Genomic DNA, 72,089 nt, shown 5'->3' with positions numbered 1-72,089 from the left:
TCCCCCATCACTCTCCAGGAGGCCGAGTGGAAACATTCCCCAGAGCCTCCTCTCGCTGCAAAGCCATGGGTAGGAGGCTCTTAAAAAGCAAATATTCAGCTTCATAAACATGTCATAAATTCATAACCAGTTCTCCACATTCTTTGTGTTTTTATGTGATGCATCTAATATCTTTCTACTCTTGACTTTGAACTCATATTTTTGGGTCCAGGTTACTAAGAAGTGGCTGTTCACAGGAGATTTTACTACTGTATATTACTTCTGTGTGGATGGGGCAGTTGCTTCTTTTTTATTTATCTCCAAGAAAAATATATTCCCTGTGGCACTTAGACAAAACATGGTATCAGACATATTTTTCTTTTTCTGAAGAAGCTGCTTCAACTTCTGGAAAGATAGCGTCGAACCTGGATCTCCCAGAGGCTGCTTGCTTTCATGGTTTCAGGGTGGGGGCCATTGTGTGGGAACCTACGTCTATTTCCTTCCCTCAGAATGAATGTGCTCAAGACAAGTGCCATCTGACGCCCAGCAGGCTCCTTGCAGATTCTATCCATAAATATGCATAAACCACAAAACAGGAGGGGAGCCAACTCTTGATTAACCAGTATTCAACCAACCAGAACTCTCAGTTAACCAAAACTCTGTACTTGACTTCAAAGGAAAGGCCTAAGAACGCAGAGGAAAGAAGCTAATACTGGAGCGTTAGCTTTAGAAACAAAGCTCTTCCAACATACAGATGGACAGTAGGCACATGAAAAGATGCTCAACATCACTAATTATTAGAGAAATGCAAATCAAAACTGCAATGAGGTACCACCTCCCACTGGTCAGAATGGCCATCATCAAAAAGTCTACAAATAACAAATGCTGGAGAGGATGTGGAGAAAAGGGAACCCTCCTACACTGTTGGGAATGTAAGTTGGTACAGCCACTATGGAGAACAGTGTGGAGGTTCCCCAGAAAACTAAAAATAGAGCTACCATATGATCCAGCAATCCCACTCCTGGGAATATACCCAGACAAAACTATAATTCAAAAAGATACATGCACCCCTGTGTTCACAGCACCACTGTTCACAATAGCCAAAACATGGAAGCAACCTAAATGTCCATCGACAGATAAACAGATAAAGAAGATGTGGTACATATATACAATGGAATATTACTCCGCCATAAAAAAGAATGAAATAATGCCATTTGCAGCAACGTGGATGCAACTAGAGATTATCATACTAAGTGAAGTAAGTCAGAAAGAGAAAGACAAATACCACTTGGTATCACTTATATGTGGAATCTAGAATATGGCATAAATGAACCTATCTACAAAAGAGAAACAGACTCATAGACATAGAGAACAGACTTGTGGTTGCCACGGGGGAGAGGGGGAGAGGGATAGAGTGGGAGGTTGGGGCTGGTAGATGCAAACTATTACATATATACACTACCAAACGTAGGGTGGATAGCTAGTGGGAAGCAGCCGCATAGCACAGGGAGATCAGCTAGGTGGTTTGTGACCACCTAGAGGGGTGGGATAGGGAGGGTGGGAGGGAGGGAGACGCAAGAGGGAAGAGATATGGGAACATATGTATATGTATAACTGATTCACTTTGTTGTAAAGCAGAAACTAACACACCGTTGTAAAGCAATTATACTCCAATAAAGATGTTAAAAATAAAAATCAAAAATAAAATGGATAAACAACAGAGCACAGAGAACTATACTTAATATCCCGTGATAAACCATAATGGAAAAGAATATTTTTAAAATGTTAAAAAAAAAAAAAGAAACAAATCCTTTCCAGTAGCTGTTTTTATTATAGCCAATACTTACCAGGAGCTCACGGAGTGCCAGACACTAGGCTAAGTAGTGCACATGCATTATCTAATTCAGTCCTCACAACAACCCTTGAAGGAAGTACTCTTATTGTCCCCATTTTACAGATCAGAAAACTGAGGCTCAGAGTGGTTAAATAACTTGCCCAGTCACACAAGACTGCCCTTAAACCCAGGATTCTGACTCTAGAATCCACAATCTTAACTGTTCTAGGAAATCAGTAAATTCAGTTCCAATGTCTACACCTCCTACAGACACATCTAAAACTAACAAGAGTCTATTTACCCCCTTTTTTTACAATCAAGGAAATGGATGCCCCAAAAGAGGAAGGGGTCAGCCTGTGGGCACCCAGCCAGCAACTGACAGAGCCAGGATTTGAAACAAGTTCAGCCCTTAGGACAGTACCCCTGTTCAGCCCTTAGGACAGTACCCAGAGGCTGCATGTTTAGAAAGATGGCACAGCCAAGTTCCCCAATTTCCACAACAGCCCTCTCTACTGCTCCTGGGGCTCATTAATATAGGACAATGAGACCTTAGTTTTTCGATAGATTTCGAACAAGAATTTGGAAGGGAGTAAATCAGCCACTTAATTAACTTTTTAATTTATCAGTCAAGTAGCAGGAGCTAATTGAAGTTTCCTTTGGGTATTAGGTTCAAAAAGCCAACAAAATAGCCAGGATTCACTGAGCGCACACAATGTGCAAACTCTACCCTGAGTAATGTACATGTTTTAACTTAGTTAATCCTCACACAAGCTGATGACTTGGGACTGATGTTATTCCATTGCACAGGTGATGAGACTGAGGCACAGAGAGATTAAGCACTTGCTCAGGGCCTGCTAAATTTATGTACTATTTGTACAAAACTGCTTCCACATATATTTTCTTATTTGATGTCATAGCAAACTTGTGATTCACAAACGAATATTTTATTTATTTTTATTTATTTATTTATTTTGGCCGCACTGCGTGGTTTGTGGGATCTTAGTTCCCCATCCAGGGATCAAACCTGGGCCCCCTGCAGTGGAAGCGCAGAGTCCTAACCACGGGACCGCCAGGGAATTCCCGAATATTTTCTTATTTTTATCACCTCCATTTTAGAGGAGGAGGACCAGAGTTTGCACTAGCCCTGTCACTTTTGAGCTATGTAAGCTTGAGCAAGCACTTTACCTCTTCAAGCCCTAACTTCTGTAAAATGGTCAGGGTGAACCGGACGCACTCTAAGATCCATCCCCACCTCCTCCAAGCTGGAATACCCAAGATAATGAAGAGAGATGGCCTTGTTCTCTGGAATGTCCTTCCCCTATGTCTGGCAAACCTGAGGTCTCTTGGCTTAAATACAGGTATGTGGGCACCACCATAGTTGTTGTGAGTAACTATGCGACTTAACTATCCACGTGCCCAAGGGCAGAGGAGAGGGGTTGCATTTTTACACTGATCTAATCAAAGCCTGCTTCATTCAGGATGTGCAACAATTCTGATTCCATGAGCACCCATTGGATGGTCTGGGGCCGGCTTCCCTTGAGGTGATGTTGAGGAAATGACACGGGGAGTTCACTCATGAAAAGTCCTGGGGCATCACCCAAGGAAAGAGCCACATGGGAGATGGACACGGCCATCAGGCCGCGCATCTCATGGTCTAAAGCATCAGGGAAACTCCCCGATTACATATGCATGGCAAGATCGGAGGCTGAAGCCCCAGTGTTTTTCTGGGTATTTTTGTATTGTTTTTTTCTTTTCTTAAGGCACTCAATTCTGTTAACATTTAAAAGGGCACTGTGTTCTGGCAGGATTTGCTTTTAAAATAAAAGGTAGGGGATAGATAAGAAATTAATAGGCCTCTTGAGTACATGATGACCTGTCATAGCTTTGACACCTGACATTTGGAGAGTGGGGAGTAGATGAAAAATAACACAGTAAAGCTTTCACTGACTCAAAAGGTTCAGAGAACTGGGCATTTTGTCAGAAGCTGTTGGACAACTACAATGTATTCAATTTGGAGAGACCTAGCTTGCCACCTATTATTAGAGCAAAAAAAAAAAATTTCTACCCAACACTAAATCTTCCTGTTCTAGAGAATTCCCCACTGAGAGTTCTGGGGTAAGGCAGAGCCCATCTCCACTACAGAAGTCTAAAAGATATTCACTTTCCCAGCTTCCCTTGCAGCTAAGTCACAGCCAATCAGCTGGGCCCATGAGCTTTCAATCAGAAACTGGTGATGCAAAGAAGTAGGGCCAATGGAAAAGCATTCTGGTGAGGCCAGCAGCAAAGCAGCAACCTCTGATATCCAGGAACAGTGGTGGTGACCTCGGTACACTGGTAATGTCCCCTGCTCAGGGCAGATGTCAGCAGTAGCAGTATCCTTACTAGGCTGCTTCCCAGGCATGATTTTGGCCTTAGTCCTTGCTGCCATATTGCCTCCCTTGTTCCAGCTCATTTTCTAAGCCTGGGTCTTCCAGGTGATTCTGTGAGCTCCCCAATAGCCTTCCAACAAACTATTTTTCCTCTTCAATCAGCCAGAGTTGGTTTCTGTTGTTTATAACTAGGAACTCTGATGGAGGTACTAGTTATGTGACTTGGGCAAGTTACTTAATCTCCCAGACCCTCAGCTTTCCTATCTGTAAAATGGGGTTCATACTCATGTCTTTCATTTATTCACTCAGGAAATATGTAATTATTGAACACCTGCTAGGTGCTAGGCACTGTCTAGCTCTCCTACACTCATACATTTATAGTCTGACGGGAAAGACAGACAATAACAAATTTTCACGGAAGTAATTTATTACAGTTGTGTAAGGTTTTTGGAAAAATTCATAGCAGCATAATTTATAATGGCCCAAAACAAGCCAAATGTCTATCAACCGATGAATGGAAAAACAAAATGTGGTATATCCATGCAATGGAATATTATTCACCCATAAAATAAATGAAATACTGATATACACTACAACCCAGATAAACCTTGAAAACATTATGCTAAATGAAAGAAGGCAAGCACAAAAGGCTACATATTGTATAATTCCATTTACATGAAATGTCCAGAAAAGGCAAATCCACAGAGACAGAAAGTAGATTGCTGGTCTCCTGGGGCTGGGGGCCATGGAGGATTGAGAGTGTGAAAGGTGAGAGTTTTCATTTGGGGCGATGAAAATGTTCTGGAATTATACAGTATATATTGACGATGGTTGCACAAACCTGTGACTATACTAAGAACCATGGAATTGTATACTTTAAAAGGGTGAATTTTACAGTGTGTAAATTATACCTCTAAAGAGGGCTCTCACCCTTATTCCATTCCTCATCACTGCCTTCCCTTTGTGCCCTATCCTCTTTCTCTCCAAATGCAGATCGTTTTTCTCAGCGCTGCTGAGAAAGATAGCCTCTGGTATCCCTAGATGCATAGGCTTCTGGCTTAGCAGCCCCATCAGAAACAAAGATCCTCCCTCTCTCCAGGTCTCTTGAAATCAATTCCAGAGAAGACCCTGATTGGCCCCACTTAGGTCACATGCCCATTTATAGGCTAATCACTGTGGGGAAGGGGGGCAGGGTAAGACTATGATTGGCTCAGCTTAACTACCTGGCAACCCCTGTTGGGAAGGAGGTGGGCTCTGTGATGATCAGCCCCACCAGAACCACAGTATAAAGGGGGAAATTTTCAGGGACTTCCCTGGTGCTCCAGTGGTTAAGACTCCATGCTCCCAATGCAGGGGAGCCCGGGTTCGATCCCTGGTCAGGGGACTGGATCCCGCATGCCGCAACTAAGACCCGGTGCAGCCAAATAAACGGTTTTTTAAAAATTAAAAAAATAAAGGGGGAAATTTTCCCCCAAAGGAAAGGAGGGGCTGTGACCAAAAGAGGTGGGGATGGGACGGTATGCTTGACAACCAATATCTATCCTGCTTCACCATGATCACTACAGAAACCAAGTCTGTTCTGGGGGTGCCAGAAAAACTTCCCTAAGCGCAGTTAAGACCTAGAGAATAAGTAGAAACTAGTGAAATAAAACCTGTACCTGAGAAAGAATGTTACAGGTGGAGGTAACAACTCACAAGAGAAGATAATATAGTTGACCCTTGAGCAACACAGGTTTGAACCGGGTGGGTAGAACTGCAGGTAGGAAGGCCAACTATAAGCTATACTAAGATTTTCCACTGCGCAAAGTGCCAGCGTCCCAACCCCCTTGTCGTTCAAGGGTCAACTGCATATGTTAAAATACATCAACTCTAAACCACTAAGTAATTATCACTCTAGGACCCAGGAATCCTGACTCCCAGACTAGGTTCCTTGCTGCTTTGGAGAGCTGTGACTTAGAACACACCCTGCCTCAGGTGGCCTGTGGAAAGCTCCACCTGAGATCCGTCACTGCTGGCGAGTAACATACGTGATTCTAGAAGACTCTCTGTTTAGTGTCATAAGCGAAATAAACACCATTTCATGCCTAGTGTTCCATCCTTCTTCCCACATAAAGGCTGCAAGCAGATATTTTCATAATCCTCACTTCCATCTATGTAAGACTGTGCCAACAACAGTCGATAATGTCAGCTCAAGCGTATTGCTTGCATCTTGGAACTCTGCACAGCGGGGTTTGGATTTTTTCTTTAACGTTAAAAAGCGGGGGCATTGCAAAGCTGGACTGATACGGTGCATAGACTGTACGAAGCTGGAAGAGAATGTAAAAGTCATCCACCCGCCCATCTTAAAGATGGGAAAAATCAAGGCGTACTGGGAGATTTTAGTGACTTGGTCAAAGCCACACAGGTGCGCCTGTCCCCTAAGCTGTCCATTTCTGGCTCAGTCAGGACCCAGTTGGTTGTAAAGGGCAGAGCCAGTGAAAAGTCCACAGGCAGGGCTGCATCTGGGGGATCGGATGATGTCATCACGACACACTCCCACTCTCTACTTGAGGTAGAGACTGTCCTGATCTGCCCAGGACTGAGGGGCTTCCCAGGATGCAGGACTTTATGTTTCAAAATCAGGTCAGTCTGGGATGAGTTGGTCACTCTAGTCTATCTCTTCAGCTGTGCTGTCCTCTCCATCTTCTCTCACAGAGGCCAGAGGGCTGCAGGGCTATGTCCCACCCTCTCAGGAACTCCTGCAGGAAAGGGCTATCTGAGTATCACCAGCAGGAGTCCTGCAATCCGCTCTGATTGGCCAGATGTGGGTCACGTGTATTGAATGCCTCACCATATCCAAGAGGTCAGGCTTATGCTCAGCTTCTCCTAGACCTTGTAGGGAAATGACTATGCAAGACCACAGACTGGTCACCATTTCGTTGCTGTAATTTGATGCCCATGTGCGATGCCTGGAACTGCATAACAAAATATATGTATATAAGTACATAAAAGATGATTGATACATAGATGACAAACATATAAACAACTGTATAACAAGATGGTGCTGGTGACCCTGTTAGAAATTGTTCCCAGGACCTAGATTTCAGATCCAGATGACATACCCTGACAAAGGCACTTTTTGCAATCATATGAAATGATGCTACAGGAGTTTCAACCGGACCTACCCTGCCTGGACAGGCAGAAGCCCATCACCACAAAACCAAATGTATCTCCTAGGAGGAAATGGGGTGACCTAAAGAAGCAGTCCTCCCTTGGGACTTCCCTGGTGGCACAGTGGTTAAGCAGCCGCCTGCCAAAGCAGGGAACACGGGTTCGATCCCTGGTCCAGGAAGATCCCACGTGCTGTGGAGCACCTAAGCCTATGCGCCACGACTACTGAGCCTGCGCTTAGAGCCCTTGAGCCACAACTACTGAGCCCACGCACCGCAACTACTGAAGCCCGCGTGCCTATAGAGCCCGTGCTTCACAACAAGAGAAGGCACCGCAATGAGAAGCCCGCGCACCGCAACGAAGAGTAGCCCCCGCTCGCAACTAGAGAAAGCCCGCGTGCAGCAACAAAGACCCAACGCAGCCAAAAGATAAATTAAAAAAAAAAAAAACTTTATAAAAAGAAGCAGTCCTCCCAGTGCATCCTCCAGCCTGAAACTTCCTGGTCCACTTTGCTGAGATTGTACCCTTTGTGCTTGTCACAGGAAACTGTGCTATCTGTAAGATTCCGGGTTGGTTTCATCAAGCCCCCAACCCTGTCCTGTGGAGAAATGCTTCACCTGGGCCACGTGCCCACACTGTCACCTGTAGGTGAGGCAGCCCCATACAACACAGGTGAGTTAAGGATCAAGGACGGCGTGCTGTTGCCCAAAGAAGGAGGGCGATGGATTTAAGAGTCCCAAAACAACACACGTCCACCCCATCATCTCGTGCTGTTTAATTCTGCTGACTTTTCATATCACGGTAGTCCCCTCTTATCCGCGCTTTTACTTTCTTCAGTTTCAGTGACCCGAGGGCAACCTCCATCCGAAAATATTAAATGGAAAATTCCAGAAATAAGCAAGTAATAAGGTTTAAATCGCACATTCTGAGCAGTGTGATGAAATCTTGCATCATCCTGCTCCATGCTGCCTGGGATGTGAATCACCCCTTTGTCCAGCGCATCCCATCCCTTAGTTACCGAGTAGCCGTCAGGGTTATCATCAGATCAACTGTCACGGTATCACAGTGCTTGTGTTCAGCTGACCCTTAGTGTACTTAATAATGGCCCCACACCCTGGCACACTGCTGATGGGGTGCACATTGATTAAGCCTCTCTGGATAACACCTGGACATCCCTGTCAAATTTCAAATTCCTATACCCTTTGACTTGGGAATTATCCTCCCAGGAATTTATCCAACAAATATTTTGGTACGTGGGGAAAGGATGTATATTCAGCTTAATGACCGTGGCATGGTCAGAGAGGATTGGAAACCAGCTGTTAATGAGGGGGTCGGTGAAATACACTGTCGTGTGTCCGCAATGGAATAAGACTTGCTCAAGGCATAAGGCAGCTCTGTGTTTACTGATGTGTATCTCTAATATACATCGGTAAGTGCAGAAAAGCAAGGTGAAGAATGGCCCATATAATTATTTTGTATTATTCCTGGCATGGCTGCATGTAAATCAAACACTTGTAGATCAAATGGATTTAAATATGGTAGAAACTCTTTTTCAAGAAACAATACCACACATCCTTTGAGAAAATGAAGACTGCTTCAATAAAATGAATAAAATGAAAATGTTATGCTTCAGTAAAATGAAATCAGCTCCCAATTTGTATCACAGGGACCCAGCAGGTTACAAAACTCTGCTCAAATGGTTTAATTTAAGAGGTTTTAATGAAGGGATCAGTTACGGAGGTGTGGATAGAGTTAAGGGAGCCTTCAAGAGATGACGGCAGCAGGAAGCTGTTGCTGCCTCTGGGTCTTCAAGGGCAAGGGGAGAAAAGCAATTCTGCAGAACCCAATGAGAACTGAAATCAGGGCGGAGGAGCTGCCTGGCAGGAATCAAAGTCACGGAAGGGTCAAGCTGATGGTGCTGAAGCAAAGAGGGAGTGAGGAAGAAATACTCTGACTTCTCTCCTCCCACCCTCTAATTTTTTTGCCCGTAACTTCCATTGACCAAACCAAAATGGAAACCAGAGGGCAAGGGAGCCCAGGTAAGGTGATCTGTAGGGCTCAGCCCTAGGTCTAGAGAAGGACAGCACATGGACTGAGGGAGGGGAGGCAAGGGGAGGGATGCTGCGAGCCCCCTGCATGATCCACGCTGTTGCATCCACTCAGCATCCATCTTGCCCCTCGCTCGGATGAAGAGACTCTCATCCCCAGCATTACTGAGACACCAAATTCCATAAACTGCCCTGTCGTGGAAAGGAGATGTCAATTGAGTCACACTGTCACTTGGAACCTAAATTGTAACACACCCTTCACGTGAGGTAGCAGAAAGGCAAGCAGAAAAAGGAAACTGTAATTGATTAGATAAGACATGTATAGCAACTACCATCCACACCTTTCGCTCCCCTGCTGATCAAGGGACTGAAAATCAACAATCAAACCTCCTCCTTCCAGCACCCAATTCACCTTCTCCCGACGCTCAGCACTGCAGATGACTAGAGTTTTATCTACTCGATAGGATGAGTCAACCTTTTATTTCCATAGGATTAGAGCCCTTAGTGACTCAGTATTCACTGGGTTGTCATGGTTTTCCACTAACCATTATTACTGCATGTGAGAGTGCTAAGAAGTGACCCAGTGAGTCTTCTGGGCTCTGGATATGGTTTTTTTTTTTTTTTTGCCTTTGTTGGGTAGTAGTAACCTAATTTTCCTTGATAATAAGGATCAGTGCCCCCAGTCAACACAGTAAGCTTCCATCTGCTTGTCGGTCCAGTGGCATGGGGAGCCTCAAATGGCCAGGGACACTTTCAGCTTCAGCTCTAATAGAACTATGCCTGTGATCCCTGGTGGAAACCAGGACCTCCAAACTCACCAACCAGGGATTTCGGGGATGGGAGGCCAAAACACTCTAAGTGGGTTGTTAGGTGTAACAGTCTAAAAATGAGACGGGGTTACTCCCACCTCCCCCTTGGTTCCACGGCCTTGTATTTTGGATATGGGGGAAACACTGTATTTACTGTGTTTCACAGGACAGAAGCCCCAAACTTTAAGGACGTTATTTCCCAGTGGTCTTTAGGTCATTCTACAGTTCTGTTAAGCTTCTGAGTGGTGGGTCACATAGTAGTATCAGCTAATTTCGTCAGCAAGAGGCCAGTGCTGTACTTCCTCTGCCGTAAAGTGAGTTCCTTGGTTATTTAGAGGTGAGATGGTGTAGGGACACCAGGCAACTGAGGTCCCTTCCGAGTCCACATGGCAGCTGTGTTAAAAACCAGTCAGCTATGTCTCTGGTCCCGATTCTCCTTTACATGGAAGAAGAACTCTCTTCCTAAGGTCTAGCAGCCTACTCTCTGTTTTACAGGAAACCAGCAGCCTCCCTGCTGGTTTCCTGTAAACTTCAGGAGGCGGAATGGTGTCACAGGAAGGCACATGAGTTTTAGAGTCAAAAGTCCCAGATTCAAATTCCAGCTCTGCCCCATATGAGCTGTGAGATTCTAACTATGCAGTTTCCTTGTGAATAAAATAGGGATGTTATACCTACCTTGCAGGTTTGGGGGTGAATTAAATAAACTAATGTAGATAAAAAGTCAGGCACACAATACACATTCAATAAACATTCCTCCCTCCCTCCTGTCTTCAAACTAAATTCCACATCTGAAGCATCCATTTTAGAAACTGTTTATAACAAAACATGTACCTTAGGGAAATTTATAAAACAGTACCAGTTGAATTTTCTCTGCCTCAGCCTTGCTGCCCTGATGATGAGCACGGCATAGATTTAGAACAAAAATCTACAGCTCTCAGCTCTTCGATTCCTCATCTTTTACTTTCACACATGGCCAGCTCAGCATTCTTCTCCGTCTCAATGTTTCTAAATCTGCCAGTTTTGTGCAAGCCAAAATCCCCTGTCTGGGCTCGAGTCCAGTTTTCTCAGCAGATGATTTCTTTTGGTAAGCCCTAATACTTACAAATCATCCTCTGGTCTAACTCAACCCTTGGCCCGAGTTATACACGTAAGCACATGAGACTCTAGGGGGTTAGAGGAGAGAAGGGTGGAGGGGAGAATGTGTATTTGTGTGTGACCCAGTCTTTGAATAACTTTCCTGCATGGGAGTTCCATACTGTCAAGATTGTTGTTTGCAAGCAGCAGAAATCAGACTATCAGAGACCATAGCATTGGAAAGAGGCTGAAGAAACAGATGTGGAAAACAGGTGGGGACCAAGACAGCCCAAGAGGACCAGACAGCAAGGACCATGCAAAGCTGCTGCAACAAGGACCACCTGAGTCAGCACCCTTTCCAATGATGCTGGCCAGGAATGCCTTCCAGTGAGGAACCACCAACTTCCTTCCATCATTCCCCGGGAGAGTGGGATCAGTCAAGTCTAAGTCAATGCCTGCCCCTGGCCTGACCACAGCAGGGAGCAAGAAAATCTGGTCCCCTTAGGTTCTGTATCTGGAAGTAAGCACTACCTCCCACCAAGACACAGTGGGGCCTCCCCCTAAATCAGGGGGCTAGCGGGAGGGTGCTACTAACTGGATGGTAAATATATACACACAACAGATTTTCAACACACATTCATTCACTTGGTTTTAGGCAATTTACAATCCTTGGCTTATTTGTTTAAAAGAAAGTTCGTTATAACTTATTCGTAGTGAGAAATAGCACTACATATATTTTGTAACATTTTTTTAAGGCCTGAAAATGGAACATTTCATCTCATGGTACAGGGCTGTGTGCTGTAACCACTGGCAGAGAAAAACCATCTCAGATGGATCAGATACAAGTGGGCAAAAGAGAAGAGTCCCTCTAAATGTTGTTCCAAATAGAGTTCCTGCCTCCTTCTGGGCAGGTCTGGGCAATTAGGAAGAAGTCCTTCCAGAAACACAGGCAACCTCCCCCCAGGCAGAGGAAATACAGAGTTTGCTCTGTTCCCGGCCCTAAAACCAGCGAAAGTCAGGCCTCGCGCAAACAATGAGACTCTAGTCCTCAGCCTTCCATCCAACCATTCACTTCTCCTTGCATCTAAGCTAGAATCCTGAGAGCCCTCCTTGGCGCCTCCCTGACTTCATCCTTTGCATCCTCGATCGCCAGAGCCCGCAGCGTTTGCCTCCTACACACGTCTCAGGCCCCTCTTCTCCTCACACCCCGCCGCCTCCCTCCTGGCTCTGGCGCTCATCAGCTGCTGTCTGGCAAGAGCAGCATCCTCTAACTTGGGTCCTGTCTCCTGTCCTTGTGCTTCTTCCATCCACCCCTCTGACATCCAAGAGAGAAGTACCTACAGCAAAACTGACCCATGTGATTCCCCTGCTTACAGCTCTTCCGTGGCTCCCACGGCTTCAGATCAAGCCCAGGCTTTCCAACAATCCTCCCTGAGCCCTCTGCTGTCTGCCCGCAACCTCTTCATCCCCAGCTCTCCTCAGTCCCTGCCTCACATTCTGACCTTCACCGCGCCCAGTGCTGTTCCCCTCCTCTTGTCATTGGTCCATCTGTCTCCTCCACCTGGGTGGCCACCCCACTCCCATCATTAACTCCATTTGCTTCATCAGTTCTTACTCATCCTTTAAGACCCAGCTCAAGAGCAACTCCAGGAAGCCTGGCCTGACTGTTCCAGGTTAACTTAGGTGCTTGATCCTTGTGTGCGTCCCAACGACTTCTGTGCAAACCTCTCTCACTGCACACATCACATAGTTTCAGGAGTACATATTTATGTGTCTCTGTCTCCCCGTGGCCTCTACACCCCTGAGGGTCAATGTTCATCTCTGTGTTCCCTAAGCTGCTTTAGATAGAAGAGGACCAGGAACATAGAAAGGGTGGGATATATCCCTGCTGAGACAATGAATGAATGACATTCTATAATAAACTTTACAGCCTGTAAAATGATCAAAAACAGAACGAAAGACAACCACTCCTTTTGCTTAGTTGACAGAAGAGAGAAACAATCTAATTTATGTGCCGTCTCTTCAATAAACACACAATTTGAAGATGTTTAGCAAAAGCTTTTATGGAATACCATTTTTAGCAAAGCAGATGTTTAAAAGACTAAATTATTTCTTAAATTACTATCAACAGTAAATCCTGGTTGAAAATATTAAGTCCCTTAAGGGACTGAATTTCTCAGGCAGTAGTCAGAATGGGAAAGAAGATGAACATTCTGTACTTCTTTTTAAATTACTTTCTTCTTCCTGAAATGAATGTACTGTTGTTTAAAAGAAATCGTGGGTTCATTTTATTTTTATTTTTATCGCATAACCTGAGACAAACAGTAAAATGGTTTTTAGGTCACAGACCCCAATTTCTAGGCTACAACTTAGAAATTCAGTTCCACATACATGGAGACTTCATATGTGCCCGCTATCGGGCATACATCAATGAACAGAATCCACTGATAGACTTCAGCTTTCTGGGGAAAATAATGGCTAAGACAGGCAGAGATATACAAATCACCCAAGAAAAGACAGGAGAGAATTGTTTTTCTATTTCCCGATGAAAATTTGTAATTATTGTTATTATCACCTTTCAACCAATGATGTCATAGAATCATTTAACGATCTCTATAACATGTACATGTACATAAATGTGAAAACTGAACACCAAATAGGTTAAGTGACTTCTCCAGGATTTGACAAATCAGTAGCTGACTCATATGAGGAAACACACTTAACATGACTCACAAACTTCTTCTCCAATAACTAGGGTTGACAAGGCCAAATATGCAGTGATCACAATTTGTCAAAATATAACAAACTGTAGATCTGCATTCAATCTGATGGTCAGGTAAGGACTTACAAGGCACCTGACTTTTCAAATCTTCTGTTTCTCTAAGGATCCTCGTTGACTTTGAAGAGGAGTCTCTTTAAGGGCTCAAATACCTGTTACTGTTTTTCTTCTACTCTTTGGACCAAACTCACTGATGAGAAGTCCTGATAAAATCCAATCAGTGGAATGTGTGAATCAAAGGGTTTGAATTTTACTTTGAAATTTACTTTTCTCAGGGACATCCGTCAGTAGAAAAGGTTAATGGAATAGTCTAACCTTATTGGTTTGGTCTCATGGTACCCAATTCCCAGGACTGCTACTAACCAGCTCTGTGTTCCTGAGTGAGATTTTCTTCCTTGGAATTGGACTAAGTAACCTCTAAAAGTTTGTTCTGATTTTTATAAGCAGACTTTTGAGTAAGCGGTTAACATACCTGAGCCTCAGTCTCTTCCTCTGTAAACTGGGAATAAAACACCATTTTTCAAAGTTATGTGAATGTGAGTGATGATATAAGTAAGTAAACCACAAGACACAAAGTCTAGATGAATTTCAGTCTGAGCTATTTTTGCATATGAGAAATCTCAGAATTAAAATTTGCTACTCAGCCATTCAAGATACCATTTGAAGAATTATCGATAGGCTAGTTTTAACCAATTTCAGGAACTAATACTGTATTTAAAGCTTTACATCTATAACAAATGTAACAAAAATTTAATATAACAAATTTAACATTCACATTTTAAAATCTGTGGATTTTTTTAAAAACACTAGAAGTCTGGGCTATTGGTGTAAATGTTGTGGTTTTATTCATTTCCCTATATTACACAAAAGTTAGTAGTTTTGTCTCCAAATCATTTTTGCTACTTATCAAAAGAAAAAAAAGAATTTTCATTAAAATTGAGCCATTGAGCTATAAAAGGAGGAGGATTATAGCAAAATGTCCTTGACCCTCTCTCAGAAACAGAACCAGGCCCCCATTTGAGGAATAGCAAATGATTCTCATTAAAGTAATGAGAATATTCTCAGTGACATGTGTCTGACTGATTTTAATTTAGTTGGCAGGACTCCTGGCAGCCAGAGACCCAGAAATAACACACAGCTGGCAGTTCCTGCTCAAACACAACTAACAGACGCATTTCACACTGTTTCAAGGATGCCCTACCCTAGACAGCCAGGGCACAAGGTCATATGCAAATTGCTGGGGCATTAAACATTCCTCGTGACAGCACTAGCAGGTTGCAAATACACTAGCTCCTCCTTTATCAAATTTACTCTGACTTGAACAGGGTGAGCCAACAGATTTGGTCGATTCCAGTCCCCGCCCAACCCAACAAGCTAAAGTTATTTTTAACTTACAACTACTGCTGTTAAGTATTTTTCACACCAAAAAATACCTTTTTAGAAAGAGAAACTATGAAAAAACAAAATATCATTACATTTCAGTGAGAAGTAGTCAGTCCCTCGGCCAAAGCTATAAACAAATGTCATTTTGGGTTAGAAACGTATTTATCATATTTATTATACTTATCAAGTTTTTCACAGTCCTTTCTACAAACAATTTCTCTAAACAGCCTTATGAGGTAGCAGCCAGGCTAAAATTTTGTCAGCTTTACCTATGAAAATGTAGTCTTTGGAACAGAAGAAAGCCCACTTCCATAGTTCAAGTGCAACAGATAATAACTGATAATATGTAAACTATCATTTCACTGTACAATTTGTTCCAACAGACACATTTTCCCATATCTGGAAATTAGCTAAGTGAGCTGGGCTCCATGCCCTCAAAACTTAAAATTTGGTGGGGAAGACATAAATGGACTTAAGCAAGTTTTGCATAAGGATAAATAATAATAACTACTACTGATGTTAGCACTGTTACAGGTAACTTTATACATATTACTTCAATCTCACAATACCCTCTGAGGTAGGTACTGTCATCATTCCCATTTCACAAATGAGGAAAAAGTAGCACACAGAGGTTAAGTAACTTGCCCAAGGTCACACAGCTATTTAAGTAGGGAACTATGATTTGAACCCAGTCAATCTGGCTCCAGTTGGGGTTGAAGATAGACTTGGGTACCAGCCTGAGTTCCACCACATACTAGCTGAGTTATCCTAAGCAAGCTATTTAACTTTTCTGAGCCTCAGTCTCCTCATCTATAAAATGGGAATAATGATACTTAGCTCACAGGCTTTTGTGAGGAGGGTTAAACAGGATTATGTTTGCAAAGTGCTTGGCACACTATCTTTAGCATGGCTAATATCTGCCATCAAGGTAACAAGCACATTAAAACATCTTTTTCTAGGATTTTGATCACCTTCTCTATTTGTCTCACCAACTGGTAAGGCACCATTGTTGGAGAATTCAGATATGCAGGGCAGGACTGCATATCTGAACTCTCCCACCTCCCTATTCTGCTATGTCCTTAGAAATAATATGTCAATAGGTAAAGGCATGGGACTAACAGCATCCCACAGTAGTTTAACATTTATTGTGTTATTTCTGGTTTATCTGTCATGTACCAAGCACCATGCTAGGCACTGTGATGACTAAACCACTAAGACACAGCCCTGACAACAAGGAGCTCACAGTCCCATAGGGGAGAAGCACATGTAAATAATCAAATACCCAGCATGTGATCTGGTCGATCTGTTGCACAAAGTTGTTCAGGAGTGGCAGAGGCTTGATAACTGTGCAATGGAACTCATGGCCAAACTATCCTGTGCATTGCTCAAACCATCAGGCCACGCTTGTCCTCCCCAGTCTGTGCCTTGTGAAATTCTCAGAGTATGCTTCTGCCTCTATATCTTGAGTCCAAAGCCATTACACGGATATTTTGTCTTTGTGGTTCTCAAATGCTCAGCCATGATAAGGATTCCAATTCCAGAGGCTTTGCAAAGTCAAGTCAACATCTAATGTGAAGGTAACTGGTCTAGACATGGCCTAGCACATTCTTTATCTTGAAGGGCTCAGCATTACAAGGCTGCCTAGTTAGAAATCATGTGTTGGAAGAAGTGTCAAGTTGGATTTTTAATGGTGTGGGAAATCTAAAGCAGTCACTCATACTTCGGTAAAGGCTGAGCTAAGACATGATAGCCACATTTTTTTTTTTTTGAGAAGGAGGAGAAAGCCAAAGGACTAGAGACAAACACTGAGGCTTCCTGAGATTAGCTCTTACCCAACAAGACAAGGACCCAAAAATTGTGATTTCCTACTTGTGCTTGAATCTTTCAAATTAAAACTTTCACAAACTTTTATCTACTCAACCCTTTGTAGTAGTCAGCTATTGAGACAATAATTCTGTGTAATAAAAGATGACAATAGTCTCAGTAGAATTCGATAATAAACATTTATTTCTTGCTAACATAACTGTAGGACAACTGGGGTGTTTGCTCCATGTGTCACATCCTAGGACCAAAGCTTGAGGAGCAGTGGCTACCCCAGGTATGCTCTTGCCAGGGCCAGGGTGCTGGTAGAAGTACAAGAGGACTAGCCCAATCAGACAAGCACACACATCATATCCTCTATATTCTCTGCTCACATCATATCCAGTAGCATCCCATTGGCCAAAGCAAGTTACATGGCCAAGGCTAATGTTAAGAAACAGGGAAGTACCAACTTTGGACTACACTACAAAGCTACAGTAATCAAAACAGCATGGTACTGGCAAAAGAAACAGACACATAGATCAATGGAACAGAATAGAGAGCCCAGAAATAAGCCTATGCATCTATGGTCAATTAATGTACGACAAAGGTGGCAAGACTATACAATGGAGAAAAGACAGTCTCTTCAATAATAAGTGGTGCTGGGAAAACTGGATAGCTACATGTAAAAGAATGAGATAAGAACATTTCCTCATGCCACATACAAAAATGAGCTCAAAATTAAAGATATAAGACCTGAAACCATAAAACTTCTAAAAGAGAACATAGGCAGAACACTCTTTGACATAAATGGTGACAATATTTTCCGTATCTATCTCCTAAGGCAAAAGAAATAAAAGTAAAAATAAATAAATGGGACCTAATTAAACTTAAAAGCTTTTTCACAGCACAGGAAACCATCAACAAAATGAAAAGACAACCTACTGAGTGGGAGAAAATATTTGCAAATGATACAGTCGACACGGGGTTAATATCCAAAATATATATATAAATAGTTTATACAACTCAATATCAAAAAAACAAACAACCTGATTAAAAAATGGGCAGACCTGAGTAGACATTTTTCCAAAGAAGACATACAGATGGCTAACATGAAAAGATGCTCAACATCACTAACTATTAGAGACATGTAAATCAAAACAACAATAAGATATCACTCACAACTGTCAGAATGGCTATTATCTAAAAGTCTACAAATAACAAATGTTGGTGAGGCTGTGGATGTACACTGTTAGTGGGAATGTAAACTGGTGCAGCCACTATGGAAAATAGTATGGAGGTTCCTCAAACAACTAAAAAATAGAGTTACCATATGATCCAGCAATCCCACTCCTGGCAATATATACAAAAAAATGAAAACACTAATTTGAAAAGATACATGCACCCCAATGTTCATAGCAGCACTATTTACGATAGCCAAGATATGGAAGCAACCCAAGTGTCCATCAGCAGACAAATGGATAAAGAAGATGTGATACACACACACACACACACACACACACACACAATGGAATGTTACTCAGCCATAAAAAAGAATAAAATTCTGCCATTTGCAAAAACGTGGATAGACCTAGAAAGTAGTATGCTTAGTGAAATAAGTCAAAGACAAATATTTTACGTTATCACTTATATGTGTAATCTAAAAAATAAAAATGAATATACAGTATATAGCAAAACAGAAACAGACTCAGAGAACAAAATAATAGATATTAGTGGGGGGGAGGGGCACGTTAGGGGTAGGGGATTAAGAGGCAGAAACTACTATATACAAAATAGATACGCAACAAGGATATATTGTACAGCACAGGGAATTACAGCCATTATTTTACAATAACTTTAAATGGAGTATAATCTATGAAAACACTGAATCATTACACTGAAACTAATATAATATTGTAAGTCAACTATACTTCCATTTTAAAAAAAGAATCAGGGAGTTACATATTACTAAGAGGCCATGGGCCATGTGAGTGCACTACACTACCGAAGAGGAAAGAACTGGTAACAATAATCCCATTTAACACACTTTCTAAACAATCCTGAAAGGTAGGCATTTATAGGTTCTACTCTTTCTTGACAGCTGAGGAAATTGTGCCTCCAGAATCTGTCATTCATGCAGGTCAGACAGACACTATGTTGCTCTAGCAGAAATAGAATTCAAATCTTCTGACTTCTATAGTTTCTACAGAGATGTAGTTTGCTGACATGTAACTAGCATGCATCTTTTTTTTTTTTTTTTTTTTTTTGTGGTATGCGGGCCTCCCTCCGCTGCGGCCTCTCCCGCTGCGGAGCACAGGCTCCGGACGCGCAGGCCCATCGGCCATGGCTCACGGGCCCAGCCGCTCCGCGGCACGCGGGATCCTCCCAGACCGGGGCGCGAAGCCAGCTCCCCTGCATCGGCAGGCGGACGCGCAACCACTGCGCCACCAGGGAAGCCCTAGCATGCATCTTTAATAATCACATCTCTTAATTATGCTCCCTTACAGGTATCAATTCTCTCCAACAAAGGCCAGACCCAACACTGTCTCATCTGTCAGCATGATCAGAGTGACTATCATTTATTTGGGACCTTCTGCAGTGTTTTTACAAGATATTTTTACTATTACTACGCTAATAAATTATTTATGGTGGAAAACCTGAATCAGAAAACTCTGGCTACTTGAAAACAGACTTTATTAAAAACACCTCCTTTCCCCTCCAACATGTACCCTCCTCCCAAGGCACACACAGTTTCTTTGTCTACTCTGAGCCTTAAAGATTCGGTGGGACAGAGTCGGTGGGACAATGCTGATGGCTGCAGAGGAAGGGGTGTGGAAGAATCAAGGAATCAAGTGGAAGCTAATTATTGAGCACGCAGATTTTACTCTACTGTGACCACTCTTTGCAATCTAATTGACAAGTGGAACAGACTGTAAAGCATCATAACTAGAAGTCACGAAGAACAAGAAGATACCCTGATGTCAGCAGCTTCCCGTATGTATTCACCTACTCATTGGACAAATAGTTATCTAAGGCCTACTCTAGGCCTTGCAAGGTGCTGGAGCGGGGATACCCCCAAAACAAGACGGTTGATCTCTCCTGGAGATTACATTCTGCAGAGAGTGGTAGCTTGTTACCAAAAAGCAAACAGGATAATTTCAGATTGTACTGCGGATTGTGAAGAAACTAGCCTTGTGACCCTGAGTAAGTCACTGGTTTAGCCCTTTTCAGGGGCCCTCGGTGCCCTCATCTGGAAAACCATGGCTGCCACACTGGACCTCCCTCCCGGCCCCCCACCCCCGCGGTTTCAAGGATTAGGTTAATAAACTGAGGTCTGTGAGGGCCTCGGACTCCCGGGCATCGCCTCCTCACGGTGGCTTTTTACCGAACTTCCTGAAGTCCCCATCAGTCGGGAGGAGGCGCATTCTGGGCCCCTCTCCCTAAACGATCACCAAAACTAAAACAAAACTCCTGGCTTGATTATTTCCCCAGGAGCGCCTAATAGCCCAGAGGATGCCGAACAGCAGGAAGGGGAAAGGGGCTTCGCGGTTCTTCGTAATAAAATCCCATTCCCCGGCGCCCTAGACCCGGGCCAGGCGTCAGCGCTGCTCGCTTAGGGTGCCCAGAGTGGGCTGGAGGACTGTCCCTGCTCTCCACTCCCACCGCGCGGGGACCAGCTGCCGCCTGGCCTCCTTCTTCCTTTGCCACCTCGAAGACAAGCCTGACAGCAGACTCTTTAACAGTTCTGGGGCAGGGTGAGGTGCGGGGCTGTCCCCCCGCCCCAATCCCGCCTCGCGGTGGGTCCCCTCCTTCGCCCAAGAGCGGGTCTAGGCAGCGAGAGAGGCCAAGGAGGCTGCCTCTACCCGGCTCCGGGCCGCGCTGTGCCGGGCCTCGGCTCCTGCAGGGGAGCTCCGGATCGCGGGGCTCGATTGTGACAGCTCGGGGCTGGGAAGGGTGCCGTCCTTTCTTCCCACCCCCCGCCCCGCAGCGATCCAGACGCCACTCGGGCCTCCTCCTCCCTGCACCTCGCCAGGCCGGGAGCTGCAGGAGGACGGGGCGCAGTTTCCCGAGTGCCCGGCCCCGCTCTCGCGGCTGCAGAAGCTGCGCCCTGGGGGCGGGGTGGGAGCGCAGAAGGGCCAGGGGCGAAGGGGCAGCGCGAGCCCCGGCCCCGCGGCGCGGCTTCAAGTTTCCACCAGCGAGCGGTTGTGCAACAGCCAGAAGAGCAGGAGCCGAGGGCGCCTCGGAAAACAAGCCGAGCCTATAAACAAAGCCACGTGGCCTCCGGGCCGGGGGGGCCGGGCTAAGAGCAGGCGCCTCTTCCGGCAACAAAGAGCCGCGGCCAGCGGCCCGCGATAAATACGGCGGCCGGGCCAGCAGCGCAGCACTCCAGCGAGCCCCGCGCGCCCGGCGACCCTCCACAGCGCCCCCTGCGAGCGAGGGTACCCCGCTCCGCACCCCCGATCCCGCAGCCCTCCACTCGGGTTCCCTGCAGCCGCTCCCTCACCGGCCCCGGCACCCCGAGCATCCGCCCAGGGCGGCGCGTCCCCAAGGCCGCCGGGCCAGTCCCGTCCATCCGTCCGTCGCGTCCATCCGTCGCGTCCGTTGGCAGTGCCATGCCATTCCTCGGGCAGGACTGGCGGTCCCCCGGGCAGAGCTGGGTGAAGACGGCCGATGGCTGGAAGCGCTTCCTGGATGAGAAGAGCGGCAGCTTCGTGAGCGACCTCAGCAGGTGAGGGGATCGCCACTAATTTCAGCTGCGCAGAACGGACCCGGTTGGTCTCCGGGAGCGGGTCGGGTGAGTGGGACGCAGGCCGGGCTGGAACAGGGTGAGGAGGGAGCCCCTGACCAGAAGGATGGAAGTGAATTGCCCGGGTTTCTGCAGAGGTCGCCAGAGCACGGGATTCGGGGTATTTGGTTTCTCTTATGGTTCAAGGTCAGCGTCTCCAAGTGGGCACGACTCTTTACAGAACCCCGTGTCCCTCTGAGAATCTGACGACAAACGCGGATCTAGTCCCCAAACGCTAAAACTTAAAACACACAACTTCAGGCGTCCCCTGACTTAAAGGACACCGGTGTCGCGCGGTTTGCGGGTCGGGGCGCCGGCGAGTGGGCTGCACAGCTTTCACCCTGGGGTGGCGGGGCTCCGAGCACAAGTCTGGAGACGGGATTGCACACGGGTCCCGTCCGGAGCACCTCCAGGCTCTTCCCACGCACAGGCGACCACAGAGTGGGCAGAGAGGATGAGTAACCAGGAAGGGGCGGCCAGATGGTCCCTGGGGCACCAGCGCTTGCGGGCGGACTTGCGGAGCCATGGTAAGGACTCAGAGACAGAGCTGCGGAGGAGGGAAGGGAGGCGGGGTATAGATCCCACAAGCCTTCTACTTCTGGGAGGACGGCGTCTTTGCACCTGTTTCCTCGGTGGCCCTTTCGGTGAGTTTTCTTTGTATAGTGAGTGCGCCCCCATTTCAAGTGATGCCTATCACCTGCAGAAAGCCCACCTGGCTTGCGTGAGCCTCTGGACTCAAGTTCCCCCTGAGCTCTGTCAGTCTGGTGGACAATCCGAGGTCCACCGTGCCTGATGCCCCGCTTCGTTAATAACACAGGGAAGCAGCGACTAATGAGTGAGGTGGTCTGGAGTCCCTCGGTCACAATCTCCACAGATGGCTTCCGGATCGCTGCCATTTGGCCCAGAGGGGATCAGTGCAGACCGCTTACCCTTGGGTGCCTTTATCCCGGGCCTTTGCTGAAAACCACTACTCCACACCCCCGGCCCTTAAATTGACTTCAGTGGAGAGTTCCTACTCAGATTTACCAGTGGTTGTTTGGCTGAGCCCCTGGCACTCAGTTTCACGAAAACTATCAAGGAAAAATCGTTATTGCCACGTCCTGACCTCCAGAGCCCCACACCTGTTTGTGATTTGTAAAGCATCACCTTCTGTCTTCCAATGGGGAAAAAATATTTGATCTTGTGGGTCTGCCAGGAGAGACAAGAGCACATTGACCTTTATGTTAAAGACACTTTGAAGCAGTCCCTGGGGAGTTTGGGGAGCACTAGAAAGAAATCTTATTTATGGAAAACCAGATAATTTACAGGAAAATAAAAAGACCAACTGCTGTCACTAGACTCTTTTAAGGGTCTCTAGTTACCAATTAGGCCTAAATTATTATCCCTAGACTAAAAGTTTCTTTTTATTTTAGTAGAGTAGAAACTTCCTTCCTTCCTTCCTTCCTCCTCACTCCTAAGAAATGAGGACCTAATATTTTAGTGCTTTATTTTTGTGTAACAGTTTGGATTCTTTCTAGGGAGGTGCAGTCATGATCTGCTGAGCTGTGTCACAGCGGCCCACCCAGGGGATAACTGTAGGATGCTTCTCAGCGGGAAACAGACCATTGGGTTCAGCAGGAGAGGTTCAAAATGCAGAGCCTCTGGTTCCAATAAACATTCACACTGTATCTGCTCCAGGAGATAAGCGGGTATCACTCCTATTTCCAAGTAAATAGTGGTGCCTCTCCCTCCACAGTAGGGGAGACCTGGAGAAGGTTTTACCTTACCACAAAAGTTTAACCCAGGCTGGAATCAGGTAGCTTCCCACCCCCTCTCCCCTTCTTGAACCTCCTTTCTTTCCTCCATTTTCAGGCTTTCTGAGCTAGAACTGTCACCACCAGCATCATCACAAAGGGTGATCGATATAGTGACCACCTGTGGCTCTTTGATGAGTCATTTGAGGAATCATTTGGTAGCTCCTCGCAAAGCAGCTGGCTGTTTGTTTGCAGAGTGTTTTTTTCCCCAGCAATTGTAAACAATCCCTTCCCTACTTAGCATGAGAAATCTGCCAACTTCTTCAAAGCAGTTGGCCTTCTGAGACCTGGGTTTGTAGTCTCGAATATCTCCACTGTTTTCAGTCTTGGTGATGTTTCGCTGTGATGTCAGGTTTGGGCTGAGAGCCGGCCTACTCAGGTGAAGTTGAATGCCTCCCCTGTTAGGAGCAAACACGGCAGGCCCTTTTGAAAGGGAGGGAGCGGGTGGATGTAAAACAGAGGCCTGCAGGGGCCTCATGCACTTACTCTGATTCCACCTACCATTCTGTGAGCTGCCTGAACAGGAGAGAGGGATGAGGGTACACTTGGTGTACTGCAGCCTGGGGACAGTGTTTTTGTGTTGACCACAGTTTGTCTGCCTAGCGCACCTTCTCTGGACTCTGCTGGCCATTCTCTCTGTGGCCCAGGGCCCTGTCCTCCTCCAGCGGCAGAATGTTACAAAACCCCATCACAGCTAAGTGCCCTGAACTGAGATCATGGGAGGATTTCAGATAAGCTTCAAGCAGGGCCCCTTGTGAAAAAGTTGAAGCTACATAAGATGGAAGAGGAATGCCAAGTGTTACATTTGAGGAAAGAGTTCGGCATGAATTGGAGCGATCCAACAATGCTTCAAGGAAGTGATGGTGGAGCCACCTCGTGTGCAGTCTTCCTCACCAACAACCCCCAATCCTGCCCCAGCCCAGCTCCAGGATGAGTAATCTAAGCTCCCTGAGCCTGGGCCATTCTTCTGCAAGCCTGCAGTTGAAAACTCCAATGTTGCTTTCCAGTACAGCTAAGGCCGAACCAGGAAGCAGGAAGTTTACTTCAGTGCCCTGGATGAGTTAGTACATAAGCAAATAAAAATAATAGTTAAGATTTTATGAGTGCTTACTGTGTGCAAGGCACTGTTCTAAGAGCTACATACACTAGGCTGTTTGTTTTGCCAGAACAATCTGGTAACTAGCCATGTGAGCTTGACAAATTGGGTATGTATTGGAGCAAATTAGCATAGAAACTCACTGGCCTTAATCTACAACTAAGCCCTTTGGGGTAGGCCACAGCTTTCTTAAATGGCCTGTTATTACAAATGAAATGAGAAATAGGGCTTTTTTTTTTTTTTTCCTTCCCTCCCTTTATCTCTGCTGCCAAATGGGCTTATTTTGAAATCTGTCACTTTTTCTAAAGTTGTCTTTAAGTATCTTCGTATGTATGTGATGATAGTACAGAGCTGGATGAGGTCTTTTTCTTATTCTAGGCCTGTGCCTATAAAAATCAAGATTAGTAAGAACTGACTAAAATATAGCAACGTTCTGGTTATCATTGAATTTAATGAAGAAAGCAGCCTCTTTAAATGGTTTTGCTTATTTGAAAAAAAAAAAAAATGTCGTGGTTCCTCAATGGTGGTGGCTCTTCTTGTTCAAAATTTCAGTTGTAATTTTCCATTGGCTTTGCATTTCCTTGAGAGGTACATAATTGAACTATCAAAATAGCCTCTAACTGAAATACATTATTGCTTAAAAGAAAACATATAAGCAGGCAACACAAATAAACCCCATAGCCCTTCCTTCCAGGGCCTACCTCTGAAGTCCAAAACCTATTGTCTAAGTGAAAAGTGCAGGGTTTCTCTTTGGTTAAAGCTTTTCTACATTCTCCAGTGGGAGAGCATCATCAATTATGTCAAATTCTTCTTAAACTAGCTTTGGAAATGAGTCACTTGGGCTTAAGGCAGGTTATTGTTGTTTCTGTGAGGAAAGCAAGTGCTCAAATTCCTTTGAGGAATGTTTTCAGTTAGAAAAGAATTAAGATGAAATATAAATATTTAACATTGCTAAGGAATGGTCACAATCTATGGCCCAGGCTCCGAAAATGTTCTGCTAAACCTTAAATGTGTGACTGAGAATAAGGCAGCTTCATTTTATCGTTCTCTCTATGTGGAACTCAGGCTGTAGGCTTTTGTTCATGGTGCATGTGCGAGTTTCTTTTAAAAATAAGGCTTCGTGTGGTATTTTTACACAAAATGGCCTCACTTTGTTTTCTAAAGCTGTTCTCAGCTTTGGTACATCGTGGACCAACCAAGTGACTTTCCATCTTTCTCCCTTCTCCTCAGCATTGATTGAAATTTCTTAAATTAGCTCTAAGGGTTCAGAGTTCCGCCCTCCCTTCCTTCTGCCCCTCTTTTCCTGCTGACCTTGGCGCAAGTCAACTGACTGGTCGGTGGTTTTGTGCCTCTGTAGGTGTGCAAGCAGACAGACACACACTCACGTGTGACACAAAGCCGGACCCAAAACATTCACCCTGGGCTCGCTTAAGAAAGTGCCTCTAAGAGAGCGCATTTCCGGAGAAATCGCTCTGAAACCTAAAAATATCCTGTTTCCCTCAATGAAAAGGAGAAGGCTAATGATATTAGGAAACTCAGTAAATGGTATTAAGCATGGCCTTCTGAGGGAAGATTAACAAATGACTGATTATCTATCAAGCCTATCCCTATGGGTCCAGAAACACTGAGTATATTGTTGGTAATGTCACGTGTAAGCATGTTAGTAAGATACTTATTGTACTTATTGAAGTGCTACTGGAGAGACCATTATGGCAACAGGATACTGGAAATAGTTTCAACCCCTCTTTTCTCTTTTCCATAATATCCATACAATGGAGAAGTGCAGGTGTACCTCATCTTATCCAACAGATGTGGGTCCAAAGAAGACCTACATTAATTAAATTAAATCATATTTTAAATTCAGCAGAAGAACTCAGAAAATTAAGGGCCTCTAATATATGGCTGATGTAAGGGGAAACAAACCCTAATTGATGGTTTACTGGTTGGCATTATAAATCCTGCCTGGCGCATGCATGCCCCACGAGGGTTGGGGGGGATCGGGGAACCTATCTTCTCATCGTACCTCAGTATTTCTCCTGCGTTCCTTCTGTGGAAGCTCTTCAGAGATTTACTCTGAAATCCCATTGCATAATAGAATAGAACTCAGTCAGCCCCCCAAATGACAGCTCAGCTCAGCTTACTGAAGGAAATATGCCCCTGACCCAAGCTGAACCTACACATCTTTAATGACCTATGAATTGGCCAGTTCTGTCTTTTCAGCTCTTATAAATGTATGAGTTGTAAATACAGCTTGTTTCATTTAGGACTCAAGGTCTTCACCTCACAGCATGATGCCTAGTGTTAGTCAAGGAATTATATAAAGCCTAAACAACTAGTACTATACACTAAACATCTCCTAGAAATGCAGTCTGTAAGTCAGATTTTTGTAAATGTTTTAAAGACACAAGGGGAGCATGCTAGTTAAAAGGAGCTTGGGTACACTTTAAATAGGTGAATTGTATGGTATGTGAATTCTATCTCCATAAAGCGTTTTTTTTTAAAAAGCAGCTTGGGGTGGATGTTTTTGCAAAATGAAAGTATTGTGTATTATAGTGATACCAGTAACCATTCCTCTCCCTCCCTCCCTCCCTCCCCATCCATTCATCATTTTTGCTTAAAATAATGTTGTTGTACCCTGCGTGGCTCCTAAAGAGTGCAGGGCTGTGTGTCAAATACAATGGCAGACACTGTTGGGAATTCAAAAGAAGCAGAAGCCCCCGTCCCTGCCTTCCACAGAGATGTGACACTATTTCATCCCCGAAGAGGGAAGACTGGGCCCGTACGGACTTCTTTTGAGGGATTATTTTATTGTTTTGTTTGAGGAGCATGTATGTTTGTGTTTTATAACACAGTAAGCTATTTATAGAAACAGCTCATGTTAAAGTATAGTTGTTACAGCTCATGCCCTCTTGTCTGTTATTCCTAGTTACTGCAGCAAGGAAGTATACAATAAGGAGAATCTTTTCAACAGCCTGAACTATGATGTTGCAGCCAAGAAGAGAAAGAAGGACATGCTGAATAGCAAAACCAAAACTCAATGTAAGCCGTTTGTTGTGAACTTGAGAAGAAAGCTGTTTGAAGATCATTATGATTGGGTTTTGGCAGGGGAACAAATCACACCTCACATGTTTGGCATCCGCTTTCATGTTGACTGTGTCATTCACAGAGGTTACCCGGATCTTTGCACTCAGAAACCTGGCTGTGCATTTTATGAGTGAGATTAATGTATTCTTTACAGTCGTGTTTATAAGTCAGTTGCTAGTTGGGGTGTTTTTTCCCTGCTTGTCACTTATATTTGACATAGTTAATTTAGTTATTATTCAGTGGTATGGTCAGCTGAACCAGTTCCAGTGTGTGCTTTCGTTTAGAACTGTGTTTTGAGGCTTTGAACATAGATTTGTTTCTCCCTCTTCCCTTGTATAAATACTAGTAACATTTCTAGATGCTGGATGTAAGTATGAACGGAGAGTATAAAGTTCTATTAATAAGCAGGAATTACAGCTCTTTAGTTTATTCCATCCGTACTGCATGGTTTCTTCATATTATCTGTTTTATTTCTACTTTTTATGGACTTGTTTAACTTGTAAGCTTGGCATTTAACACAAACTCGTACTTGGGTATTAGATTTTTTTTCTTGAATTTGGAGCTCTGGTATACTCAATCTGAGTAGCAAAGACTTGAAGTGCTTCCGACAAAGTAAATTACAACTCCAGTATTTATACACTGCAGAAGTTAGGCATTTGCCTCCCCTTAGATTGTCAGTAGAGTCTTTGTACTTTTTTGTCAAAACTTTTTTACACTTTGGAATAAATGAAAACGAAACAAGTTTAAAATCTTGGGCATGTTATAAATTTTAAAGCTGTGGGGTTTTGCGTTGTTTTTATTTTGTCTTTGTAGATTTCCACCAAGAAAAATGGATCTATGTTCACAAAGGAAGTACTAAAGAGGTGAGCACCCATCTGTTTATTAAGGAGTATGCTTAGCTTTATGCCTCCCCTGACAGGGTAGGGGCGAGACTGGGAAACTACTTCACATCATGACTGTCTTCTTGGATGTGGGTGGTGGAGGCCTGCAGCCCACTACCTAGCCAGCCATCAGAGTTTGGGGCTACAGAGAGAGATGCAAAAGTCACTAGGTGGGCTCCCCAGTCATTCAGTGAGATGATGTATGTAGAAATGCTTTATAAAGATTAATATTCCCATCTCAAACACACTATTATAAAGCTCTAGCCTTTCCCTCAGGACAGTGCCTCCCTTTTGTTCTAAGATCTCTTTTAGACTTCAACTCGATTCATTTTAGCCCTGGAAGGGTTAATCACTAAATACAGGAGAAGTTTTTGCGCCCACCCAGTGTGAGGCTGCACGAGCTAGATGCAGAAGAGAACAAGACACTGTAATATCTAAATTTGCATGGCACTTTGTAAAACTCTTTTATGTACATTTTCCCTCTGCACAGGCATTTGCTCAGATAACTAGGATACGGGCAGTATGACAGATTGATAGAATTTCTATTGCTGTCAGGGACCTTGGAGAACATCTAGTTCGCTCTGTGACTTGAGGCCCTGAGAGGGCCAGGGATACACCCGAGACCACCCAGGTACTAGAAGCAGAGCTGGGACTCTCTACACCCAGTGCCTTGTGTGTTCACAGAGAAAAGACCAAAACTTCTTTGGCTTCTTCATGAAGCCTTAAAAACGCTTCTGATGATCACAGAGAGAAAAGCACCAGAGATGTGGCAGACAGAGTTGACACACATGGGGCTAATTCTTCCCCCAGGAGTATGTTACAGTGACCAACACACATCACATACCCAGCTCCCAACCTTTCCTTGACAGGCAAGTACAAGTGCGTGCAGAGAACAAGGGCCCAAATGGTACATGTCACGACTTTAGTCACTGACTAAAGCAGCTGCCGGATGTACTACCCATCTTTGTGGCTCATGGTGGGGCAGGGCACCAGGGGCCCAGGGGCCCAGAAAGGGCTGATCATGGCACAGGAAAGCAGCAGATGGCCATAGGTTACCTAACACAGCCACCAAGCTTGTCAGCAGAGTCCAGGCAGATTTTTCTGGAAAATGATCTCTGCACCCCCTGTTTTCACATTCAGCGCCATGGATATTGCACTCTGGGGGAAGCCTTCAACAGGCTGGACTTCTCGACTGCCATTCTGGATTCCAGAAGATTTAACTACGTCGTACGGGTAAGTCTCTGTAGATTATCCAGACTCTCAAGTTGAATTGTCTTTTCAGGTTGTCTTGAAGTAGTTCCCCCCGCCCACCAAAAAAAACCAAAAAAAAACAAAAAACTTTTTAGGACCCTGGGGATTTTAAGGAAAGCAGAAAATGGATTCCTCAACTCCCCCCTCCCCCGATGTACTTCAGGTTCCTAGATGGATACTGAGATCCGCATAGGATGGATCCATCCATATGGATGTCCCTGAGATTGGCCCCCTCAGACAGGGGCCGCCGTAATACCTCATGCGAGCCACAGTGCAGGCAGCACAGGCTCTGGCAGTAAGATCAGCAACAGAGAATTCAGCAGAAAGCAAGTTGTAAAGCACCTTGGCTTGTTTTAAAAACTTTGTGCACCTCTGACTGCTCTCCCTGTCCTTCTTGCCCGGCTTTAGCTGACTCTAGGTGACCCTAAGGCATTCTTGGTTTAAGCCTCAAAACTGGATGAGTTCAAAGCACCCCAGAGCTCCTTCCTCCTGACTCCCTTCCCCCACCCCCATGTAGTAACAATATTCAGTCCCAGGTTCACTTAAAGCTTGAAACTACCTGTTTGGCTCAGTTGCTTCCCATTTTAAACCCTATGTTGGAAAAAAATAAATTTTTAATGAGCTTTAGCAAAATATTAATGATGAAGGTAGTAAAGCAAGGAAGTCTAACCATGACCTTCAAGTCACTGATTCTTTTTAGTTGGTTGGTGGTTGTTTTTCCCCCTAAGCTCCCTTGTATGTTTTTGTCAGTGGTTCCACCTGGGGGGGGTAGCAGCTGTTTGGGTTTTAGGATCAGAAGTAGGAGGGAATTTACCCGCTGTGGGTGTTAGTTGGTTGGGTTTTTATTTTCTTTTTCCTGGGTTGTGCTTCTCGGTGCCGTGTCGTTGAGTCAGATGATTGCAAAGGCTCAGCCAGAGCGCTGACATTCAAGCCCCCTTGAGGCCTGGATCATTCACCTGTCATCTGGGCAGATGCAGGGCTGGCCGTCCCAACGGACCTGATAAAAAACCCAGGCCTCTTGTAGGTTAGAAGCTCTGAGCTGAGCCCATGACCAGACCTGTCTAGTCTTCAGCTGAGCCCTTATTCCAGTCCAAAAGGGATGAAAATAAGAGACCTTCTTGATGAAATGTTCATGTCATTTCATCAAGACTCTGCCGCTTCTGGGAGGTCACTGTGGCCGGCAACCCAGTGCAGGCTGGCTGGAGTCGAGCCTGGGAAGATCTGGAAACTTGTTGCTAAGACTATGAATAGTTTCCATCCTCTAGGTGTTAGAGGAAGACACCCAGATCTGATGTCTTGATTCCAAACTGATCAGCATGTGGTCAGTTTTAAGACGGTTCTCCTTCCCACCTGTTCTCCTTCTCACGAGAAATAAACCAAAGGAATAAGGATTCAAATAGTGCAAATCTGTTTCATGCAATTATGTGCACTAACACTTTTTAGCCTTCCATTAACCCTGTAAACTGTAGGTACTTTTATCATCGCTGTTTACATAAACAGAGGTACAGTGAGGTAAAAATGACCTGTCCAAGGTCACGAAGCTACAGAAGGGAAGAAATCCGGATCTGAAACCTGGGCAGTCTAAAGTCCACACTTTTTAGCTGCTACAATGAGTTCCATATAAGCAGAGGATTGAAAGTAAAATGGCCTGAGGTCAGATCCCAGCTCCACGGCTTTCACGCTGTTTCAGCCTCTCCAACGCTCACGTTCCCGGGTGTAGTAAGAAGGACTTAGAATAACCTAACTTCACAGGTTATCTGTGAAACTCAGAAACATATATGGAAATACTCTGCAGACCAGAATATGTTATTCAAAGTCAGCTACTAATACTTATTATTACCTACTTATCAAAATTATTGTTTATTCTCCCTGAAAAGTCTTTTCAATTTGGTTGATAAAAAATGTTTTTCTACTTAAAAAAAAGAAAAATTACCTGGGGAATCATGCCCTTTGCCCTTGATTGAAACTCAGCATAGAGGACTTGTGTCTGACAGTATCTGAATGTAAAATACATCCTGAGCACATTCTCCTAACCTTTAAGTTAAAGAAACTACTGAATGCTTTCAGTTATTAGGTTCAGAAAGAGGGGGGAATATTTCCATTTTGGAAAGAACAATCTTTTTTTCCCCTTCACTGTTAAGAGTCCTCTGTAATTTGAGAAACGTCATTTTTATAAAGAGCTTAAAACATTTTAATGATAGGCACCACGTTTTGAGGGTTTTCTTCGAAGGAACCTAAGACACTTCTCAAATATTCTTCTTATCCTTAAACCAACTTTGCAAAGTAGCTTGCCAGTATGTTATCCTCATCTTACTACTTCAGCTTAATGGTTTTTTAATACTACAATGATTCCTCGGTCCCAGTAAGAAACCGAACCAACTTTGAAGCCTTAAAATCTGTTTAACCTCTTTAAAGACAAAGTACATTTTTTAAAAAGGTGTCATGTTCATGCTAGCTGTCAATGTTAATAAAAGAGACATGTAGAGGGAATAAAAGGGATAGCCAACACTCCTATCTCAATGTTATGATGTTTTATCAGCATGAAAATTTTGTGGAACTTTTGGAATCAAAATTTGAATATAAATTGGAGAGGTTTTTATACAGCATTTGTACCTTTTTTTAATTGGCTTCAGGCTACACTCATTGCCTCTACCTGCTTCTCTACACACTTCCAATGGCTTAAACATAGTTTTAACTGTGTTTTAAAGATGATTTTAAATTTTTGAAACAGTAACTTATGAAAGGCCATTTTTAAAAAATGGGTTTACGCCGTGCCTCAGGACCAGCACATTTTGGAAAGTCCCCTGGGGAGCCAGCGAGGATTCCAGGGGCTGGGCCAGTGGTGCGGTTAGAACCGTAGCCACAAGAAAGCAAATGCTGACTAGCCCACCCAGGGCACAGAGAGGCCAGCGGAGAGAGTGGGTCTCCAGTAGACACATCAGAATCACATCTGCACGTGAGAATCACCTGTGAAGCTTGCTCCTCTAAGGAAGCCCACCTCTAGAGCATCCGAGTTCATTAGTTGAAGGTGGTGCCCGGGCACTGCTACTTAAATTTATCCACCAGGTGATCCCAGTGTGTTTTCAAGTTTGTAAACCAGCTCAGAAACTACTTGGGAGCCCAAATGTTATATTTTGCATAATGAGTTTTTAAACAAGGCCCACGGAGGCACAAGTGCAAGAGAGGGCTTTAACGCTTTAATGCCAGAATGCTCTTTGATCTGGTCCTCCCAGCTCTCTCTATGGGATGAGAATGTGGCCAAGTACATGGTAACTGCAGATGCTGTCTTCAGACCAGGAAGAACCTTGAATAGCGGTTTCCTGACCTGAATGAAGTGACCCCTGTGCGCATCAGATCAGGAAGGACAAACAGAAGTTTGCAACCCCACTCTCTCTGTCCCTCTGCAGCAAAGAAGAACATCCACAACCTCAACCAGTAGTGTGCATTTTTATTTTTTTCTGCATTACCACCCTAAGTCCATTTGAATGTTTCCAGCAAGTTACTGCATTCCTACCGCCCCTAAAAGTCTTTTCCAAAAACATGTTTTAGTTTAAGTTGACTGGTGGTTTGGCAAATGAAAGGCTGAAATATGGCATGATGGCTCAAATTCAAACCCAATGCCTTAAATTAAGGGCGTGCTGTTGCCAAGCCCCTGGTGGGTTGTGATGTGTATGGGCAGCCTGGCCCCTTCACCAGGTCCCTCTGCTGCAGTGACCTTGGATTAATTTGGTGCTGCACAGCCTTCCTCTGGTGGACGGCGGCCCCTGCCACCTCGGTCTTAAAACTGGTGGATATCTTTTTCCATTGAGACTAAGAAGTTGGGGTGGAGGGAAGGCGGCCAGCCATTCCAATGGCAACAAAATCAAAAGAACAGGGCGCACGCCCATTTGAAAGTGATTGGCAGCAATGGTGGGGAATTGTGAGAACTCACTGTGGGGTATTAACAGTGAGGGCCCCAAGCAGGGCCCTAAAATGAATGCTGGTTAGGCTGCTAGTGATTTTACCGAAGAAATGCTGCAGCTCTTGGAATTCCGAGCCTTCTCGGTCACACTAAGCCTTTAGGCAAGCAGCAGATCCTGCAATTTCTGGGTGCCCACAGAAGTGGGGGACACTCACAGACCTTGAGGGTATGACCACAGGATTAGGGGAGTACATGCAGAAGTAGGGGGTGCCCCCCCAAAATGGAGGAAGGCTGAGAGACCAGAATAGTGGTATTTTTGACCATGGACACCTGACAGTACATTAATAGTTTAGGCATGTATTCTCAATTTATGTATATTCATAAAGTCATTTGTAAATCATATACCTATAAAAGGTGCTAATAATGGTACCTACCCCATCGTGTTGCTCTAGAACTAAACTGAGTTTAAACACATGAAATGCTTTTAGACAGTGCCTGGTATATGGTGAGCATCAGTTGTTGCTGTAACTATTGTCATCTTTAGGGTCCTAATTACAGAATTAGAAAATATATGAAAATAGAAATTAAAGATGAAATAAAATATAGAGATTGATTATTTTACGACTTTTCTACCTGATTTTCTTCCCCATCTGACTTCGGAGACCAGAAGATCAAAAATGTGCCCATTTTGTATAAATTTTTTTCTTGAGGATTCAGAATTTAAATATATCCCACCACGAGCCCAGAAATATATTTTATACTAAAACTCTAGCTAGTTTCTAGGCTAAGTCAGGTGCTTATTATACAGGGGATATGCTAAATTGGATAGGTGAGCTGCGCTTTAATTGCCAATTCAGCAGACTTTTTTCCCATCCAAGGAGGGATGTTCCTGAGAGCATGGCATTGCTGTAAGTTGCTCTGGTTGAGGGTGAGACAGAGGTTTTAAGTATCTGTGAGCTAGGACCCGAAGGCCCCTCGAGTCTTCTAAAAGAAGGGCTTTCCAAAGGCAAGGAGGTGACAACATCCTCTGCCAGGTCCCCATACATCAATACTGCTTCAGGTGAATGGTTTCAAATCCCTAAGCAGGTGTTTTCTATATTAAGTCCATACCATATACCTAGTGTTGCCACAGTCACTTGAGAATCAACTAAGACCTGGCCTCTGCTGGTCAGGAGTTTCTGGGCTACTCTGGGAGACAAGGTACAAGGTACTGCAGTAGCAAATTGGGTTTGGTCCTGTCTAGGAGAACGGAAGAAGCAGCACTGGAGGCAGCTTCTTGGAAGAGGTAGAACCTGAGATTCTCCTTCCTTGAAGGATGGCCAGGATTTGGCCAGGTGGAGAGGCAGGTAGAAGGCTTTGCAGGGACAAATGGCGTGAGCAGAAACCTGCAGCTGGAAAGAACAGAAGTGGAGGGGAGTGATGGTGGGCCAGGGGCCAAGGGCAATGTGACATCCAACCTTGTAGAAGCGTAGGGTGGGGGTAAGCAGGCTACAGCAGACAGGGAGCCCAATTTAAGCAGCCTCCTTGAGGCAGACAGACCTGCTCAGATCAATGCGACAGGGAACAGGGCATCATTCTAAGTTCAGAATTTTCTGGGATGGATGGAAGACAGAGGCAAGTTGTTCTCGGCTAAGAATACAATTAATCTGTGTAAACTTGGCCCTCAGTTAGAGGGATGTTTCACTTGCAAATAATATTTACCCAATCTTGACATGCCTGGAGATTATTAATGTAGCAGAAATGTTCCCTCTTCCAGCCTGTCAGTGTTCAGGCTCAAAGTCAGGACAAAACTTTCCAGGTTTTAATCTGTGTTATCCATTGAGTAAATAAGGGTCTTGGAAGTATGTGGCACTCAGTGCAGGCAGAAGCACTGCCTGATGTAACCAAAGGTTTATTGCAAAAGACATAATTTTCCTATGGGCACCCATCTGGCGTACCGAGCATGTGAGAAATGGTAGGGGCTTCTTGAAGTTTTTTCCTACCTTTGATAATCCTATGGCTTGTTTTCTAATCAGACATATACCTTAAACTGCAGAGCTCACTGTCATAGGAGACAGAAGAATTAGGGATAAGTTACATTCTTAACAATATTCTATGCAAGATAGAGTATGCTTGGGCAACAGCTGCATGGGTAACCTTGAACTAACAGGGAGAGTAGCTGCTGTTTTTGTTGATGCTTCTGAAGCCCCAGTTGCTTAGTGTCCCTTTAAATCTCTTTAAATATGTGTGTGTATGTATGTGTGTGTATGTGTGTATATATATCTACATATATATATATATAGATATAAATATATGTATTTGTTAAGTGCCTGCCGTGTGCCAGGTTGCGGTAGAGTGGTAAACAAGATAACCCCTTCTGTCTTGAGGTTTCTATCCCAATTATACAGTCAGCAAGCAAGTAAACAAGACCATTTCAGACATGTATAAATGAAACAGTGAAGAACACTGAAACCATGGTAAGATCTAGGATGGTCCGCAAAGGGCTCTCTGAGCTCTGAACAGGTGACATGTGAACTGAGACCTGAGGGGTGGGATGGAGCTGGCATGTGAAGACGTGGCAGGACCAAGGCTGGGAGGTGGGAATGAGCTGAGACTGCTCAGGGAACCAAAGGCGGGCTGTGTGGACAGAGCAGAGCGAGGGAAGCACTGGGCAAAATGAAGCTGGACAAGGGCTTCCCTGGTGGCGCACTGGTTGAGAATCCGCCTGCCGATGCAGGGGACACGGGTTCGTGCCCCGGTCCGGGAAGATCCCACATGCCGAGGAGCGGCTGGGCCCGTGAGCCATGGCCGCTGAGCCTGCGCGTCCGGAGCCTGCGCTCCACAATGGGAGAGGCCACAACAGTGAAAGGCCCACATCAGAGAAAAAAAAAAAAAAAAATGAAGCTGGACAAGGGGCGAAGGCCAGGTCAGGGAGGACCTTGCCAGTTATGGTAAGGAGTCCGGATTTTTTTTCTAAGGGCAAAGGGAAGCCATTTGAGGGTTTCAAGCAGAGAAGTGACATGAGCTAACTTATTTTTAAAAGTCTGAATGCTGTGATGAACCGAAGGGAAGAGATGACACGAAATGCGCATTTTCTGTGGGCAAAGTGAGATAGGAGGGCAATCTCCTCTCCCCATTCATCTTCCGCACACCACTTTAAGCTGAGGTTAATATCCCTCCGAGACTGACTATAAGATATTGCAACGAGACTTTTCTTCTACTCAGTATGTCTAAGCCTAGCACGAGCCAAAGCTGAAGGGCAGGATGTGGTTTCAGCATGCGGCAACCACCAGCCCTTCCTCCCGTGGCCCAGAACCGGTCCTGTTACTGCACAGCTAGTCACTGTGGATCGGGTCCTGCTGGATCCCCAGGCGGCCCCCACGGTAATGATAGCCTGGAATTCAGGAGGAGCTGAGAACCCTCTTCTCCAACCCCTAGCCCAGTCCCCCACCCCGCCTCTCCTTAAACACAGCCACAAATTACTGGCACCTGGGCTAAAATTTGCCCAGCAGAAAACAGCCATTTTCAAACAATCCGTTTTCCTCTGCTTTTTCTCGTGTGGCTAGAGGCAAAGAATCCAACTGGCTCAGTCATCTTGGTAAATAAATTGCTAGATACAGCCCTACTCCCCCTAGGCACCCAGCTCTCTTGACACAGAAGAAAAATTAATAAATTCTGTCTTCTTTACCACTAGTTCCACACAATACTGGTTCTGGGTCTGTAGAGTTATTGTGATCTGGAAAGTAGACCTAAATGATTTACCCAAAGCAATTGCCTCATCCTAAATGCATTATTAACCCTTTTTGGGTATTATTTCTCCCTTAATGTGAAAAGCTGATTACCGGTCCCAGTGTAATACTGATATAAGATTTCCAGACTCTTTCCTAGAACATAACACACTACATGGTATTGCTACTATTTTTAGAGTAAAGTTTCGACCTAGATGCAAATTTGATTGGCCTTGACAAACTGAAGTCCTTAAACTATCAAAATACATGTTCTCCGTTAGACATATCTGGGTCCAAGTCCTGGCTCCACCACTTGCTACTGCTGTATGTCTTCAGGTGAGTTGCTTAACTTCTCTGAGCCACAAAATCCTCTTTTGACTAGTGGAGAACCCACTTCAGTGGGCTGCCTCTGAAGATTAAACAAGATGACACATGTAAAATGCGTAGCATGTAGTAAACACCCATTATTGTTAGCAAAATAAGACTTCATGGTAGATGCAACTATGTAAGCCACAGAATGTATCAACATTAACTTTTATCAACAGACAGGGAGCTACTAAATATATCAGAAACATAATAAAAATGACAGAGAGGAATATGAAAATTTGAAAGCATTTAAGCATTTGGTTGACAATATATAAAGCTGAAATACAGGGATTCTAAAGGTCTCTAAACCAGCTGTACTTTACCCTACTATTCACTATGCCTTCCCTGGCAGTACTTCTACCTAGTAATAGTCTCTGTACTATGATAAAAATGAATGATAATAATTTACTGAGTATATTCTTGCTATCAGGCACTGTTCTGAGTGCTTTATGAATGCATTTAATCTTCACAGCAACTCTAAAGTAGGTACTATTATCATGTATGTTTTACAGATGGGGAAACTGAGGCAGGCAAGTTTGGCTCTGGAGCCCTCACTCTTGAACCCTATCATAGACACACACACACACACACACACACACACACACACACACACACACACACACAATCAGAAATTGACAAATTATGGCCCAAGGGCAAAATCTGCCCCCCATGCCTGTTTTTGTAAATAAAGTTTTATTGGAACACAGCCACACTTATTCATTTACATACTGTCCAAGGCTGCTTTTGTACTACAGTTTGCTGAGTTAATTAGTTGCAACAGAGACCTTATGACCTCCAAAGGTTAAAATATTTACTATCTAGCCCTTTACAGAAAAAGCTTTACAGAAAAGATAACCCTTGCTATCCACTTTAAACTTCACTAAAAGATTATGGTTTGGAAGGGGAAGAAATAATACCTTATAATAATAATGCCTTGTATTTGGTATTTACAGTGGGTTTTTACATACCGATCTCATTTAATTCTCATAACAACCCTGTGAAGTAGGTAGTCTTTTTTTATTTCCACTTTAGAAATGAAGAAACTGGGGTTCTGGGAGGTTAAATGACTTACACCACAGACTAGATGGTAAACTCCGTGAGTCTAGGGATCGTGTGTCTTTATCTGCATCACCTACCACAACCTAGGATAGAATGGGCATGCAGAAAATACTTGCTAAGTGAATGACAACTGTAAAGGTCACCCAGCTAGAGCATCCGGGTCTCCTCCTATTCTGGGGTTCTCTCTCCTGACCCCAGGGCTGCCGGACAGTGAAAAGAAGGACTTTCTCTTGACACCAGAATAAACAGAAGGTGGTTGACGTGTCATTCTCCTGACAGTTGATCGATTTTTGCTTCTGTATCTTTCTCTTCCTTAGTCAAAAATCATCTCAGTCAGACCAAAGGGCTTTTTTGTTTCCCCTCAAATGCATAGTCACAGCCTTGAGAATTTTTGTGTCCTTGTGATTGGTGCATTTTTAGACAAGATTGAAACTGACACCCTCATGAGATGGTAGTCACATGAAATGGGGGTTTTGGATGGATTTCAGGCAGAGCTCTGCCCGCCCTCCTCCCACCCCATGATGAGTCACTACCCTTCCCAGAGCAGACTCAAGACTTTTGTTTTCTTTCATCTTGCTTTGTGCTGGTCATGTGAGGCTCAGGGTATTAATAGACCCTGGGCTTGGCCTTCTGAATCTTGTTGTTGGTCAAGGAGATAAATGAACGGTCTGGCCAGTCCCTTTGTGCCATTTTTCACTCCTCTCTTGACTGTCACGCGCTGGTTGGTGACAGAGCTGAACTGGAAAGGCAGAGGACAACCCGTCTGGTCACCGCCTGTGGACGTGGCCTCTGCTGATGTTTTGACTTCTTGCCTCTCTTTGTGGGCATTTGGTCAGTTCCTGACGTCCAGCCTTGGATCACCAGTACTAATCTTAAAAACCAGCCTCAGTCTTTCTTTGCCACCTTCCCCCAGCCTGATGACAGCATCTCTCCCTGTGTGTGAGAGAGATACATAAGCCAGGCAGGAAAAGATTTGGGGTCTTTTTTTTTTTTTTTTTTTAACTCAGAGTAAAATTATGTTCAGGAAATTAAAAGTCTGTCCGTGGTTTGACAGGCTCCTAAGGGCCTCCATGGGGACAAATAAACAAATGCCTTAGAAGCAGAGGTTCTTTAAATTGCCTGGGGCTTTGATCCAAAAGTTTCAGTTCTTCTCTGCAGCCCAATTTTTAAAATGTCACTTTGCTAGTTCCCTCAGCCTTGATTCCAGCACCCAGCACAGTGTCATACTTGGTGTTTACTGACCTGAAGTGAAGTTGAGCTGGGGCCTGGCCAGGAGATGAAACTCCCTTGGAAGGTTTCCTAGGAGCAGAGATAGAAGCTTTAACATAAAAGGGAGGTCCTGGGTCTCTAAATCTAGTTTACTGGCTCTAAGGCTAGTGAGTTTTACTTAGCCTGGTGGGTTCTGGTGCAATTAATTATTTTCACTTTATATCAACCTCTTTTGTTCGATAACTCTGTGAAAGCATGAAGTGTGTTAAGAAGGATCCCGCTGAGCCCTCTCACTCCTTGTGGCATAGTTGGTAAACTTAGTTTCTTGAGCCTCACTTTGCTCATCTGTTAACTGGGTTGAACCACATGATCTCTAAGAGCCCATTCCAGTCTAAAGTTTCATTTTTTCAATAATAGAATCTTTTTTTTAAATCTTGCCACATTTATAAAGAATTTTGCTTTTGAAGGGAAGAAAGATTATGCTAAGGGTGCACCAACTTAAGTTATTATCTTTATTTCTTTTTGTTTGGTGATAACATGGGTTGTGGGAATGGGACATACTCCTTCAGTAAACCAACCAACCTTTATTTTCTACCTAATTTATGCCAGGCACTGTGCTAAGAGCTTTATGTGCATTCCCTCATTTAATGCTCTCACCAATCTTGGAGACTCTAAGTATTACAAGTAGAGATGAAGAAATTGGGGCACCAAGAAATTCAGGAATTTACCCAGAGTCGCAGAGCTAGTAAGTGGTCAAAGCAAAACTTGCACATAAGTCTAAGAGCTACAAGGTTCCTAGCCTCTAAGTAGAAATATGAGTATACACTGTACATCCCTGAATGTCTCTTTCTTCCTGTTATTGGCTTCTTTCTACAGAAAGTTAAGCGCAGTGAAAGATTCTAATTAACAGACATTTTTATTGAACGCTACATAAGCAGGAGATATCTGGATAAGAACTGCCACTTCCTTGAAAAGTGCCCATGGTTGCTGAACTTGAGCTTTTAGGTGCCTTGAGAGCAGTCCCAGCCAGTGGGGAGAAGTTCAAGTAGGGGTAAAAAGAGTTCCCGCTGGGAGTGATTATGTACAACTCCAACATCACAGGTCATAGGAGGTTTTGTTCCCTTTGGAGAACCTCAGCTTCACTCGCTGAAGTAGGACAAGTAGAATGAATTAGCCCTGGCTGAAGCCCACCTCTTTATATTTAAAAGAAAAAAAGCAATTAAATATTCAGCCTGATGCCTAGGTTTTGAATTACCCCCATTTGTCTTTTACTCAGAGCATCTGCTTTTTATTGCATTGTGGCCCTGCCTGCCATTTATCTCTCCCCGTCAGTCTGTATCTACGTGTCATGTGACTCAAAAGTGAAGATTAGAGGAGAAAAATATCTCTGTAGTCTAAGCCTGGCAACTTCTATTTTTATCCACAGCTGTTGGAACTGATAGCAAAGTCACAGCTCACATCCCTGAGTGGCATTGCCCAAAAGAACTTCATGAACATTTTGGAAAAAGTGGTACTGAAAGGTGAGCTTTCTCTCTCACTCTCTCGCCCCTTTTTATAGGCCTGGGGCCGGGCAGATGAATTTTCCAATGCAGTGGACATGTCATTGGATTTAAGGAAATGTAAGCAGATGGAAATGAATGACTCCAGATGCATTTCAGGGGTGCTGGATTCCAGTTTAGAAAGGAGGGCCATTCATGCTCATGACAAAGGGTGAGACCATCATCCTCCTGTCCTTGTGTTGGGATCATCCATTTGTCCTGCTCTAAGCCACTCAAGCTTCTTGGTGTAGGCACGTGTCCCAACCTTGGCTACCGAACCTCTAGATTCCAAATTCCTAGAAAATTGAGCTGTGTACAAGGCAGAATAGATCCATAGACTCTCTGAGCTAGAAAGAACTTTACGTCTCTGGCTCAACTGACTCATTGTGTATACGGGAGAAAGAGTCATTTATCCATAATCACACAAAGAGTCAGCCAGACTGGATGAGAATCCAAGCTCCTGAGCCCCAGACCTGTGCTTCTGACACTGATCATCTAAAAGAGACATCACTGCTGGGCAAAAGAAGCTGCTTTCAGATCAGGTGAGCTATTGGTGCTGGTGGGACAATGAAAAGAGAAAGAGTCTTTGTAGAAAACGGGGAGAAGAGAACAAAGAGGGACCTAGATAATGGAAACTCTACCCAATAACCTCGAGTGCAGAAGCTTGGCCAAGTGTAGAATAAACACCAGTGAGAAAGAAAACCATATCCCCAGTGGGTGTACCCAGGTAACACTAGCAGAGTAGAGAAGAAGAAAGAACCACTTGTAAACTATGGAGTGTTCTAGTCTCATAAACGTTACTACTTTTTTTCTTCCCCGCTCAAGTCCTGGAAGACCAACAAAACATTAGACTAATAAGGGAACTACTCCAGACCCTCTACACGTCCTTATGTACACTGGTCCAAAGAGTCGGCAAGTCTGTGCTGGTCGGGAACATTAACATGTGGGTGTATCGAATGGAGACAATTCTACACTGGCAGCAGCAGCTGAACAACATCCAAATCACCAGGGTAAGCTGGAGCACCCCAGCCTCCTCCTAGCAGGAACGGCTGCAGTTGGTTCCTCTGCTGGGATGCCGGGCAGCCTCGCCAGGACTTTAAATCCTCTCTGGTGATGGAAGAGTCTGGACAGTTCTGATTGGATGCTTTCCTTTGGGTGCTGAGGGTGGGCTGGGGGACTTTCCGATAAAGGGAGGGTGGAAAGAAGAAGAACTTGGCAGAGCAGGATCAGAGTATATGAACGATGACGGCCAATGGAAACGTGGTGCGTAAACTAGCAACTTGACCTTGGGGCCGATGTAGGCTATTTCACTGAAATCTTTAGTGGGATCTGGAGATCTCTGCCCATTCCCTCTTAAAGTATGAGTTTGTTTATAGCTTTAGGATGCTGCCTTGTATACAACAGAGCTGTGATGGCAGTGGCTTGGAGAGCTGGCACCAGCCTTTTAAAACTCAAGTTCCAATTATTAATAGTTATGATAAAGGAAGGCTTTGAGTAAAGGCTGTAAACATACAGGTAGGAAAAGACATGAGCAATTCTCACTCAAAGCAAACAAACAAACCAAACAAACCACACATTACCAGCTAAACTACTACCAGTAGTTTCTTTTGGCTTTTAAAACATAAGTTGGCCCCCAGCTCTTGGCCTCTTAAGAGCGATCAGGAGGACTAAGGCACACAAAAAATGTGAGAAAGATGCTGGTGTCATCTCTCAAGGCTCCCTAATGGACAGACACACTTAGGCAGCTCACGTAGCACTTGGCTGACTTATCTAATCACTGACCATGGCTGTTTTAAGTGGTTCCGGGACCCAGGCTGATAAAGTTTGGGTCTGCCCTGTCTCTCGAGAAAGAAACATGAAAAAACTTCTTTGACCTCTTTTAAATATTTCACTATATGAAGTTTGCAAAATGCAGTGTCCTTGACTTTACTGTTAATAACCTCTCTGTGCCTTAGTTGTTTTTTTTCTTAACTCTGAAACAGGCAATAATTGCAAGTCTCAGAGTTCTGTGACTTCCTCAGAATCACTTAGGCTACTTCCTCAAAGAAAGGAAAAAAGAACAAGAGAGCTCTATCCTCTCCAAGGCTATCTCACACACACACACACACACACACACACACACACACACACACACACACACAGTGATACCCAACCAGCGATATAAATAAGCAAGTCTCATAGTCTCATTAGTCCCAAGGGCATCTTCCCTCCAGCAACTTGGAATACCCATTTAGATGGTCACACTTGCCCAGAACTTGCCTCTGTTCCATGCGCTTACTTCCCCAAAGCCCCCCTCTATTGATCTACAAACTCTCTTGGGAGGTACCCATTGTAGTTGCTATAACTCTTCATGGAGTGAGGGTAAAGGGGGATCAGAGAAGCCCAGTGACTCTCCCCAAGTGACACAGCAATCGGGGCCAGAGCTGAGGCCAGAACCCTGGGCTTCTTATTCCTAAAACGGGAAAGCTTTTAACATCAGTGGTTTCCAAACTTTTTTTCAATCTAGCTCTCTTCCAACTATTTATTCAATGACCCAGCCTTTTGCAAACCTTTTAAATCCAATGGAATCCTATGCAGAACAGATCAAACGCTGAAGTTCATCTCACCCTCCCCTCTGCTCACGGCACCCCAGCCAGGCCAAGCTATTCTCTGCTATTCTCACTGTATAAGCTTGGGCCTGCCTCGGGATTTTTAAGCCACCTCCCTCCCTGACCATCCAATCTACTGAAGCCACTATCGTCTCACCTTCTTCAGAGCCGCTATTACGATCTGAAATCATCTCATATGTATATTCACTTTCCTGTCTCCTCCACTGGCTTATAAACTCCACAAAGAAAGGACATCACCATCTTGTTGCCTGCTCTATTCCTTGTCCCTGGACCAGAGCAGATGGCAGTCAATAAGTTTTAGTTGAATAAATAAATGAGTGAAGGGGACGCCCCTCCCACCACCTACCTTAGAACTTGTTCAATGTTCAGAGGAATACAGTTGGAAAATATTGCCCTGTATTTACAGATGAGCATGAAGATTTACCAATTGCAGGATCTGGGACTAGTGATTTAAATTCTCTGTGCCTCAATTTCCTCCTTTGGAAAATGGGGGCAGTCATGCCTATCTCAATGCGCTGGTGTGAGATTTAATCAGGTAATATACAGAAAGCACTTAGAACAGTGCCTGACACATAGTAAGTATTGTAAATGCGTCAGCTGTTATTATTATGAAGGGCTCACTCTGTGGCAGACACTCTTCTAAGTCCTCTAATGTATTCATTAACTCATCTAGTGACTAATTGTAAGTAGGAGGCATCATAATAGCTAATATTTACTGGCCACTGTGCTCAGTACTTCCAGGCATTGTCTCATGAGAAAAATCACACTGAGTGGTTAAGAACAATCTGGCCTGGCCCTCCCCACCGATAAGATGTGGGTTGAACCCAGGCCTGTCTGCAGAGGCTATACTTCTACCCATGACACTTTACCCCCTCATGCCCGCCTTCCCAACCCTCCTTGGCTCTGAGCTACAATATTTTGAGAGCAGTGCTGGAAGGAAAGATTGAGAGAGAGAGAGAGAGAAGGAACTTAATTACTTCAGTCTGGACTGTATATTAAAACTTACTTTTTAACAGTTTGGACCAAAGAGAAGTATGTTATTACGTGAAAATGTTAAGGTGACATTTACAGTAATTGCTTTCTAATTGCCAAAGTTCTATCAGTATTTTCCCAGCAGATAATCTTGTTTTCCTTCAAAATTTCCTATCTAATTCTATGGAGCCAATTTTTATTGGCAAAAATAATTATATAATAAAGAATGAAGGGGGAAAAAAACTAAGAGAACTGGCTTGTAGGTGAAAAAAATCAAATAGAATCATAGTGTCCTGGGAGCAAGGCAGAGAGAGTTTGGCAGCATGGGGGGTGGGCAGGATGAATATGAAAAGATTTTCAGCAAAACCCTGGTAGGGGGAGCAAGAGTAACTTCTTTTTCTTTTATATGCTTATATTCAAATAGAAGAAGGCATGCAAGCAGTTAATCATTTATCAGGAGTAAGAACTCAGCATGGGGTCTGGGCAAGGATTTTGGAAAAGTTCAGGTTCGAAAATTTGAGAGTGAATTCTGCCAAGTGGACTTTAATAGGAGTTCATGTAATAATTGGCCTGGGAGTTTTAACCAAAAAAGTAGATGCTTTGAAGTGCTGGAAACAAAAAGAAAATCTCATGGCAGTTTTATTGGCTCATACGATCAGCAGCAGATGATAAATGACAAATAGGTCTAGGACCTTCTGCAGTCCGGCAAAGTCCTGAATTCTGCAAACAATTGAAAGTTCAGCCCAGCAGCCTGAACAGTATAAATTGTCAAGTCACAGACACTTCTCACGAATTAGGAGGCTGAAGCTACTCCAAGTCTGAGATTGTTGGAGCTGGACGTGATCTTCGAGACTTCTACTAAGCCAAGTCATTTTGGACACGGGGAAACTGAGACCCAGATTTCCTAAGGGCACTTGGGGTCCGGATCTGCTGCTTGTCCATCCCGTGTGCCTCCCATTCTTCTCCATTGCCCACCTTCCCTCTGCACGCCTGCCCTGCTCTGCGGAGGCGCGGGAGGGGATTGCTGAGACTGTGTGTCGCCCTGGAATCCTGTGTGTTCCAGCCTTGATGTGCCTCATACAGAGTTTAGTTCCCTAAAATTTCGAGGAGGGAACTCAGTACTCATTCCCAGGATATTTTCCCCTCAGCTAAGGAAGGGTTTCTTCATCCTGTGTTTTTTTTTTTTTTTTTTTTTTTTCTGTGTGACCTCCAGAGGTGATAGAACACTGAGCTAAAAATGTCAGTAGTTCAAATTCAAGAGCTCACCCAGGACTAACATGGGAAGGACAAAGAACCATGGTCTCGAGCGATTTGTGCTGACTTCTTATCCAGATGGCAGCAGCCAGTTGCTGTTCAAGAAATAGCAACAAATACTACTGAGGACCTTCTGTACAGATTGTTCCCATAGCACTTGGCGCTTACATCCTTGATGGCATTTAACCTTTGTTCTCTAATGACTTGCTTATATTTCTGGGTCTCTCGCCCATTGCAGCAGCTCCGGTGCCAGGCATAATAGGTACACAGGAGAGGGGTTTTGTGCTGGGCTAGTCTGCAAGGGATACAAGCTTAGACCTTGCCTTTGAGGATCTGGGTCTGGGTGGAATAACATGAGCTCATCAGAATTTAAACATTAAAGGGCTTAAATATAAATTCAAGGATATGTAGAAGCAACTTCTGCAGAAGCTCATGATTAACTGCCAGTGTGTTCTCCACAGACCAATAGTTATCAAAATGTTCCGTGCAGCCCTAGGTTTAAATAGAGATGCCTCAATGGATGATGGATCTTAGGCTGAAAGGTTCTTGACCAGCCATTCCCAAAGCATGCATACACGTGTGTACACACACACACACACACACACAGCCCAGTATAGAGTCTTTCTGTTGTTGCTGTTTGTACCTATTGAATTATTTGACTTTCATCATTCCACAAATATTTATTGAGTGCCTACTATATGCTAGCACACTTCTAGACTCTTCTAGACATAGCAACGAAAAAACACAAAAATTTCTGCCTCCGTGGAGCTTAGATTCTAGCAGGAGTGTTCCATTCAAGCTTCCTTCTGCAGATGGGTTACGTGACATGACAATAAGGAAGTTGTTGCAAAAGGCACCTGAAAGAGATCTTAGGAATTCTAGGAAGATGCAGTGGCTAAGGCTTGAGGGAGTCACCAAAGCAGAAAAGGCCTTTCAGAGGAAGTGAGTTTGAACTGGATGTGAAGAAGAGTCACATGTGGACAAGCAGTGGCCCGGGCAGAGCGAGGGCCTTGTGGCCAGCGTGTTTGGGGGCCGGTGGGAAAACCTACGTGGGGAGATCAATGGTCACAAGGAGGTGGGCAGTGAGACCCGAGGCTGGAGGTGCTCTGTCCAGGGTAGTGAGTCCTTTGGGAAGCTAGCGAATATCGTAATTGAGTGAAGCACAGGAATCCAACGTGTGCTATTGGGGGACTCTTTCAGAGCAAAAGTGTAAGTAGATGAAGGGGACTCAGAGGTACAGACCTCCAGGTATAAAATAAATGAGCCATTGGGGCTGTAATATACAATATAAAGAATATGGTTAATAAAACTGTAATCACTTTATATGGGGATACATGGTTACTAGACTTATCGTGGTTATCATTTCATAATGCACACAAATGTCAAATCACTATTCAGTACACCTGAAACTAATATAATATTGTATGTCAACTACATTTCCATTTTCTAAAAAGCGTACAGCCTTGTGCAACTTAGGAAAATCCCTCTGGTACCATCTGCTGGAGCCGCTCCAGGCTGTTCTTTGCGGGTCTTGGTCATGGGTCCTGTGTCTGTACTTAGAGTAGAGAGAACTGCTGCTTTGATCTCTGATCAATAAACCACCTTGAGGCTGGAGGATGAGGGGACAGCTGCATCCTTGATGTCACCTGGTGCATAGCTCCTCTCTGCCCTGCAACTTAACATAACCCTTCTCCCCACAGCCTGCCTTCAAAGGCCTCACCTTCACTGACCTGCCTTTGTGCTTACAACTGAACATCATGCAAAGGCTGAGCGACGGGCGAGACCTGGTCAGCCTGGGCCAGGCAGCCCCTGACCTGCATGTGCTCAGCGAGGACCGGCTCTTATGGAAGAAGCTCTGCCAGTACCACTTCTCCGAGCGGCAGGTCGGTGCAGCCCAGTGGCCGTTCTTCCTTCTCTTCCTCTCTGCCCGCCACCCGCAAGCTGCCTTGGCATCCTTCTCAAACCCACTCTCCAGGGCTCCCTGGTTTGACTAGAAAACAGTTCAAGGAGTTTCTAAATAATATCTGTGAGATTTTGTTTATGTGTTTCAATAGGGAAAAAATACACCACCTTATATTCTTAACCTAGTCCCACGTTACAACTTGCTCCAAAAAAAATTCATAAATTGGCACCAGTCCTTCTTTTCTCTAACAAAATAACTTACATTTTTATGAGATTTTACAGCTAAAGGACTTTTACTGATGTTATTTCATTTTGTGTTAATGACCCAGGGAAAGGTAGATATTATGCCCACTTCAAACGGATGGAGGGACTAAGGGACTAAGGCCACAAGTGGCTAAGTGACATATCCAAATTAGTGGAGCGCTCTCTAGGTGGGGAAACTGGCCTTGGATTTGAATTTGGGCCTTCTGACACCAGCTCTAGGCCTCTTTCCCCTCCGCACACTACCGCAGATTTTTTTTCCAACTTCTTTACGTAGAAGTGTGAGCTCAACAAGTTCTGTTCACGAAACCACTAATATTTCGATATAAAATAGAGCCATTGTGCCAAGCAGTCACTGCATCTCCCTGGAAATAATCACTCAAGTCTACAGCAAAGAAAAGACTGAAGTGGTTTACTGAGATCACCTAAACTTTCAAGACCAAACAAATGCAATTTAGTACAGGTCACCAGTCAGGCGTCATCAGCCACCTATTTCTTTTAAAGACTGGTTAAAACCTGTTGTTTCCTTCACTAGCTAGAGCTCAGAAGCTACTTCTTTATATCTTTGCTACTTTTCCCCTAGCTGTTGCCAGGGTATAGATGAAAAAGGTGGAAAGGAGGCAGGAGCAGAACTTTTCAGAACTACTTTTCTTTGTTTGATATTTAGATCCGCAAGCGATTAATTTTGTCAGATAAAGGACAGCTGGATTGGAAGAAGATGTATTTTAAACTTGTGCGCTGTTACCCACGGAAAGAGCAGTATGGAGACACCCTTCAGCTTTGCAGACACTGCCATATTCTTTCCTGGAAGGTATATGTCTTGGAGGTCGTTGCCACACATCCCCAGCCCAGAGCCTAAGAGCCAGTGGCACCAGCACTGTGTCCCCGAATGCTTTCCTGCTCTTCACTGTTGTAGCCCCCAGCTGAAGGTGAAGGTAAAACTGATTCAGCCCCCGGGGAGAGAAACTTTCAAAGACCTTCGTTTCCTTCACCCCGCTGTGTTTATTTTTTTCTGCGAGCCCCCCCCCAAACTCCCCCATCGCTCTGTGCACAGGTGTGCGCACACGCGCACACACACACACGCAGCTCTTTAGTTTTTCCATAACACAGGGCATTCATTCTTGACAGAGGAATGTTGTTTTGAGGTTGGGCCATGCCTTACTTAGGGTGCTACAAGCCAATGAGATGCTGCCGAGAATGCCCACCTAACCATGATGTTCCTTTCTAGGGCACCGATCACCCGTGCACAGCCAATAACCCAGAGAGCTGCTCCGTTTCACTTTCACCCCAGGACTTTATCAACTTGTTCAAGTTCTGAACCCCACCCAGCACATGACAACACTTCAGAAGGGTTCCCCTGCTGATTGGATGGTTGGAAATACAGAGTTTGGACGCTTCATTTGTAAATAGTGTACATTTTAGACATTGGCTCAAAACTTCTGAGATAAGCCATTGAGAGGACGTTGGAGGGGAGAGATGCAGCTGCTGGCTGGGAATTTAAGCATATGGACTTCTCATTAGAATTGGTATGGAAAAGCAGAAATACTGTAAATAAACTATTTTTCCTAATGATTTGCCAGCAAGACTATAAGGCAGGAATTCTATTTCATCGGTGAAAATGGAATTCTCTTGACGTTCACTGAGACTCCTCTATAGTTCCCTAGAGATGTGGGAGAAGGGGGCAGAGCTCAAATACAAGATAGAATGCTCTTTGTTTACAATGTGAAAATGTGTTGGGAAAAAAAAAAAAAGAAGAAAAACGACATATGAGAAATCCCTGGGCTTTGGGTTTTGATCTGGGGTTTGTTCTGACAAGGCAAAGGAAGCACCAGTCATCTTAAACCCGCATGGGTATAGGGCCTTATCTTCTGAAGATACCACACAATAGTCTACCTCGGAAAGCTACAATACTCGCTCTGACAAAGCGCGTGGTCCAGTAGGCAGTCTCTGTTTTTCTTGTTTCTTCATCGTATAAAAAGTGATTTAAAACAGGCAGAGACATTGGAGGCAATCCTCATCATGCTTCAGGCTTCCTTTTTAGACGAATGGGACACTCTCGGCGGTTGCCTCTTTTCTAGAACAACCCCAAAGCATCTATGCCCTTTTTCCTTCCATGCTGTAGCTCATCCGGGACGGACGACATCATAAGGCCAATTGAGAACAGCTCAAGAGGAAACCCTGCCACAGGAAAGACAGAATTAGTCACCCAATAGCTGTGAAGACTTTCTTATTCCTGTTTAACTTCTTGGCTTGTCTGGGCTTCCTGGGGTATCTTCACGGATAAGCCTATCCCTGGGGGCTGTTTGGAGCCAGAGTACTGATAAAGGCTCGTAAAAGAGGTTTTACATATCCGCTGCTGTTCTTCTTGCTGGGTGATAGTTGAGGAGTTTTCTTTACATGCAGCACCAAAATTTCGTCAACCTGAGGTAGGGCTTCTTGTAAGGATGACAAAGTAAAGCCTGGCGTTCCAGCCACACAGGGAGGGAGCAGAGGTACTATGAGTTCATCCTAAACTTGCTCCAAACCCCAGGGGAACTTGCTAGGCCAGTACCAGCAGGTAACCATGTGGCCGGAGGAAATCTCAGGACTTAAGGAGTCAATATTCCTGGGAGGGAATGGGGGATGGTTTTGTTTTTTACTTTTTATAGAACTTTGCTTTTCTACAACAGTGTACATATTTTTGCAATTTTATTTGCTTTCCTTTTTTGGGGGGTAAATAAAGTGGCCACCCAGCATGACCCTGGCACATAAGTGAAGCAGAAATAGGACCTTGGTTCACATTTACGTTGAGGAGCAGTGTATTCTTAGGGGTTGAATTTGGGGTGACCTGAAATGGGGAGAGATGGTTAAGAATGTACAGGGACAAGCCAAGGGACCAACTAGTGACGTAGGACCGCTTCACGCCCTTCCCTCAAAGCACAACCCAAGTACCGGCACCCGGAAGGGAACTCGACCACTAGCTGATGTCCCTCACTTTGCAAGGTCTGTGCCTACCCCAGGGTTTCTTAATATCTTCTCTCATCACCACCCCCCGAAGAAGAAAAAAGTAAATTGTTTATTTCAATTCTGCGCAAAAGTAAATACTGAAGAATAAGATCCTGTTGGGTAAGGCTGAGCTTTGGAGGGCCACAAACTACTGTTAACACCTCTTCTCCCCCCCAGTCAAGGTCACACTGAGAAGGCAGGGTCCAGACCATGGAATAAAAAGCTCTGTCTTCCAGAATTCAGGCAGGTTCTCGCCAAGGTCTCAGCTTCCTTAAAGATGTGAGTGGAGCTGGATTGTCGTTGCTGTGAGGGCTCTGGAGCCTTTGACTCTGGCATTTTTTGGCGTTCATGGCCTTCCACATCTTCCCCCCAACTCATGACCTCCACCCCTCCGTGCTGATGGAGCAGATGGAGACTCCTCGGCACCTTCAGGTTTGCGGTCCCAGAGTGTCGCCTGCTTTGACTGTCCACACGAAACTGGCGAACCAGTGTCACTTGGACTGTCCGTGGTGCTCATGACCGCACAGCGTGCCCCACGCAGCAGGAGCATCTGTGCAAAACAACCCTACCACAAGGGACAGGCTTCACGGTTTTCTGAAACGTCTACCCAGATGGTGACTCGGGGCTCTCCCCATCTCCTCTGGCATAACTGGAGGTGGTGTGTGACAGAATCAAGGAAAATTTTTAAGGAAAAGAAAAGAAGAAACCAACATTTGTGGTTCCCTTTCATTGGAAGAGGAGAATAAGGAAGGAAATGGCAGGTGGAGAGGGAGAGGGGAAGGAAGAGAAGTGGTGTGTCTTTGATGCTGTGGTTTGTGGGAGGGCAGTGGGGAAAAAAGCCCAGCGGGTGTGAGCATCTGTGTTGGTGCCACTGGGTGGCTGTGAAGGATGGCCAGAGCCTCACGTATAAGTAAAGCGAGTTGAAAAGAAAATGCTTGTTCCCTGGGCACTGATCGTCTATAGAATTTCTATTGGCAAACCCTCCCAGGACAAAGTGACCTAAAAAACAAAAACAAAGAATCTCTGTCTCAGAACTGCTGTCCTAAAAGCCAGAGGGACATGACAATGGGAAGTGCTGGAAGAGACAGAATGCTCTACTGTCTTTGCTGTACCTACCTACCCCCACCCCAACTCTGTAAAGGAGAATTTAAAATTGATGTCAAATATGAAAGTAATCTGGACTTCCAGAGAAGGGAAGAGTTTTGTCCAGGACAGTGGAAGCCGAGCCACAGGGATGTTATGCTTTGGTTCACCACACAGGTTTCCGAGCAACGATCCTAGAGTTTCTTGAGAAGACGGCACAGCATTTGAGGAAAGGAGACTATGCGAAGCTTAGAAGAGCTCAACTTATAACAAGATCCAGACATTTTAAACTAGATGGTGTTATTACTCAACGCTGTTACTTTTAGTGGATGGACCAGTCACGTGGGAGGATTGTGGCAGAAACTACAATGTGAAAACATCCCCAATTTTGAGATCAAAAGGGTCAGCTGTAAGATGACCTATGTTTAGTGATGATCCATTTTATACTGAAGTGGCTCAGAGGAGATATTGATATTTTAGATGGGCTGAAAAACTGTCAAGGCAAGAACGGGCTTTTCTTGGCAATGGTGAAGGAAGGTAATGAGTTTGTATTGCCTTATTGCCACAGTTCTCTCTTCAAAAACTGTTTGGGAGCTTGCAATTAACAGAGCCTCCTTGTTGCCGCTGTTTTTATGTGGGAGAAGAGAAAGAGCTTGGAATTTCATTTGTCTAAGCAAGTGGTGTGATTTACAAGAAGTTCAATCATTTCAAAAGTATATCATTCTTAGTGTTCAATACAATGTTTATCATAAAATAGGCACCTGCGTTTATATATTCCTGCCAGGCTGAAGGGCAATTATGTCTTGCTATGCAAACACGCTATTTTACGTGTGAATTTTTTTAACTGTAATAATTTTATGTGCGAATTTTTTTAAAACTAAACTCTTATCATCATTTTCTATGTTGACATCTGTTGTTTTTCGTGTTTTTTTGTTTTAATCTGCTTCCAGCTCTCCGAGTCTGTGAACCATCCTCTGACTGGATGCTGGCCTAAAATCCTATTAGTGTTTAAACAGACCTCAGAAACACCCTGAACCTCTAGGCGAACGCAGAGATGGGGCTCTTTGATATATCTCGGGCCCTTGATGTCTTCAACAAACAAGATCGTAATTCCTTTAAACTCAATGTTTTCTGTAGATGCTTTCTTCTCGGTTTTGTTAAGGAGAGTTAACCCTCGTGGTTTTCCAAAGGAGGGAAACTCCTGCCCCAGACGTGAGCGCTGGGAGGGAGGCTAGAAACGCTGGGGTCTGGCATTCCTTCTGCCTTTTGAAATGAGGGAGTGGGTCCAGAATATTCAGGTGACATGCCTCGACCCACCTGGCACTCAGCAGTGGGCCTCAGCGTTAACTTGGGACTTTCTGAGGCCTTAACTTCGTACCCCCTGCCCCGGCACCTTTTGTTGTGGCTGGACACATGTGACACCTGAGCTGATTCTTCTCAAGACCTTCGCTGTGGAAGGCAGGTCGTGTCCAGTGTTCGGTGTCTGGCCGTTAACTTTTAAAGACATTTTAAGTCCCTGATTCTTCCTGGAGAAGTTAAGGCGTTGCTTAACATTGTTACAGACCTCTGACTCTGCTGTGAGTACGGCATACTAGTGAGTACAACCTGCTTGCCACAAAGTAAGCAGCGTATTTTGACAAATTTATTTTTCCCTGGATAATTAGATTTTAATTATAAAGGTGGCCCCTGAGACAGATAATGGCTGAGCAGCTGGCTTGCTTTCTAAAAACTGAGGTTCTGATGGTAACCAAGCAGGTATTTCCTCTCCCCTTAGACTAAAAGGTGCATTTAATCCATCCCTTCTATCTCCCTGGTACCTGCTGTGAGATCCAATAAGCTTCTACCCAGTGGAAGATCACTCTCTGCTAAACCTCACAAGCAAAGGGGGGTTGTTCCATGAGGCAGCAAGGAGCAAGGGACCACGATATTCATGACTTTGTCTGCTAGACATTTTTCAAAGTGTCCTTGAACTCAGCAAACAAAGCTTTCTGAGAGATCTCTCAAAACTCAGGCCCTGCTCCGTCTGGCCAAAAATGGATGGCTGCTTCAAAACTCTGAACTTCTTGAAACTCCATCTGCTACAACATTACTTCTGGAGTTTGAACATGACTTTTTCTGTCTTTGAGTATAGAAATGTTGGTTTAATTATGATACACAAGTCTGTTAAACAGAAGGCTCCAAGCAGTGCTCTACACTTGAGAACACTTGGCGCCATCTTTATTCTACCAAGTGCCAATCACCCTAGCCAGAGGGGGTGTATATTAAAGTCCATATCCTAAGCTTTAGAAGCTTTAAAGTACTTTTTTAATTAAAAATACAATAGGGTATTGAACATTTTAACTAAAAGTTTAAGGTTAGACCAATTACATGCGAAGATGTTTATTTAATATTGTGTGAGCTGAGTCCTTCTGTATAAATTATTTGCACTCTTTTCTTGCATGATGAACTGATCTCTTTTTTTATAGTTGTTTGTACCAGACGGTGGCGTATTTTTGTAAAAAATTTTTTGACACTGAATTGCAATAAATGTTTTTCCAACAACACACACTCGTGCATTTTTGGTGCATGTCAATTCAAGTTGGTTTTTTATCGAACTGAGTATGTTTATCTTTTGTTGAGTGAAAGTTATATTCCTTCTCCCAGAAACTTATCATCATTGTAAAATTTTCTAGGAATACACAGAAAACTAAGCTTGCTGCTGAGTACCAACATGAATCAGAAATACAGTATTATGCTCAAATGGGGTATTTCCACTTACTATTCATATAATAGAATGTTTTGGGAATAATGAACTTTAAAGTCAGTATTAATTTACTCAGCAACAGACATGTATTGAACAGCTACTATATGCTACACTGTGCAAGGCACTGGGTATAGGATGGTGAACAAGACAGATGGGGTCTCTATCCTAATGGAATTTAGATTCTAGTGGGAAAGAAAAATACAAGTAGGGGATGAATTTAATTTGTAATAAGTGCTATGAAGGGAATAAACAAGGCACTGAGATGTAGAATAACCAGGTGAGTTGGGGGCAGGGGGAGCTCTCTGAGGAAGTGATGTTGAAAGGTGAGAAGGAGCCAGCCTCAGAAGATGAGGGCATGAGCATTCCAGAAAGAGGAAACGGCTTGTGCAAGGTTCAGATCATGGTCCTGTCACTTACCTGCAGTGTGACTTTTGTCACCTTAACACCCTTCTCTGTGTCAGTTTCCTCGACTCTGTTGATAATAAATCTATTGCTATGGCTGTGAGGGTTAAGTGAGCTAATACATGTAAAGTGCTAGGAGCCAGGCACATAAAATATAAGCTCAGTAAATGTTAATAATTATGATGTCCTGAGCAGCAAGAGAATCGGGTTAGGAATTGCACTGCATTCCTAGTTGGGTGTAATATGCTCAAGTGACTAACCCATGGATGACAGACTTCCTCGACACATTCACTCTGGAACCGGCCCTGATCCTGCCACTAACTCTCCATCAGAAAATGACATAAAAGGCACCTGAGGGGGCTTCCCTGGTGGCGCAGTGGTTGAGAATCTGCCTGCCGATGCAGGGGACACGGGTTCATGCCCTGGTCCGGGAAGATCCCAAATGACGTGGAGCGGCTGGGCCCGTGAGCCATGCCCACTGAGCCTGTGCGTCCGGAGCCTGTGCTCCGCAATGGGAGAGGCCACAACAGTGAGAGGCCCGCGTACCACAAAAAAAAAAAAAAAAAAAAAAAAAAGGGCACCTGAGGATAATTGGGGATTTTTTTTTTTTTTAACTCCCAACAGGATCACAAAATCTCACCATTCCCTACATATCCCATGCATTCTTTGCTCAGGCCATGCCACCTGCCTAGAATGCTTTTCCCAGCCGCTCTGTCTGATAAGCATCTATTGCTCCTTAGGACCACCTCCTGGCTGAAGCTTCCTCCAACTGAGAAAATCTCAACTTCTGTATCACTTTTTTGCATATGGACTTTGTTACACTGTAATCTTATTTGTACCTAGCACAATGCCTGGGCTGAATCAATGAATAAACCCACGCACAGATTCATAAAATGCTTTTGAAAGTCTCAGGACCACAAACTTATCCTGGACTAGAATAAGAATCAGTGTGAGCTTCTGTGCATACAACTATTTATAGTGTCTCGGTTAAAAATTAATGGTAGTTGAAAAAGTAACAAATGTGGAAACCTAGTGTTCATTAAAGTTTCTTTTAAATTCAACTAAACCTTTACAAGTCTAGTAAGTTTTCATATGAAATACGAGGGCCTTTTATTACTGTTTGATAAACTCACATTGGACAGACTAAACAAGTCCCTTTTACAAACAATAAAAATTCCTTTAAACATTTTAAAGCTGCAATTATAACTCTAATGCATTTGCTTTTTTAAAAAATAAGCACTTCAAATAACTGCTCAAAGAAGCTTCAACCCTAATAAGCAAAACATTCCCAAGTAAATTAATAACTTATAAATTTAGTAAACATATCTCAAATTCTCTAAAAAAAATCTAACATTATTAAAGTTAGTGAAATTTTTATACCTTTCCATTAAAAATCGTATCTTACACTAATAGCTTATTTTTAAATGGAAATCATAAGGCTGCTATGGTGGGCAGAATAATGTTTCCCCAAAGAGACAAGGAATGATATCGAAGTCTATAATCTGGAAAAGGCAAGGAAACCATCAACCCCTAGAGCCTACAGAAGGGAACCCTGCCCTGCTGACACCCTGACCTTGGCCCGGTGAAACCTGTGCCAGACTTCTGACCTTCTAATGAATTTGTATTCAGCCGCTAGGTTTGTGGTGACGTGTTACGGCCACACAGGAGGCCGGGAGAGCGCATCAGGCAGACCCTCTAGCTCTGCCCCTCCAGGCAAATGCCCACCGATCCCTCCGCTGCATGTCCCCCATCCCACGCTGAGTGAGGAGTGTCTGCAAATAAAAGGCACAGCCTAAATCAGCAGCAGTGATCTTGGCCACCCTGATACGCGGACCTGCAAAAAACTGGACAGGAGGGCTCTGCCTGTCGGGGACAGGCGTAAAGCTGCCTCCCTCCCGTTCTACATGGGCTTCATTGAGGCTGACGCCAATCATGTTTGTACCCAAGAAGCATCACAGAGAAGCAGCATTTCAAATTTTCGCCAATGTTTAAGCCGTGTTTATGAAGCAGCAATGTCCTGGGCACCGGAACAGCCATTCAGAAGTGTGAACTCAGCACTTGCTCTCAGAGAACTTTACCGACCTGGTCCCCAGGTGGGCAAGAGAGTGGATGTCAACCACAACATACGATCCAAAGTTCTGAGTGCCCTAGTGAGGGACAAAGTACCAGGGGAATTCAGAGAGGAAGAACTGAGTTTGTGCTTCTGAGAAAGAGAGCAGTGCAGCATCAGACACAAGCCGACTACATGCTCTTCCTGAATCAGTATGAACAGGGGCTCCTCCTTTGAAATCTGGGAGCCAGGGACTGTGGCTTAAGAACCAGAGACCAAGACTTACCACCCAAGCCCATCTGGTGGTTTCAAATGGTTTCTTGAAAACAAAAAACAAAACACTGAAGTTTGGGCAGATTTCCCTTTTGGAGACAACTAAAGCTCTCTGTATTCCCTGCGGTCCCAGTGCCTGAGCCTCACCAGCGTTCTAGAAAACTAACAGAAGCCCAAATGAACCCCAGATCTCTTCAAGGAGCCCTGCAGTGGGGATTTTATGTGTCCACCTGGCAGGGCCATGGTGCTCATTTGTTTGCTCAAACACCAATCTAGATATTGCTGTGAAGGCAATTTTTAGATGTGATTAACATTTAAATCAGTAGACCCTGAGTAAAGAAAATGACCCTCCACCATGTGGATGGGCCTCATCCAATCAGCTGAAGGCCTCAAGAGGAAAAGCCTGCGCCCACCCACCCCTCCGCCCCCAAGGAAGGAATCCTGCCTCCGGACTCGAAACTGCAGCATCAGCTCTTGGCTCGGGCTCCAGCCTGCCAGCCTACCCTGCAGACTGTGGACCTGCCGACGCCACCACGACTGCATGAGCCAATTTCTTAAAATAAATAAATTCTATAGATAGACAGATTTTAAAGAACAAAATATTTTATTTTAAAGAATAAAATCTATCTCTATGTTAGGGGAAACACTGACCGAAGCCGCCCGCCCTGGCCAGGCAAGATAGCAGCCACTTGCGTGAGTCATCTTACAACAGGAGGTCCTGGTAAGGAACGCAGAACTAACAAGCTACCATCAACCGCAAGAATACGGGAAAGGTCTCAAGGAGAGAGGAGACGCCAGTCCACATGTCCTCCCAACCTCCCAGAATCCTCCTCGCTGGAATCCATCTTGGCTGAGAGGTTGCGCACACCACCAGGAAGGACCCTGAGTCAGAATGACTGGCCAGAGACAACCCAGAATCTAACCCCATTCCCATAAAACCCGAGACTACGAGCCACATGGCAGAGCAGTTCTCCTGGGTTCCCTCACCCTGCTGCTCTCCACCCGGGCGCCCCTTCCCAATAAAGTCTCTTGCTTTGTCAGCACACGTGTCTCCTCGGACAATTCATTTCTGAGTGTTAGACAAGAGCCCACTCTCGGGGCCTGGAAGGGGTCCCCTTTCCTGCAACATCTATATATCTATATCTGGGGGAGGGGGGTACTATATATATATCTATACAGAGATGGAGAGAGAGAGGGAGAGACATCCTATTGGTTCTATGCCTCTGGAGAACCCTGACTAATAAATACAAGCTCCTAGAAAGAGAACAAAGGCAAGGAAAGTCTAGAAGAAGGCTTCAGAGGGCAAGGGAGAAAAACCAGAGGGAGAGCGGAATCTAGTGGCTACAAGAGGCAGTTAGCCAGCTACCACATCCTGAGAAATAACATTTGGCAGATGCCAAAGAGTGCAAGGAAACAGTCACTTTGAACCCACATAAGAGTACTTGAGTGACTCCCCTTTCTTTGTACTTTTTAAACTCGTATTCAATTGTTTTAATTTTACTTTGCAATTTCGTTTTTTCTTAATTTCAAAATTACTCCAAGGAGCCCCTACTTCCTTCAGAGAGGCAGCAAGGCATAGTGAGCAAAGAATCTGAAGCCAACCTGCCTGAGTATGAACCCTGCCCTGCCTCTTCCTGGCTGTACCAGGCACTGTACTAAACCTTGACCTGCCTCAGTCCCCTTATCTGTAAAATGGGGATAATGACAGTACGTACATCATGGAATTGTTGTGAGGAGTAATTGAGTTGCTGCATTTTACACGATTAATACCTTTTGTGTGGTTAGAGCAGTGCTTAACACTTAATAAGCTTTACATAAACATTTGTTATTATTATTCACAAGCCCACTATCTTTTTTTTTTTTTTGCATTATGTGCTCTAGGCAGAAAAACCATGTAGCCTTCACTGTCTCTAAAGAGAAACATAATAACTAAATCAATGACCCCCACAATTCTAGCCTTTGCTTATTGTTTAAAACCAGTGGTCTCCAACCATCCCATCAATAAACATTTTTTAAGCATAAACCCAATATATGTGTATTTATTTATCTATCTATGAAGTATTGGCAGGCACTACTACCATGAACTAATATTTCAAAGCATAATGCACACATAGGAGGACAGTCATCATTAGTAATAATGGACGTAAATCGATATTTCAAATAGTTGTGATCATTATGAACTTTCTGGCCAATTTTTAGTCAGATCTCATTAGCTTATCATTAAGCTAATGCAGCCAGTGAAGAGCCATATTCGTGCTCACATTTTTCTGTTCCTTTGCATCTGCAATAGTAGTATCGTCATTCTGCTGTTTCTTTGCGAGAAACTAGGAAACTTCTTAAAGCATCTGTCCATTTTGTGAGATTTTGTTTATTTAAAACTAGATACTGTAATCCATAAATCCATTTAGTCAGGCATACAGAAGTTACACTATGTCACAGTACACTGAAAACAAACGATCAACTTGGCGTACCACTGGCCTCCGCTCCCCACTGAGGCCAAGGTGCCTCGGGTACTGACGGACATCTGATGGATGGACAGAAAGGACCACTGTCAATCCAGACATTAAACATTTGTAAAGCTTTTGTGCTGGTTGTTCTCTGCTTGTCCCCGAAGATCCATTCTCCGCTCCTCTGCCTAGCTCAGCGCCCTAGCAGGCTGACCACAAAGGGCTGCGTCCCCCAGACTCTCTTGCCAGCTGGCATCTGGTTGGGTTTGTCCAATGGCAGGTGCTGGCAGAGACCAGAGCAGAAAGAGAAAGAGTTCAGGGTCCTTCTTGCCTGCTCTCTCCTGACTGGCCCCTGGTCTCTGGCAGAAACTGCAGCCCTCCTCCACATAAACCCTCCTGACGGCTCCAGCCATCACGAGGCTCCTCCCCAAACCCGGGAGAAGTAATTTTCCTTGTTGCTCATCTCTGGGGGGCCTCAGCATCTTTTGTGTTCCCTTAACCCTGCCCACACCTGTCTGAGTAGTCCCTTCAATGGAACTACACAAGATTATTTCCTGCCAGAGGCCTCACAGATAATTTCTTTACTTCTTACTCTTTAATAGAGAAATCAATGGAAGTTTTCTTTTTTTTTCCTTCCAGCAGCTCACTTTGGAGACCACTGGTTTAAAGAGCTATTCTGATGATTGAGCCAAATCACTTTTCCTGACCAGTGTGAATGGAAGCCTTAGATTCCCATCACTCTTTGCTCAAGCCAACAAATGTAGGCTGAAAAGAGGAGGGCTCACAAGATGAGCCCCGGACAGCTGGTCAGCAGACTCAGCTTCTACTCAGGACTGTCACAGCAGGGCTGAACCTCAGGGAAGTCACTTCCGTTCTCTGACTCAGTTTCCTCATCTTTAACAGGCAGGTGGGCTGGATTAGCTAGTCTCTAGGTCCCTTTTAGCTCATATAGCCTTTTGTGATTTTAGGAAATCATATAATAGTTCAGAGGAAACTATGTTATTTTGTCTTTTTGTTTTATTTCTTGTTTTTTTTTCCTTCAACACACTCTCCATCCCCTCCCAACTCCCACAACAGGCACATATACACTCTCCATCAGTTAGAATTTTTCTTGGGTGAAAGACCTTTAAATTTTATAAACTCCAAGGTAATAAGAAATAAAGGAAGCCCAGATGCAGCATCAATAATAAATTGAATCCTACTCTTTCTCAAATGCTTTCAAATACATTTTTAACTGCCATAGCAACCCTGTAAGGTAGATACAAGTATTATCCTCACTTTACAAATGTGGAAACTGGGGATGCTCAGAGAAATTATATGATGTGTTCAATATCACACAGTGCGGCAGGCTGGAGCTGGCTCGTGAGAGCTGAGTTGAATGGATTCATCTTTTTCCAACCTCACATTCACTGGCATATTGGTAACTTAAAATCAGCCATAGTGGGGATATTTTGACCTCAGAAATCAGCAAGAGCTACAAATCAGAGCTTTTTTTTTTTTGAGAGAGAACTGATTTTTAAACATTTACTATCACACACTCTCTACACACAGTTACTAAACCACAGAGGTAGGTTTTAAGCTCAGATCTGATCCTAAACCTGGCGTCCTTTTATGACTCTACAGCTGTCTTTCCCACACAGCATCTAGTACGATATCTTGTGAAGAGTCTTTGTGAGATACATATTTCCTGCACCAGGTGCCCCGGGGGGTCCAGGCTAAACCCTCATTAGCCTTGCCATCCAAATGGTCTTTCTTTTAGAGGAAGACTTGCCAGCAAATAACTGAAAGACTTCTTGGCTTGTGTTCATAGCCCTGCCCCTAGCAGACGGGAAGAGATTACATACAGAGCACAGCCCTGCATCCGTTTCCCTCCTACGTACAAACACAGCCCCTCTTCCCCTCTCCCAGTTAGGATGCGCCCCTCTTTCTAGGTCGGGCATTTCACAACTCTGAAGTGCTTCGACATGAGTGCAATTTTTTTTGAACTATAATTGATTTACAATATTGTGTTAGTTTCAGGTGTACAGCAAAGTGATTCAGTTATGCATATAAATATATATATATATATTCTTTTTCAGGTTCTTTTCCATTATAGGTTATTACAAGATATTGAATATATAGTTCCCTCTGCTGTACAGTAAATCCTTGTGGTTTATCTATTTTATGTATAGGGATGTGCATCTGTTAATCCCATACTCCTAATTTATACTTCCCCATGGCTTTTTCTTTGGTAACCATAAGCTTATTTTCTGTCTGTGAGTCTGCTTCTGTTTTGTAAATAAGTTAAGTTGTATTATCAAAAGTGATATTATATATTTGTCTTTCTCTTTCTGACTTACTTCACTTAGTATGATACTCTCTAGGTCCATCCGTGTTGCTGTAAATGGCAATATTTCATTATTTTTTGTGCCTAATTAATATAATTTTAACTTGAAAAAAACAGAGACGAGAGAAGCCCTGAATTCAGGCAACCCTAAAAGCATGAACTTCATAGATTTAAGGACATTAAACCTAACAGAGATCTCAAGATGTGATCTGGTCCCGCTTCTACCAAGGCATATCCCCCCATTTACAGATGAGACAACTAAGGGTTAGAAATGCTAATTATCTGCTGAAAACAGGACCTTACTCTGTAATTTGCTAATTATAGTAACAAGATGTTGAGTATCTCTTGTCCCAGAACTTTGTTGTGGGTTTTTTGTTCCCATTATGAGTTAATTTGAACTAGTTTAACTATCACAGGTTACCTCACTTCCTAGTTCAGGGGACAACTGTTTTTTTCAAGTACTTCTCACAGGGGCCACATTCCTTAACTCAAAGAGCAGTTGCCTGGGCATATAATTGAGGAAAAAACTCTAGTCACTCTTTAATTTCTGAACACAGTTCACAGAGTCATAGGTACAGGTGTGAAGGGACATACATTAAAGAAACACATTAAACTTTGTGGTCTATTTCACAGAATCACTTATGACATAAAGTGCTGTGTCTCCTATATTATCCCTGGAAGTTTTTTTTTAAGTTGGAAATGCCCCTACTTTTGTTTTGGTTTTTTCCCAGCTTTTTTGAGATATAATTAACATATAACATCATGTAAGGTTAAGGTAAAACAACATGATGAATTGATACACACATATATTGCTAAATGATACCACAATTAAGTTAATCATCTCTCTTAATTACCATTTTTTGGTGCCTGTAGTGAAAACATTTAAGATCTACTCTCCGAGCAACCTTCAAGTATATAATACACTGTTAACTAGAGTCACCAGGCTGTACATTAGATCCCCAGAACTTATTCATCTTATAACTGAAAGTCTGTACCCTTTGACCAACAGCTCCCCATTTCCTCCACCTCCCAGCCCCTGTCTGTTTCTATGAGTTTGGCTCTTTTAGATTCCACATAAGTGAGATCATATAGCATTTGTCTTTCTCTGTCTACTTATTTTACTTAGCATAATGCCCTCAAGGTCCATCCATGTTGTCACCAATGGCAAGATTTCCTTCTTTTTCGTGGCTGAATAATATTCCATTACATATTTTTAAATATATATTAAAATGTATATTTCACATGTAATATATATATTATATATGTATATATTTATACATCAAATATTCTTTATCCATTCATATGTTGATGGACACTTAGTCTGCTTCCGTGTCTTGGCTATTGTGAACAATCCTGCAATGAAGTCCCAGAACTTGGGATAAAACCCAGTGCAGAGGACAAATGGTGCCGAGTAGCCTGACATTCTAAGTTCAAGAGCTGGAGCCAGCCACCAACCTGAAGGGCTTATGGAGAGGCCAAAATCACCTTGACTCCCTCCATCCTCTGAATCAGTGTAATAGGAGGAGTGAAGAGAAGGGAGGACAGTGTTCATGGAAAGAGCCTATCCCCTCCCCTACATCACAGCAGGGACTCCAGGAGAATCATTCATAAAGCCCAGGAGTTCCAGTGATCTGGAAGACTGGCATTTCATTCCCCTACAGATGGCTGCTTGGGCAACAGGCTTGCAACTGTTAACTGGGAAGGGGAAGAGAGACTTGGAGAGGACACTGGCCTGGGAGATGAAAGGGCAGCGAGGCACCTTGCCATGTCCCCAGCAGCATACAAGGGTGTGCAAGTTTCCCCTGGGTGGAGTGGACACTAAGAAGGTAGCTGGGCTTGAGCCATCTCCTCTGCATCTCGTTAAAGAGGGTGTCTCCCACGTCACTGCCTGCAGCAGCCACTGAGGGGGGGCGGGGAAGCAGGGTCAGGGGAAGAGGTTGCACAGGAGGCAGCTCTCCATGCTGGGAAGTGTGGGGCGACAGACTCCCAAATGGAATTCCAAAGGACTGGCTCTCACAAGCCACGGGAGCCCCAGCTTTGGGCACCTGCCTCAGAGGGGACCGGCCGCAAATCAGCTGGAGATACAGCAACAACCCGTGTAGAGAGGATGGAAACCTCATCTTGGACTGCTAAGTAAGGCGAAATCTCTGCCTACTCCCCATTGCCACCCTCCTACCCACCACCTAAGCTCCAGGAGGAGAAATAGCCACGAGGAAACAAGCAGCCGCTGCAGCCACAGCCTCCCCTGCACCGGCGGGGAGGGGAGGGGAGCTACGGAGGGAGTCTGAGAGAGACGTTATCAAATAAACCAGGCTGAGGCTCAGGACTGGACTGAAACTGCTAATAACCAGCAGGAACTGAAAAGCTGCAGAATTTGGCCTAAAGGTCATCAAGGAAGCTGTTCCCATGAAGCCTCAGAAACAGCCATATAAAACAGTTGGGAGCCAATACTGAAAAAATATGTATTTTCATGTTGATGGCCCAAAGTGACACTTCCCATTAAGCTACTTCCAATGTATTCAATATTATCGCCTACTGTATACCTGGTACTACTGAGCCAAAAAAGACAGCTAGAGTCATCGTACTTGAGGAGCCCACATACTTATGGGGGAGAGCCAGCACACAAACCAATAATTTTAATATTCTACAACCAGGTATACATGAGGTTCAGCAGACACACAAGAATATTTATATTGAATAGACTTTTCTGTGTTTCAATTTCCTCATCTATAAAACAGGAACAGTGACAGCACCTACCTCATAGGATGGTTGGTTGGATTAAATGAGCTATTGTATGTGGAAAAGTGCCTGGCACAGAGTAAGTTGAACACTTGTTAGTAGTCAATACTGTAGTTATTATTGTTACTTTTATACTGAATAGCAAGGCACTGTTCTAAGCGTGCTAAATGGTTGATTAATCTCAACAATTCCATGAAACAGGTACTACTTATTATTCCCATTTTATAGAGAGAACTGTGGCAAAGGAGGATGAGCAGCTTGCCCAAGGACACACAGTGGAACTGGAATTCAAACTTAGGCTGTCTAAATCCAGAACCTGCACTCACTGTGTAACATAGGAGTTAAGACTGGCCGATTTTGCTGGGCACGTCCAAGAATGCAAAGGCGAAAGTACTTTTTCCAAAACAGCAACCGATAAAATGTAGTCCTAAAATAACTTGCACCAAAAAAATCTGGCTCTGGACTCTTTAAAAACATTCGCACAAATTTTTAATCCAATTTTAAATTTGAAAAGGCAGAAATTATCATGGGGTCCTGTGCATGCAGACATGAGTTCGCTGGTCGATATGGCTGGGGCCCCTCCTGGCATGCTGATCTGTCAACACTGCATCTGGCTCCGCTGCAGAAAGCTGCATGCTGCCCCTCGGCCAGGTGCCTGTTGTGAATTGGGTGCCAAGCCCTCCAAAGGGGAATTTCAGGTCCTCAAAATGCAGCCTGGACAAGCTAGGCTTGCTCTCCATGTTTATATAACCATCCCAGCTCCAAAACAAGAGATGCCGGTACTCTGTACTCACAGGCTTGCAGGCCTGTCACTGGGGAGAGAAAACATGGGTTATAGCCCCATCTACCTGTGGAATCCAAACTTTGTCTGGAAGCCTAAGAAAGCTCCATGAAAAGCTCCATGAAACAGCACCGCCATTCAAAACATCCTTTTTTATTAAATAAACAGAATTTGGCTTCCCCAAAACTGAGCATGGCTGTAGCATTGTAAATGATATCATCTCATCTGGGTATAGCATTTTGTTAAAATTGAGAGGCTCCTATAAAGTTCCTAGCCACAAAACCCACCCCTCAAACATGTTCTTTAATCAAGAACAGCAAGAAAAGAGTTCAACTTGAGAAGTATTAAAAAAAAAAAAAAGTTCATTAATCCACACTATGCATCAGGATTCCAGATATCGAAATCTTGTTTCTCTTTTACGCACTAAATTGTGAGCTTGTGTTCACTGTTCCCATGGGGGGTTGGTGGTCCCAGCTTTCAATTCTACTTCATTTCATCAATCCTAAGATTAACATTCATTTTTCATATCTTTGAATTCAGGCTGCATCTTACAATCTACGGCATCTTAGATATAAAGAAACACAGACTCATGATTGAAACATGTAGCCCATCAAGTGTACTTTTAAATCTCTCCCTGGTCAGCCCCTCCTCTCCTTCTCCACTGCCTTCCCCCCGACTAGGGCCCTCAGCATCGCTTGCCTGGAAATTTACAAGAGGTGCTTAACTTGTCTCCCCATCTCCAGCCTGAACCCCTCCAACATATCTACTTTGCTGCCCAAGAGATCTTTCTAGAACACATTATCTAATCATAGCACTTCCCTGTTTATAATCATTCAATAGATAATTGTCGAATCTGAATAAGAGGTAAATGAAGATTCTTTTTGCCACTTCTTCTGATTTTAGGTAGGTGTCTTAGTCTCAGGCTGCCATAACAAAATAACAGTCTGGGGCCTTTAACAACAAAAACTAATTTTTTCACATTTCCAGAGCCTGGAAGGTCCAAGATCAAGGTCTGGTAGGGTCCAGTTTCTGGTGAGTGCTCTCTTCCAGACTTGCAGACACCCATCTTCTCACTGTGGCCTCGGATGATAGACACTTGACCTCATTTAATCTTAGTTTCCTCCTAAAGACCCTATCTCCAAATACAGTCATGTTGGGGGTTAGGGCTTCAACATGTGAATTTCAGAGGGGGGGACACAATTCAGCCCATAGCAGTAGGTTTGAAAACATACATAATAAAATTTGTAATGCATCACCCAGACTATTAACAATGGCTACTTCGGGATGGGGGGAAATGGGGGTGGGGGAGCGTGATTTCGATGGACCCAGAAGAGAGCAGTGAAAGGGGACTTTCACTCTTTTTAAAAAAAATAAATTTATTTATTTATTTATTATTCATTTATTTATTTATTTTTGGCTGTGTTGGGTCATCATAGCACTTCCCTGTTTATAATCATTCAATAGATAATTGTCGAATCTGAATAAGAGGTAAATGAAGATTCTTTTTGCCACTTCTTCTGATTTTAGGTAGGTGTCTTAGTCTCAGGCTGCCATAACAAAATAACAGTCTGGGGCCTTTAACAACAAAAACTAATTTTTTCACATTTCCAGAGCCTGGAAGGTCCAAGATCAAGGTCTGGTAGGGTCCAGTTTCTGGTGAGTGCTCTCTTCCAGACTTGCAGACACCCATCTTCTCACTGTGGCCTCGGATGATAGACACTTGACCTCATTTAATCTTAGTTTCCTCCTAAAGACCCTATCTCCAAATACAGTCATGTTGGGGGTTAGGGCTTCAACATGTGAATTTCAGAGGGGGGGACACAATTCAGCCCATAGCAGTAGGTTTGAAAACATACATAATAAAATTTGTAATGCATCACCCAGACTATTAACAATGGCTACTTCGGGATGGGGGGAAATGGGGGTGGGGGAGCGTGATTTCGATGGACCCAGAAGAGAGCAGTGAAAGGGGACTTTCACTCTTTTTAAAAAAAATAAATTTATTTATTTATTTATTATTCATTTATTTATTTATTTTTGGCTGTGTTGGGTCTTCGTTGCTGCACGCGGGCTTTCTCTAGCTGTGGCGAGCGGGGGCTACTCTTCCTTGCGGTGCATGGGCTTCTCATTGGGGCTCCAACCCGTGTCCCCTGCATTGGCAGGCGGATTCTTAACCACTGCGCCACCAGGGAAGCCCTGGACTAACTTTTAATTCACATCATTTGCTTTGGAAACTTGCTGCATCCCACTGAGGGGCGAATCAGATATTAGAAACAGGTGCATTGACATCAATTATCTGCACTATAAAGATATGAGGCAAAACCAAAGAAGTTTTTGAAGGCTACGCCAGAGAGAACTCACAAAAGAGAAGGCTGAGATAAGCAAGGGCAGCATGCCAAACGTCCTACTTTATTATAAGCTCCAGATTAGGAGCAAACCACTCAGCTTGACAACCTGCACTGGCCTGGATATTTTCCATTTGCTGCTCCAGATCCACTCTCCACTCCTCTCCATCCTCTTTGTCACCTGAAAGGCTGACCCGTGCGAACAGCATCTGTGGATCCCTTGCCTGTGGCTTCTAGTTAGATCCGGCCAATGGAAGGAAGACAGAGAGATCTGGAGGCGGAGGCAGGGTAGAAGGCAGATTATTTATTGCTGCCAACACCTCCCTGTTGTAACTAACTACCACAACCCTAGAGGCGTAAAGCAACACAAATTTATTACTTTACAGTTCTGTAGGTCACAAGTCTAGAATGGGTTGGCAGCACTGGTCCCTCCTGGAGGCTCTAAGGGAGAATCCACTCCTTTGCCTTTTCCAGTTTCCAGAGGCTGCCTGCTTTCCTAGGCTCTTAGCCCCACATCTCTCTGACCTCTGCTTCCACCGTCACACTTCCTTTTCTGTCTCTGAGCGTCCCTCCTCCACCCTAGAAGGGATGCTTTGTCCCAAGGGCACTCTCATCCTGTCTAGCTCATTCTCCACGCAGCAGCAAATGAGATCATGTCACTTGTCTATTTAGCACCCTTTGGTGGGTTTCCGTTACACTTAGAGTAAAACCTAATTTCTTACCAAGGGCTGGTAAGGCCCTCCATGATCTGTCCCGCCTATCTTTCTAGCCTCATCTCACCCCACTCTCCTTGTTATACTCCAGCCACACTCACTCTCTGTCAAGCCCTTGAACTTGTCAAGTTATTTCCCCACCTCAAAGCCTTTGTATTGTTTCTTCTTCCTAGGCTCTTTCTTATCATCAGGGCTTAAATGTCACCTGCTCAAGGAAGCATTCCTTTAGTTCCCCATGCAAAGTAGGGTCTGACCTTCCTCCCCAATCCCAACTCCATTATTCTATTATTTCAACCCTTCGATTATTTCCTTGGTGGCGCCTATTCCAATGTGTAATGATTTCACTTGCTTGTCTTTTTAAAAATATTTATTTATTTATCTGGCTGGGCCGGGTCTTAGTTGCAGCACACAGGATCTCCACTGCCACGTGTGGGATCTTCATTCTGGCATGCAGGCTCTTTAGTTGTGGCATGCAGGATCTAGTTCCCTGACCAGAGATTACACCTGGGCCCCCTGCATTGGGAGTGCAGAGTCTTAACCACTGGACCACCGGGGAAGTCCCTGTTTGTCTTTTTATGTATTCTCTACTAGATTGTAAATCCACACGCACAAGGATTACGTCTTACCTCATACTGTATCCCTAACGTCTCTGAGTGTGACAAAGCAGACCCTTAATGCAATATTTGTTTTGTGTGGTATACGGCCATTTCTTAGACTCTAAGAAGCAATGGTTAATAAAGCCAAAATTGTAGACTTTATTGCTGTGTGAGCCAGTTTCCTTTACTTGTTTATGAACTCTCTAACCTGACCAGCTGATGCCATCATTGTATCTCCAGCCCCACTATAATGTTGCAGGTAATAAATACATTAAATAAAAATCCTTACCATCACTATTCAATTCACCCGATTCAACAGCTACTTAGAAGCACTACGCACTGTGTATCTTACAAGGAGAAGGGTGAGGGTGAGTGCCATCATCTACTTGCTTTTTGTTGGGTTTTTTTTTTTCAAGTTTAAATAATTTTTACTTAAGCACTGATTTTACAAAATGTGATAGTTCAAAAGGTGAACTAAACTTACAACTTAATTTGTTCATGTAAATTGCCTTCAAAATACATCGGAGCTAGATGTGTATATAAGATTTTGCATGTGTTTTGGAAGAAATCACACAGAAGCAGCTGCCTTTTTCAATAAAAACTTGGCCAGTTTCCTATCTCTTTTGGTCAGTCCACCACAGTCATGTGATGTGAGAGTTATCTGGACGTTGCTGTACACATTGAACCACTCCAGGTGATGATTCATCTTCTCTGTTTGTAGGGCAACTCAGGACATAAAGCCAAATGCCTTGGATAGTTACTCCTCCTTCTCAGACCTGGCTTCCTCACATGGGAGGAAGGGGGTGGACCAGTGATGTGTGTGACCCACTGTGTGACTCGATGACCAGCATAAGGAGATAAGCGCTGTGTTCCCTGATTAAAATTTTTGAAAGAGAACTCTTTGTAGATGGCATCTCTCTCACTTAATTCCGACCATCCTGCTGCTTTAAGGTCAAGTGTAACTTGGTGCCTCCCTGCTATCAACCAATGCGCATCTGCAGACTTAATGGCCACAAAACAGAGTGCTCATCTTCTCCAACATCGAGTTATTTTACATTTCTTCTATTAAAGAATTCTGAACTGCCAAATGGGCTCATGGCCACGAGGCTCTGGCTCCTGCCTCTCAGTGCAGCGAACCCTGTTGTTTTGTTGTTGCCGCTGCTGTTGTTTTTCTGGCCGCGCCACGGGGCATGCATGATCTTAGTTCCCCGACCACGGATCGAACACGCGCCCCCTGCACTGGAAGCATGGAGTCTTAACCACTGGACCACCAGGGAAGTCCCCTGTCATCATCTACTTGTAATGAAGAATAGCATTATTTTACTTATACGTGTAAATAATAGCAGGAATTAGTTACGATGCCTATTATGGGCCAGAAACCATGATAAATCTGTTATATACATCATCTCATTTAATATTCAAAACAGCCCTACTACAGTATAGCATACCAACTAAGAACATAGGTTCTAGAATCATATTGATTTGGGTTCAAATGCCAGGTTTGCTACTCTTGCAAAGTTCCTTAACTCCTCTGTGCTTCCATTTCTTCATGGGTAAAATGGGGGATATAGTAATAGCCACATCTTGTTAAGGTCATTGAGAGAATTAAACGAGATCATGTATGTGAATGTGCTTAGTTCAGTGCCTGGCACATAGCATTCTATAGATGCCAGCTGCTTCTTCTTAACTTGCTCTTCTGGGGGACACTGTAT

General features: G+C 44.1%; 1 protein-coding gene and 2 long non-coding RNA genes across 3 annotated transcripts in view; 2 read left to right on the top strand and 1 right to left on the bottom strand.

Moving 5' to 3' along the window:
• LOC129392827 (uncharacterized) overlaps positions 1 to 147 on the top strand; it is a 4,295-nt gene extending 4,148 nt beyond the window's left edge. The window contains exon 3 of the long non-coding RNA XR_008619441.1: positions 1 to 147. This exon is cut by the window's left edge and continues 1,931 nt beyond it. This is a non-coding gene — a long non-coding RNA (uncharacterized lncRNA).
• Positions 148 to 21,614: 21,467 nt separating this feature from the next.
• On the top strand, positions 21,615 to 55,505 carry FBXO32 (F-box protein 32). Its single transcript, XM_007126061.4, has 10 exons — positions 21,615 to 21,954; positions 27,827 to 27,939; positions 28,798 to 28,847; positions 30,006 to 30,098; positions 41,785 to 41,878; positions 42,722 to 42,906; positions 48,432 to 48,614; positions 49,562 to 49,705; positions 50,123 to 50,420; positions 53,913 to 55,505. Exons 1-9 carry the CDS (start codon positions 21,839 to 21,841, stop codon positions 50,210 to 50,212), a joined length of 1,068 nt encoding a protein of 355 aa, XP_007126123.1. The 5' UTR covers positions 21,615 to 21,838; the 3' UTR covers positions 50,213 to 50,420; positions 53,913 to 55,505.
• Positions 55,506 to 66,189: 10,684 nt separating this feature from the next.
• The window catches only part of LOC114487851 (uncharacterized), a 38,217-nt gene continuing 32,317 nt past the window's right edge, over positions 66,190 to 72,089 (bottom strand). The window contains exon 4 of the long non-coding RNA XR_003683338.2: positions 66,190 to 66,754. This is a non-coding gene — a long non-coding RNA (uncharacterized lncRNA). The remainder of the gene's footprint in view (positions 66,755 to 72,089) is intronic.

Source organism: Physeter macrocephalus, chromosome 15, assembly GCF_002837175.3.
Source record: "Physeter macrocephalus isolate SW-GA chromosome 15, ASM283717v5, whole genome shotgun sequence".
In the NCBI taxonomy this organism is placed as follows: Eukaryota; Metazoa; Chordata; class Mammalia; order Artiodactyla; family Physeteridae; genus Physeter; species Physeter macrocephalus.
This window is presented reverse-complemented; position numbering and strand designations above follow the sequence as displayed.

Coding starts and splice junctions, on each gene's coding strand:
- FBXO32 (XM_007126061.4), top strand. CDS start 21,839: ATGCCATTCCTCGGGCAGGACTGGCGGTCCCCCGGGCAGAGCTGGGTG. Junction 30,099..41,784: donor GATTTAACTACGTCGTACGG/GTAAGTCTCTGT, acceptor TTTTATCCACAG/CTGTTGGAACTGATAGCAAA. Junction 49,706..50,122: donor GCCATATTCTTTCCTGGAAG/GTATATGTCTTG, acceptor GTTCCTTTCTAG/GGCACCGATCACCCGTGCAC.